The sequence below is a fragment of the Camellia sinensis genome, chromosome 3 (assembly GCF_055761805.1).
Source record: "Camellia sinensis isolate YWXY chromosome 3, ASM5576180v1, whole genome shotgun sequence".
In the NCBI taxonomy this organism is placed as follows: Eukaryota; Viridiplantae; Streptophyta; class Magnoliopsida; order Ericales; family Theaceae; genus Camellia; species Camellia sinensis.
The window spans coordinates 169,740,710-169,812,798 of record NC_138963.1 but is presented as its reverse complement, the minus strand read 5'-3'; the positions used below and the strand labels follow the sequence as shown (position 1 = coordinate 169,812,798).

General features: G+C 37.0%; 1 protein-coding gene and 1 pseudogene across 3 annotated transcripts; one reads left to right on the top strand and one right to left on the bottom strand.

The window, feature by feature from the left end:
• Window positions 1–12,370: 12,370 nt before the first annotated feature.
• Window positions 12,371–22,142, top strand: LOC145822009 (citrate-binding protein pseudogene; annotated as a pseudogene).
• A 315-nt stretch (window positions 22,143–22,457) lies between these two features.
• LOC114322513 (sterol 3-beta-glucosyltransferase UGT80B1) lies at window positions 22,458–51,786 on the bottom strand. Of its 3 annotated transcripts, XM_028269844.2 has the most exons (15): window positions 51,508–51,786; window positions 50,714–51,051; window positions 49,878–49,954; window positions 43,696–43,938; window positions 42,948–43,059; window positions 42,283–42,453; window positions 41,484–41,547; window positions 36,695–36,752; window positions 36,410–36,587; window positions 35,149–35,279; window positions 27,972–28,074; window positions 26,876–26,952; window positions 26,144–26,191; window positions 25,151–25,300; window positions 22,458–22,898 (listed from the first exon to the last, which is right to left on the bottom strand). In XM_028269844.2, exons 3-15 carry the CDS (start codon window positions 49,902–49,904, stop codon window positions 22,698–22,700), a joined length of 1,563 nt encoding a protein of 520 aa, XP_028125645.2. In that variant the 5' UTR covers window positions 49,905–49,954; window positions 50,714–51,051; window positions 51,508–51,786; the 3' UTR covers window positions 22,458–22,697. The 3 variants fall into 3 exon arrangements, with proteins under 3 accessions (XP_028125645.2, XP_028125647.2, XP_028125648.2); XM_028269846.2 differs by lacking the exon at window positions 50,714–51,051; XM_028269847.2 differs by lacking the exons at window positions 49,878–49,954; window positions 50,714–51,051; window positions 51,508–51,786 and adding an exon at window positions 44,734–45,209.
• Window positions 51,787–72,089: the final 20,303 nt, after the last annotated feature.

Below are 72,089 nucleotides of genomic sequence, written 5' to 3'. Positions count from 1 at the left end.
CTGCATTGTATTTCAATTCCGAGTAGAATACTTGTTAGTTGTAGCATTTCACATGCCATCTTTAGAATAGCCGAGCCTATTGTAGTTGCATTCCTGCATGTGTTGCATTCCTGCATGTGTTGCATTAAACATTTCAGCATAGTTAGGATCATGCATGGATTTCTAACATAGCTTATGTTTTGGCTCGGAGTACTCGGTAAGTGTTTATACTTTAGCATCATTGCATGTGTGTGAGTGACTGCCATGATAGCATGCTTACCATGAGGCTATGTGCTTATGTGATATACCTGCCTGAATGCCTATGGGTGAAGGTTGGATTATCTGAATTGGAATAATGCATTGACTGTGAGTTTTAAGCCCACTTGAGAGTGGCAAACCATCACGTTTTCTAAGCCCACCCAAGGGTGGCAAATCCACGTCTTAGCCTACTTGCGAGTAACACCATCAAACCATTTTCAAAATAAACAAACATGAGATGTGTTGTTCCAATTCAGGCGATCCAGTCTATACTTGTATGCTGTGCGCATCACGTAGTAAATCTAGGCTAATAACCGGAATAAGAATGCATAGTGTTTTCAAAACTCAATATCATGGTTAGTAGAGGCCGATCTTTGATCGGACGAACGGGGGTGCTCACGAAGTGACCTTCCCCAATCATACCCAAGTTCCCGAGCCGAGGCAACTTTGGTGATGACGAACACGTGGCCTTCGGCACGAGTCAGGATTTTCTAAATTCTCCCAAAATAAAAAATTTAGGTGGCGACTCTGTATCTGGCAAAGCAGTCCATGTTTGGCACTTCTTTCTAAAAATCTGTTTTCCAAAACGATTTGCCAGATTTGGACTCTTTAATGATTCGTCGGTCTTGCATTGCACTCTGCGAGATTAGATACAGGACCGTGACTTTTGAGTCCAAACTGTAGTGAGCCCAAACAAACAAAACGGGATTTCCCTCCCGGGACGTTCGGGGATGTCTACAGTGGCGTGCCCCCATTATCCTCGTTCTCTTGTTACAACCGTCTTGTACCTTCAAAATTTTGAACAGCCCTACCTTTTTTGGCCGAGATAACTATCTCGGTTTAAGCATTCAAAAATATGTCGGTCAAACCTGCCAGCTTGCTCTGGCTGAGGTACGCACCTCGGTTGAAGAATCCAAAAAACTTTGTTGGTCAAACCTGCCAACCTGCTTTGGCCGAGGTAACTGTCATCCCGGTCAAAAAGTGCCAAAGTTCTGTTGGTCATACCTGCCAATTTCCTGCAGCCTAGATCCTTATCTCGACTTAGGAATGAAAAAAGTGTTGGTTTTTCCAGCCAACCTCTTCAGCCTAGATCCTGATCTCGGCTGAAGAGAGCTCTGTGTTGGTTATTCCGACCAACCTAGAGCCAAGTGTTTGGTTATTCCGGCCAAACGTCCTGTAGCCTGGATCCTTATCCTCGACTTAGGAGAGGTGTTGGTTTTTCCAGCCAACTTCTTCAGCCCAGACCCTTATCTTAGCTGAAGAGAGCTCAAGGTTGGTTATTCCGGCCAACATAGAGCGAAGTGTTTGATTTTTCCAGCCAAACGTCCTGCAGTCTGGATCCTTATCCTGGGCTTAAAAGGGGTGTTGGTTATTCCAACCAACCTCTAAGTTGGTTATTCCTGCCAACCTAGAGTAAAATGTTTAGTTATTCCTGCCAAACGTCCTGCAGCCTGGATCCTTATCCTGGGCTTAGGAGGGGTGTTGGTTATTCCAGCCAACCTCTAAGTTGGTTATTCCTGCCAACCTACTTGGTTGCCCCCTAGTCGGGCAAAGACTTGTTAGAAAGAGTTGGCCAATCCTGCCAACCTTCCCAGTTTCCCCCCAGTCGAGCAAAGACTTTCGCGTGGTCAATCCTTCTGGCCAAAAAGCTTTTTGTCTGGTATCCCTGTTGCGCTGGACTCTGCCTTGGTGCGCACCCCATCTTCCTCTACCCTGATGTGTTGGTGCACTCTCTCCATCAGGGCTTCCATAGAAAGGGGCGACGTCATTGTCATTGAATCCCTCAACTTATTACCAGCCGGCAAACCTCGTTTGTATTGTGCAATAGCTAAGCTGGTAGGACAATCTGTTACTTGGTTGAAGGTCTCCCAATACCTATTGTTGTAAGACTTCAACGTTTCCTTCTTGCCCATGTTGATGGAGAGAAGCTGGTCAATCTCCACTGGCGTCTTGGTGTTTGTTCTGAATCTGGTTACAAATGCCTCCGCTAGCTGTGCCCATGAAGCTATACTACCTTCTGGTAACCTTTCAAACCATGTTAAACCCATGTCGCCGAGGCTGGAAGGAAACATAATACACATTAGAGCCTCGTTTCGCCGATACACGGCCATAACCTGGTAAAAATGGCTCAAGTGTATGTAGGGGTCCGACTTCCTCTCATAAGTGGTGAATTTGGGCTGGTGGAAGCCTGAAGATAGTGGTGCGTTCTCAATTATCGGAATGAACGGTGAGCTCTGCAACCTTGCTAACGCTTTGTCCATTGGTTCATAGGCAAGGTGTGGCTCTGGATTTCCAACCTCGACACTCCCATGTGTTTTAGGAGCCAATCGTTGTAGTGTGGAGACTCTGCGGGGGTCGCAAGCCTGAGTGTCTTCTCTCTTTCGAGCCCTTTCAGTCCTCATTCTCTCAGGCCTGGAGTAGCGTGTCCTGGAAGTCTTTGATTGTGTATCACCCGACCCGAGGCTTCTACTTCTAGCTTGTGATGGTGTGACTTGTCTATCGCGATCTTCTGCGTAGCGAGGGTGCTCTCTACTCTTGCCCACATCTTCTTTCGTCGTCCTTATGCCCTTTATCTGGTGCTTCATAGTCTCCATGTCTGTCACCATCCTTCTTATTACTTCATCTTGCTCCCTTACGCGATCTTCGAGAACCTGAGGATCCATCTTCCGCCTCTGTCTATCAGGGCTTTGAGAGTGGTGTGAACTTGAGCCCTGTCTTTCTCTCGCTTTTCTTCGCAGATTCCTTCGCTGGGGATCTAATTCCGCCATGGGTGGGATAGAAGGTAAACCTTCGCGCCTCCCACCCCCTTTCGGTGTTTGCCCACCAATAGCAAATTGCGGCAAGTCTTCATTGTGCGCCATTGCTTCCAACTAGAGAGGAAAACTTGATCAAGAGGTTTTGCTCTTTGTGAAATTCCCACAAACGGCGCCAATCGTACGAGCAAGAATTAATTCTTCTCGTATAATCCTGTTGATCAAGTTTGCACTCCTCCAAACAATGTTGCTTTGCCACCTGAAAACACAAACGTGAGCTAACCGACGAGTGTGTGCCGGAAACCCCTTCAATGCCTAAGTCAGCAACTAGACAATAGACAATAAGCTCTGTGTATTCTAGAGTAAGAATTAAGATTGTCATACCTGTCCATAGGTCCTGCTATGAGTTTTTATAGACTTGGCTTGACCCATTCCTAGTAGGATTTCCAACTCTCCCTATGAGAGTCCTCCTAGGAATCACACACCCTACTCACTACCAACCAAGTGAGATGGTTTGCACAATCCTAGTAGGATTTTACTTTCCTTAGCAGAGTCCTCCTAGGAGTCACACACCTACTCACTACCAACCAAGTGAGATGGTTTTTACATAATCTCAGTAGGACTCTAACTCTCCTTAGCAGAGTCTTACTAGGAGTCTCATCACTACAAGCCAAGTGAGATGGCTGAACCCTTTGTCTCGATTATACAAGCTACTGCAACCACACCAAGCTAAGTTACCTCGGTCACACACTTAGGTAATGATGTATATGGCGCCCGGCCGAGCTATACCAAACCCGACATCTTTTCTCACCAATACCTCGGCTAACCACCAGGCCCACTTATTTCGGCTGACACCTTTACCTCGGCTAACATTGCGGTCAACCAAGTTACTTCGGCTCTGTGGTACTTTAAGCACTACTATCAGTCTTGGCTTTGAGATGACGCCCTGCAGAGCTATCCTTTAGCTCGGTCCTCCTTCTACCGATACTTCGGTCCATAGTTCGACCCGAACCCGAAATATGAGATGTCTTCTTGGCCTAAGACCGAGCTACACCAGCCCTTTTCTCGGTCCATTACGCGGTCCAAATCCCAAAGAAGACTCTTCCTAGCTCAGCCTAATTTGTTTACAAATTACCCTCTCAAAAATAATCCTGAATGGCAATTGATGTGAAGGGTACTAGAAGGAGACATTAAGATAAAATCAATGAGATTTTAGTTAGTTTAAAATATGCGTTCCCATCTATGTGGAAGGATATATGAGCCTACGTCGCAACTGAGGCTTGGTTTGGAGGCTTCATAAAAAATTTGAATTGAATCACTAATACCAGATGAGTCGTTTGGTGAGGGAGATTATTGGATGGTTTAGGAGTATTGCTCCACACCACTAGACACTTGACACTTGTCAAGTTGTTTCTTACTAGCCTAATAAAAAGTACAATTCTGCTATGTAGCTCGATTTTTATGAGGCTCGAATGGTCCAACCTCTCTCTCTTTCTCATTCTTCTTTATCTCTCCTCCTCGTCCTTGGTCTTCTTCTTCTTTCTTTTGAACTGCGATGGTGGGCTCTCTCTCTCTCTCTCTCATATATACATACATATATATAGATCTGTATATACACAGATCTAACCTTCCTCATCTCCCTGCATTTTCCAGTCCTCCAAACACTCTCTCAGTAAGCTTTCTCTCTTCTCTTTACCTACTTTCTTGTTAGGGAAAATATATGATTCCCCACAAGTAAATCAATCAATAGGAATAAAAACTAATATGGAAAATTAAATCAAAAGGAACACAAGAATTTTTACGTGGTTCCCTCAATGTGAGGTACGTCCACGGGATCGAAATCCGATTTCACTATCAACCAAATAGTTTCCAAACGATTACAAATGAGACACAAATGGTCTCACAAAATCACCCTTAGGTGAATTCCAAATAATCACAAATAAACAAGAGGAAATACTTCACTAAATAGATGAACAAAAAATCTTCAGAACCAGAATTGTAGAAGATCCAAAATAATAGACCAAATTAGCTTTGTAAGCACCAATCAAAACTTGAAACCCATGAAATTTCCAAGCACTAGGATCAAGAAAACCCACTGAATTGAGTCTTTCTTTTGCTACTGCCGTGGAACCAAACGGCTGGCTCCTTTTGTTTTCTCACTCCACCGAATTGATTCAATCAATATCAATATTAAGCCACTGCTTCAGCTCCACTCCAAAAAAACACACAAAACAATATATATATATATATATATGTGTGTGTGTGTGTGTATTGTTAAATTTTGGATTTGTTTTATCAAAATTCTAATTGTTATCAAATTGAATTGAGTCTCCACAAATTAGATATAATATATAAAATATATTATACCTAAACCAAACCAAATTAAAATTTTTTAACAAACCAATTGGGTCACAAACTCCAATAAGGAGATATACCCTAACAATTCTCCCCCTATCGACCTAGGTGGAGACATCAACCATACCCGCCAAAGTTCGACACTTTAAATGTTTGTCCCTCAACAAAGTCTTTGTCAACATATCCAAAATATTATCATCTGTGTGAACCTTTTCGAGTTGCAACAATTTCGAATCTAACACATCACAAATCCAGTGGTATCTCACATCAATGTGTTTCGATCTCGAATGAAAAGTAGAATTTTTACTCAAATGAATAGCACTTTGACTATCACAATAAAGCACATACTTTTTTTGCTTCAAACCCAACTTTTGCAAAAAAAATTCAACCATAACTCTTCTTTGCAAGCTTCTGTAATGGTAATAAATTCAGCTTCAGTAGTTGAGAGAGCAACACTTTTTTGTAATTTAGATTGCCATGCCACAGCTCCCCCTACAAAAGTCATCAAATACCCCGAAGTAGATTTCCTTGAATTAACATCACCGGCCATGTCAGAATCTGTGAACCCATCAAGCATCGGCTTACCATCCCCAAAACACAAACATACCTTCGAAGTCCCTCGAAGATACCTCAGAATCCATTTTACCGCTGCCCAATGTTCTTTACCTGGATTAGAGAGAAAATGACTCACCATACCAACGGCATGAGCAATATCCGGCCTTATACAAACCATAGCGTACATCAAAGAACCAACTGCTGAAGCATAAGGAACTTTCAACATCTCTTCTTTGTCTTTCTGGCTTATAGGACATTGATTCGAACTAAGCTTGAAGTGACCCGCAAGTAGACAACCAATCGGCTTTGCTTTATTCATGTTGAACCTCTCAAAAACTTTCTCAATGTAGCTTTCTTGAGACAACCAAATCAGCCCCTCTTTGCGATCACGAACAATTTTCATACCAAGTATTTGCTTTGCCGGTCCCAAATCTTTCATAGCAAAAGACTTGCTCAACTCCAATTTCAACCTGTTTATCATGGTAGAATCTTGACCCACAATTAACATGTTATCAACATAAAGCAAAAGAATAATAAATTTACCATCCGAAAAATTTTTCACAAACACATAATAGTTCGAAGTGGTTTTAGAAAAATCATTATTCATCATGAAAGAGTCAAATTTTTTGTACCATTGCCGCGGGGCTTGCTTGCGGCCATACAAACTTTTCTTCAATTTGCAAACAAATTTTTCTTTCCCTTTTTCCACAAAACCTTCTAGTTACTCCATATAAATTTCTTCTTCAAGATCACCATGAAAAAATGCAATCTTCACATCAAGTTGTTCAACTTTAAGATTCATATTTGCAGCCATGCCAAGTACAACCCGAATAGAAGACATCTTCACAACCAATGAGAAAATCTCATCAAAGTCAATGCCTTTCTTTTGCCCAAAGCCTTTCATAACAAGACGTGCTTTGTATCTCAGATTCTTACTATCATTCTTCAATTTGAAAACCCACTTATTTTTCAGAATTTTCCTCCCGTTAGGCAACTTCACTAAATCATAAGTGTGATTTTCAAGTAAGGAATTCATCTCCTCTTCTATGGCCTTTTTCCAATTATCTTTCTTTGCGTGCTCAATTGCTTCTTGGTAACTCTCGGGCTCCCCTTGATCGGAAATCAACACAAATTCATTGGGAGGATACTTTCTTGAAGGTTGTCGGTCCCTTGTAGATTTCCTCAACTCAAGTTGTGGTGGCGGTTCTTGAGTAGGATGATCTTCCTCAATTTCTGGTTCAACTTCATTAGGATTAGCATCATCTTCTACATCTTCAATAGGTGGCTGCATATCTCCCCCATTTTCGTCATTAACTGAATATGAAGGAGATGGATCCATGTCAATGAGATCACTAGTTTTTTGTTCCGGTTGATCACCTTTGCCAAAGTCTTCAATTGTTTGGTCTTCAAGAAACACAACATCATGGCTTCGAATGACTTTCTTGTTGACCGGATCCCACAATCTATATCCAAATTCATCACGCCCATAGCCAAGAAAAATACATTGTCTTGACTTACTATCAAGCTTAGACCTCTCATCCTTTGGAATGTGAACAAAAGCTTGGCAACTAAACACTCTCAAGTGTTCATAAGACACATCTTTACCGGTCCAAACTCTTTCTGGAACATCACCATTCAAAGGATAAGGAGGAGATAAATTGATTATGTCAACTGCTATCTTCATTGCCTCACCCCAAAAGGATCTTGGCAATTTAGCTTGTGAAAGCAAACACCTTGTTCTTTCCACAATCGTATGGTTCATCCTCTCGGCAACGCCATTTTGTTGAGGAGTCTTCTTAACTGTCTTTTGGTGCCGAATACCTTGGCTGCGACAATACTCATCAAATAGCCCAATGTATTCACCACCATTGTCTGATCGGATGCACTTCAATTTCTACCTTGTTTCTCTTTCAACCATGGCCTAAACATGCTTAAATACTTCTAAAACTTGATCTTTAGTTTTTAGTAGAAAAGCCCAAACTTTCCTTGAATAATCATTAATGAAAGTAACAAAATAAAGTGCACCACTATGTGTTCTAACTTTCAAAGGACCACAAACATTTGAATGAATCAACTCCAAAACATTTTCTTTTCTAGAAGCAACACTTTTCTGAAAAGAAACTCTATGTTGTTTACCCGCCAAACAATGAACACAAGTTTTAAGATGTGTACCTTTCAAATCAGGTAGAAGCTCTTTTTTGAACAAAACTTGTAGCCCCTTTTAACTCATATGGCCAAGCCGCTTGTGCCACAATTTGGTAGAAGTATTATCTTGAAGTGCATCGACAACACCTTTACAAATTTTTCCTTGCATCGAATAAAGTGTATGAGTCTTCTTGCACTTAGCCACCACCAAAGAACCCTTTGTGAGCTTCCATATTCCATCACCAAATTTGTTGTTGAAGCCTTCATCATCTAGCTTCCCAGTAGAGATCAAATTGAGGCGAATGTCGGGAACATGCCTCACATCTTTAAGTAATAACTTACAACCCAAATTTGTTTCCAAGCAAACATCACTCATGCCAATAATCTTGGACAGACCTTCATTACCCATTCGAACAGAACCATAATCTCCTTTGGTGTAGGTAGTGAAGAAATCAACTAGAGAAGTCACATGAAAAGAAGCACCGGAATCAATCACCCAATTGCTCTCTTGGCCTACAAAATTGATACAATCATCTTCACAAATAACTATGAGATCACCGGTAGTAACTGTTGTTGTGTCTTCTTACTTCTTATCCACACTTTTGTTACGTCTTTTCTCCTTGTTCTTGACCTTTCGGCATTCCCGCTTTATGTGCCCTTTCTCATGACAATAATAGCACTCAATGTCTTTCTTTAAAAAAGAATCATCTTTTGATCTGTCACAACTTTGATCACGACCATAAGGAGTCTTACTTCTCCCCCTTGTTTTGTTTCGGCCTCTCACAACAAATGCTTCTGAATGAGAGGAACCCGCTGATTTTCTTCTAGTTTCTTTATTTAACAAACTACTGGTGACTTGGCCCATTGTGACAACTCCATCGGGTGCCGAATTACTAACTGTCACAACCAAAGTCTCCCAACTTTCGAGCAAAGAACTAAGTAGCATCAAAGCCTGCAACTCATCATCAAAAATAATTTTCATAGAAGCAAGTTGGTTAACAATACTCTTTATTTCATTCAGATGTTCCGGAATAGGGCTGCCCTCTTTATATTTTAAATTAACCAACTTACGAAACAGAAAGGCTTTATTTGTGGCTAATTTTCTATCATAAAGACTCTCTAATTTTTTTCATAAATCATGTGCTGAAATTTCAGTAGCAACATGATGAAACACACTGTCAACAATCCATTGACGGATAACACCAACGGCTTTTCGATTAAACCTATTCCATTCATCATCTTTTATACCCTCGGGTTTGCCACTATCACCCTCAATGGGTCCATACAAATCGTTACAAAATAATAGGTCCTCCATTTTAGTTTTCCAAGTTACCCAATTGCTTCCATTGAAGCTAGACATACGACCTACATTCCCCTTCATTGATTTACACAAATAAATAGAGCCAAATAAACCGTAAGCTCTGATACTAGTTGTTAGGGAAAATATATGATTCCCCACAAGTAAATCAATCAATGGGAATAAAAACTAATGCGGAAAAATTAAATCAAAAGGAACACAATAATTTTTACGTGGTTCCCTCAATGTGAGGTACGTCCACGGGATCGAAATTCGATTTCACTATCAACCAAATACTTTCCAAACGATTACAAACGAGACACAAATGGTCTTATAAAATCACCCTTAGGTGAATTCCAAATAATCACAAATAAACAAGAGGAAAGACCTCACCAAATAGATGAACAAAAAATTTTCAGAACCAGAGTTGTAGAAGATCCAAAATAATAGACCAAATTAGCTTTGTAAGCACCAATCAAAACTTGAAACCCATGAAATTTCCAAGCACTAGGATCAAGATAACCCACTGAATTGAGTCTTTCTTTTGCTGCTGCCGTGGAATCAAATGGCTGCCTCCTTTTGTTTTCTCACTCCACCGAATTGATTCAATCAATATCAATATTAAGCCATTGCTTCGGCTCCACTCCGAAAAAACACACAAAACAATATATATATATATATATATATATGTATTGTTAAATTTTGGATTTGTTTTATCAAAATTCTAATTGTTATCAAACTGAATTGGGTCTCCACAAATTAGATATAATATATAAAATATATTATACCTAAACCAAACCAAATTAAAATTCTTTAACAAACCAATTGGGTCTCAAACTCCAATAAGGAGATATATCCCAACACTCTCTAAAAAGAACCTCTTTTCTTCTCTTCTCTGTATTATCTGCTTAAACTCCTCAGTTTCTCCAAACAATTTGAATTTCCATAAGCAACAAATTCAGTCGGAAAAAAAGCAGTAATGTAACATTTTGGGCCAATCGAAGATTTGTTGGGAACATTTTGGGTGGTTTGGGTCTCCTGTAAGGATTTATTTGGTTCAAGTTATGGGGACTCCATAAATGAGGAAAAAATAAGAAATTGTTAGCTTTAAGGCACAGAGAAATTCATAGTGTTTTTAGAAGATATGGTCCATGATGGATTAAAACAATGGAAAATGATTCATTTAAGATGAACCTAGTTTTTTCGCACAATACCTGTGTTTCTTTCGAATCTTTTCAAGTTTCTTCAGCAATGGTTTCGTCGGCGGCCGAGGCCTTTGTCTCGTCAACAGCACTCTCTTCTCCTTCTCTTCTTCTCTCTTCCTCCTTCTCTCCTTCTTTTCTCCTTTTCTGTCTGTTTCAGAGAGAAAACAGAGGAGGAAGAAAAAAGAAAAAGAAAAAAAAAAGAAAAAGAAAAAAGAATTGCCTAAAACGACGTCGTTTTGGGTATTTGAGCCATTTGGGCCAACATGTTTCAAACTACGAAACATTATTCTAAAAAGTATTGGATTCCCGTAATTTCAACCAATCATATTGAGTTGGGGTACTATGTGGCAATGTTTCAAGATCACTACATAATTTTTCATTTGATGCAAATTATAGATAATTTTATATTTTTTTAAAATTTATTTTAATATTTGCATCAGAGTACTTGGTAGTACAACTACTCGCTAGTGGTAAAGATAATTTAAATAAATTAAAAACAACTAATTATTAAATAAAATGAGAAAGAAATGTTTTAATTTTTAATTTTCAAATTCTAAAAAATTATACCAAATAAATCTTGTTTAGTGATTGGGCCCACCACCAACCCTAGCTCATGAGGAGGTTGGGATTCAATCCCCACCCCCTCCCCTTCCCTAATGTAACCCTTGGTCTAAATTAGAATAAGGGTAAATTTGGAAAGTTCAAATTATAGTCAAAAATTAAAAAATTATTAAAAAATTTTAAGTGTCAAATAAATATATAAAAATTCAAATATTTTATTTTCTTTATTTTTTTTGTATGTTTTTCGTAAAAAGTTAAAAAATTATCTCAAGCATACTAATTTTTTTCACCACATATTTTAGTTAAAAAATTTAGAAGTTACTAAGATAATTTGTTCTCAAAATAACGCTATTTTCAATATATATATATTAGGCTTTGGAATAGAGAAACAAAAATATTATAAATTCAAACTTAACTACCTAAAAATTATCTAAAATTATTATCTTATGTTCAAATTTGTTCTATATATAGACGCCATATTACATAAATTTAATTTTTCACCACACAATCACCCACCAAAATTTCACAATTTTCATAAAATTTCACATTATTTGAGAAAATGTTCACAATTTCTCAAATACAAAAATAGTGAAAATTTATAGTTTCTCAAAAACAAAAATGGACAAATTTCACTTTACCCCCTTACACTTTTGTTCATGTGCAGATCACTCCCCTCTCATTTGGAAATAACCACATGGTTCCCTTATAGTTTGTGAACTGAAGTGCATTATTAAAAATTCCGTCAAACTTACATCAAGTGTTAAACACATGCCAAATATAAAGAGATCATATGATCATTTTCAAATTTCAATGGAATAAACCGCACATGCACTGAAGGTTAAAGAACACTTTGCCTTCTAATCAAATGACGCAAATATTCGTAATTCATACACTTATGTTATTTATATACAGAGATATTTTAATTTTTTTTATTAAATTATTAACTAACTTAGTAGTGTACTTCAATCCATAAACCAGAGAGCTATGAGATTATTTCCAAATATGATGGACTAATCCACATAGAGCAAACCATAAGAGAGTAAACTGAAATTGTTCATACAAAAATTGTGACATCCTACAATTTTATAAACTAAAAAAATCGCTTGAGTTTGGAATAGTACGAAAAGTCTGGTATACATTCGAATTTACTATGATGTGAGACTCAAATCAATCTGGTCCACACAACTCATTTTCTATAACTTTTCGAATAACTTTTGTCAAGCTCCACAAAATTGTTTCATCCGCTTACCATTTTGATCTTCATGCAGGGGCTTGACTATTCATCCGGAGAATGGCAATTCGAAGGCTATGGTTTTGTGCCAAACACAACCTTCGGTGCTACAATAGTACAAATTCACAGTGCATCTCATGGTGCAACAACAATAATATTGAGGATCTATAATGGAGACATGGGGTACTACAATAGTGAGCTAGTTGATACTGATCGGTATGACAAATGGTTTCAAGTTAATTTTGTTGGACAATCTTCACTGTATTTAAATAGATTAAATTCTGTTGTGTACAAAACAACAACAAGAATATAAAGAAATAAAGAAAATGAGAGAATTTGTTTGATTACAAAAATCAAACTCGAAATAAAAAAAAATAAAAACAGATTTTATTTTGTTACAAAAACAAAATTTAAATCTGATTTTAATAAATAAAAACAACATTGAAAATAAATTAAATAACTTACTTGATTTAATTTGTTCGAATTATTTTCTGATCAAGTCCAGCGTTTGACACTGTGTCCTTAAGACAGATTCGTCCTCTCCACGGTGCTTTCAGAATTTGGACGTCTATCTCCCAGGATGAAATGATCTTTCCACAAACAATAGCAGCACTACAAATTGTTTGCCTTACGAACACACTAAGTGTTTACACTCTTTCTTTCAGAAATAAAATGCAGCAAGATGAAGAATATAATTAGCAGAGGTGAAATACGAAATTTCTGAATGAATAACATCAAATGAGGGTGGTCCTATTTATAGATGTAAAGGTGGCTCTTGGTTTTAAATTGAACAGGTATGATACCTGTTGGTTTTGAATTCAAACAGATTTGAATCTGTTAACAATTCAAACAGATAGCAAAAAAGGGGAAGGGCCCTGTTTGGGTGTGCACTAATTCCAAACTAGTTTATTTCTGTTTGAAAACGGGAAGGGCCCTGTTTGGATGTACAGAAAATCCAAATCAGTTTAATTTGAATTCTGAATTTTATTTTATCAAAAAATAAAATTAAATTCAAATGTTTTTGGCCCAAAAAGATTAGAAGCCCAACCCAACCACACACCACGCACCCGCGCCCAAGCCCAGGCCCAGCCCGACCCGCCCGACCGGACGGACGGCGGCGGCGGCCCGCGCGCGTGTGTGGTGATTTTTGGGTCCAATGGGTCTAGCCCATTTTGCCCATAACCTCTCCCTCTAAAACACTTGGGTATCCCTTGGGGCACACCCCAAGTATCTCACCCAAGCCTTATAAACCCTTTCAAAACTTCCCACCAAATCAATATGGGACAAGCCAATTTACAACCTTAAGGAATTTCCACCAAAACTCCATTTCCATAGAGCACACTTTGGCTTCAATTTCCCATTCACTCGGTAATGGTTTTGAGCAACCAAATATACCACGTGAATCACAACGCGGCATAGAACGCGTTACCACTTTGACCCGAGTAAATCGACACTCGGGGCCCACCTAAAAAATAGACCAAACTTGAGAAAAAATTCTGGTTTTACCCAGAATTTTTCTACCATTTCCAACAATCCCCCACATGAATGGAATTTGATGACAACGGAAATGCAACAATATGCAGACTTTAACGAAAGAGTATAAGTCGAAAATATCTTGCATCAGGATAGGTAGTTTTCGGCCTTGAACCTTCCCTAGTGATAACCTATCGGACTTACTGGCTAACCAATGGACGCGATGCCTTGAATTGTTCAGCCGTTTGTGTAAGCCAAGACAATAGATTTCACACAAAATATCTTCTAACACATCGTGGTTCTCACTGTTGTGTTCATTTTGGCCTTGAACGCGCCTGGTTTTCATAAGTGTTTCTAGAGAATTTACCCTTTTCATTCTCATAGAACCGGCCCCAGTTCAACACTCATATAGGTGATTCTTATTGTGAGTATCTCCTTATACTCGTCTTGATTTTATACCTTAATCAAGATATAAGTAATCATTAAAAGCAAAGCTTATCCTTATATCCCTGCATACAACATATGTTGCAGATATCACTCTCACCATAGGAATGGGTAGGGAATTTTTAATCCCATGGTGATTTCTGGTGAGCCATACATAACTTAGTTGTCCCTTTGAACTTAGTTCTTGGGATCTCCAGTCATATAAGTAGGGTTACCATTATGACGACTCTTATGTAATAGGCTTTAATCCTATCCCCTTCGATGAACTATACACTAGCTCTTTTGTCAAACCTTTTGTGAACGGATCCGCAATATTCTCTTTAGATTTTATATAATCTATTGAGATTATTCTGTTTGACAACAATTGCCTTACGGTATTATGTCGACGACGAATACGTCGTGACTTACCATTATACATATGATTCTGTGCCCTACCTATTGCAGATTGACTATCACAATGAATGCAAATAGCTGACACAGGTTTTGGCCACATTGGAATGTCTTCTAAGAAGTGACGAAGCCATTCTGCTTCTTCACCTGCTTTGTCTAAAGCAATGAACTCAGATTCCATTGTGAATCGTGCGATGTAAGTTTGTTTCGTGGACTTCCAAAAAACAGCAGCGCCTCCTAGAGTAAAGACATATCCACTAGTGGATTTTGAGTCTTTAGTATCCGATATCCAATTGGCATCACAATAACCTTCGAGTACTACTGGATATCGAGTAAAGTTCAAACCATGATCACGAGTAAATCTTAGATATCTAAGAACCCGAATGATCGCTTTCCAATGGTCTTCTCCAGGGTTGCTAGTGTACCTACTCAATTTACTGATAGCATAAGCTATATCAGGACGAGTACAATTCATTAGGTACATTAGGCTTCCAATGATTTGGGAGTATTTTAACTGAGACACTGCATCACCTTTATTTTTCGATAAATAAAGACTGATGTCTACTGGTGTTCTAGCTAAATTCAAATCATCCTTGATAAATTTATCAAGAATTTTCTCAATATAATGAGATTGAGATAATGCATATCCGTCAGATGTTTTAGTAATTTTCATTCCTAATATAACATCTGCGACCCCCATATCTTTCATATCAAATCTTTTGTTAAGCATCTGCTTAGTTGATTTGATCATGTTTTGACTGCTTCCAATGATAAGCATGTCATCCACATAAAGACAAACTATGACATATCCTTGGTCAGTGTTTTTAACATAGACGCATTTGTCACATTCGTTTATCTTAAACCCATTAGTAATAATTGCATGATCAATTTTTTTTTTCCCATGCCATTGCTTATGTGCTTGTTTTAATCCATAAAGGGATTTTACAAGTCGACAAACTTTCTTTTCTTGCCCTGATACTACAAACCCTTCAGGTTGTTCCATATAGATCTCTTCATTTAGATCGCCGTTTAAGAAAGCTGTCTTAACATCCATTTGATGTATTTCTAAATTAAACAACGCTGCTATAGCAATAAGCATGCGAATGGATGTTATTCTTGTCACAGGGGAATATGTGTCAAAATAGTCCAGACCTTCCTTTTGTCTGTAACTTTTAACAACAAGTCTTGCTGTATACTTGTCAATTGAACCATCTGCTTTCATTTTTCTCTTGAATATCCATTTATATCCAAGAGTTTTAGAACCTGGTGGAAGATCTACCAATTCTCAAGTATGATTTTGCATAATGGATTATTAACAGTCTCTTTCCACAAAGGTGCTTCAGGACATGTCATTGCTGCCTTAAAGCTTTGAGGTTCATTTTCTAACAAGTATGTCAGAAAATCTGGACCAAACGATTTTGATGTTCTCGCTCTCTTACTTCGTCTTGGTTCATCATCAGTTAAATCCTTTTGGTCGAGACCATTACTAGTCTCTTGTGTTTGATTGTCATTAGTCTCTTGACTTTGTGTACAATCATAAGTTCTTTTCCGTGAACTTAATTCCTGTCCTTTCTTGTAAGGAAAGACATGTTCAAAAACCACAGCATTCTTTGACTCTATAATTGTGTTCACATTTATATCAGGTATTTCTTATTTATAAGTCAGAAACCGATATGCACTACTATTCTGAGCATAACCAATAAACACACAGTCTACTATGTTTGGTTCAATCTTAGTCTTTTTAAGAACAGGAACTTCAACTTTTGCCAAACACCCCCACACTTTTAAGTATTTGTAAGAAGGTGGTCGACCTTTTCATAATTCATAAGGAGTGTTGTTGGTTTTCTTGTGGGGTATTCTATTAAGAACATAATTAGCAGACAAAAATTGCTTCCCCCCACAAGTTCTGTGGTAAACCTGAACTTAGTAACATGGGTGCTGTAGTTTGGTGAATAATGCCATGTTGTGCACAAAATACATTTAATGGTGCATCATATGCATCACCCCTATCACTTCTAATATAAATCAATGAATTTTAAAACAAATTCCAGAAAAAACCAAAATAATTATGACTACTCAAGTCAAAATTAATGTTTTGACAAAATCATATCCTCATAAAAAATTTTGCCTAAGAATCAAACAATTCAAAAACTCATTTGATTGTATACATTCTTGCAACTCAATAACAAATAAATGTCACTGTCATAAAAATATTTGTGACAGAAGAAAATTAAATTATCTCAACTAATGCAAGAGATACACCCCCATATTAATAAAATGGTTCATGGTTTAACAAATTCTACTACGAAAGTAAAATAATTATTAATGACATCTCATGTCACATAAATCAATAATCAACATAAAAAAATTCTTAAATTACTTCCCAATTAAACGGACCAATATAATTACATACATCTTCATGTTTAAATTTCTCTAGTGTTTAAACACCCATTCAAAATTGATTAGAAATATTCAAATTAACATGCTTATGTCCAAAGTTGACATAACAATTTATCATTCCAAATCACTTGAAATTATTGTTAAGAAATAACTTGAGTTGATATCATACATGCATATCAAACGCATCAACTAAAAATAATGAATTAACAAAATAAATTAATCATGCACGATCCCATCACTTGCATCATGAAATAAAAGGATTCTCAACTCATAAATAAAATCCAACGCATTTAAACTTTAAACTTCAAAATGACAAAACATACCTTCATTTAATAAGTTTGATTTGTACATAAATAAACAAATTAAATATGCATTAAAATGTTCTTGTGAATATATATATATATATATATATATATATTTTCCGACTCAAGTGCAAAAACAATTCAAGACTATGAATCCACATTGTAATAAAAATAAAATTAGTTTGTAAAACTAATATTTTACTCTAGAAACAAATTTTTCCATGTATACTTACGATGAACTATGATAAAATCAAAATAATTAACACCTTTTCCCAAAGGGTTAAAAAAAAAAAAAAAAAAAACAGAAGTTGAAAATCAACTTGGTAAAACCATTAAAATGGTTAGAAGTGATAGGGGTGGTAAATATGATGCACCATTAAATGAATTTTGTGCACAACATGGCATTATTCACCAAACTATAGCCCCTTATTCTCCACAGCAAAATGGAATTGCTGAAAGGAAGAATAGAACTCTCAAAGAAATGATGAATGCCATGTTACTAAGTTCAGGTTTACCACAGAACTTGTGGGGGGAAGCAATATTGTCTGCTAATTATATTCTTAATAGAATACCCCACAAGAAAACCAACAGCACTCCTTATGAATTGTGGAAAGGTCGACCACATTCCTACAAATACTTAAAAGTGTGGGGGTGTTTGGCAAAAGTTGAAGTTCCTGTTCTTAAAAAGACTAAGATTAAACCAAAAATAGTAGACTGTGTGTTTATTGGTTATGCTCAGAATAGTAGTGCATATCGGTTTCTGACTTATAAATCAGAAATACCTGATATAAATGTGAACACAATTATAGAGTCAAGGAATGCTGTGGTTTTTGAACATGTCTTTCCTTACAATAAAGGACAGGAATTAAGTTCACGGAAAAGAACTTATAATTGTACACAAAGTCAAGAGACTAATGACAATCAAACACAAGAGACTAGTAATGGTCTCGACCAAAAGGATTTAACTAATGATGAACCAAGACGAAGTAAGAGAGCGAGAACATCAAAATCCTTTGGTCCAAATTTTCTGACATACTTGTTAGAAAATGAACCTCAAAGCTTTAAGGAAGCAATGACATGTCCTGAAGCACCTTTGTGGAAAGAGACTGTTAATAATCCATTATGCAAAATCATACTTGGGAATTGGTGGATCTTCCACCAGGTTCTAAAACTCTTGGATATAAATGGATATTCAAGAGAAAAATGAAAGCAGATGGTTCAATTGATAAGTATAAACCAAGACTTGTTGTTAAAGGTTACAGACAAAAGGAAGGTCTGGACTATTTTGACACATATTCCCCTGTGACAAGAATAACATCCATTCGCATGCTTATTGCTATAGCAGCGTTGTTTAATTTAGAAATACATCAAATGGATGTTAAGACAGCTTTCTTAAACGGCGATCTAAATGAAGAGATCTATATGGAACAACCCGAAGGGTTTGTAGTATCAGGGCAAGAAAAGAAAGTTTGTCGATTTGTAAAATCTCTTTATGGATTAAAACAAGCACATAAGCAATGGCATGGAAAAAAAAAAATTGATCATGCAATTATTACTAATGGGTTTAAGATAAACGAATGTGACAAATGCGTCTATGTTAAAAACACTGACCAAGGATATGTCATAGTTTGTCTTTATGTGGATGACATGCTTATCATTGGAAGCAGTCAAAACATGATCAAATCAACTAAGCAGATGCTTAACAAAAGATTTGATATGAAAGATATGGGGGTCGCAGATGTTATATTAGGAATGAAAATTACTAAAACATCTGACGGATATGCATTATCTCAATCTCATTATATTGAGAAAATTCTTGATAAATTTATCAAGGATGATTTGAATTTAGCTAGAACACCAGTAGACATCAGTCTTTATTTATCGAAAAATAAAGGTGATGCAGTGTCTCAGTTAAAATACTCCCAAATCATTGGAAGCCTAATGTACCTAATGAATTGTACTCGTCCTGATATAGCTTATGCTATCAGTAAATTGAGTAGGTACACTAGCAACCCTGGAGAAGACCATTGGAAAGCGATCATTCGGGTTCTTAGATATCTAAGATTTACTCGTGATCATGGTTTGAACTTTACTCGATATCCAGCAGTACTCGAAGGTTATTGTGATGCCAATTGGATATCGGATACTAAAGATTCAAAATCCACTAGTGGATATGTCTTTACTCTAGGAGGCGTTGCTGTTTCTTGGAAGTCCACGAAACAAACTTGCATCGCACGATCCACAATGGAATCCGAGTTCATTGCTTTAGACAAAGTAGGTGAAGAAGCAGAATGGCTTCGTCACTTCTTAGAAGACATTCCAATGTGGCCAAAACCTGTGCCAGCTATTTACATTCATTGTGATAGTCAATTTGCAATAGGTAGGGCACAGAATCATATGTATAATGGTAAGTCACGACGTATTCGTCGTCAACATAATACCGTAAGGCAATTGTTGTCAAACGGAATAATCTCAATAGATTATATAAAATCTAAAGAGAATATTGCGGATCCGTTCACAAAAGGTTTGACAAAAGAGTTAGTGTATAGTTCATCGAAGGAGATAGGATTAGAGCCTATTACATAAGAGTCGTCATAATGGTAACCCTACTTATATGACTGGAGATCCCAAGAACTAAGTTCAAAGGGACAACTAAGTTATGTATAGCTCACCAGAAATCACCAAGGGATTAAAAATTCCCTACCCATTCCTATGGTGAGAGTGATATCTGCAACATATGTTGTATGCAGGGGTATAAGGATAAGCTTTGCTTTTAATGATTACTTATATCTTGATTAAGGTATAAAATCAAGACGAGTATAAGGAGATACTCACAATAAGAATCACTTATATGAGTGTTGAACTGGGGCCGGTTCTATGAGAATAAAAAGGCTAAATTCTCTAGAAACACTTATGAAAACCAGGCGCGTTCAAGGCCAAAATGAACACAACAGTGAGAACCACGATGTGTTAGAAGATATTTTGTGTGAAATCTATTGTCTTGGCTTACACAAACGGCTGAACAATTCAAGGCATCGCGTCCATTGGTTAGCCAGTAAGTCCGATAGGTTATCACTAGGGAAGGTTCAAGGCCGAAAACTACCTATCCTGATGCAAGATATTTTCAACTTATACTCTTTCGTTAAAGTCTGCATATTGTTGCATTTCCGTTGTCATCAAATTCCATTCATGTGGGGGATTGTTGGAAATGGTAGAAAAATTCTGGGTAAAACCAGAATTTTTTCTCAAGTTTGGTCTATTTTTTAGGTGGGCCCCGAGTGTCGATTTACTCGGGTCAAAGTGGTAACGCGTTCTATGCCGTGTTGTGATTCACGTGGTATATTTGGTTGCTCAAAACCATTACCGAGTGAATGGGAAATTGAAGCCAAAGTGTGCTCCATGGAAATGGAGTTTTGGTAGAAATTTCTTAAGGTTGTAAATTGGCTTGTCCCACATTGATTTGGTGGGAAGTTTTGAAAGGGTTTATAAGGCTTGGGTGAGATACTTGGGGTGTGCCCCAAGGGGTACCCAAGTGTTTTAGAGGGAGAGGTTATGGGCAAAAATGGGCTAGACCCATTGGACCCAAAAATCACCACACACGCGCGCGCGCCGCCGTCGTCCGTCCGGTCGGGCAGGCTGGGCTGGGCTTGGGCGCGGGTGCGTGGTGTGTGGTTGGGTTGGGCTTCTAATCTTTTTGGGCCAAAAACATTTGAATTTAATTTTATTTTTTGGTAAAATAAAATTCAGAATTCAAATTAAACTGATTTGGGCTGGGCTTGGGCGCGGGTGCGTGGTGTGTGGTTGGGTTGGGCTTCTAATCTTTTTGGGCCAAAAACATTTGAATTTAATTTTATTTTTTGGTAAAATAAAATTCAGAATTCAAATTAAACTGATTTGGATTTTCTGTACATCCAAACAGGACCCTTCCCGTTTTCAAACAGAAATAAACTAGTTTGGAATTAGTGCACACCCAAACAGGGCCCTTCCCCTTTTTTGCTATCTGTTTGAATTGTTAACAGATTCAAATCTGTTTGAATTCAAAACCAACAGGTATCATACCTGTTCAATTTAAAACCAAGAGCCACCTTTACATCTATAAATAGGACCACCCTCATTTGATGTTATTCATTCAGAAATTTCGTATTTCACCTCTACTAATTATATTCTTCATCTTGCTGCATTTTATTTCTGAAAGAAAGAGTGTAAACACTTAGTGTGTTCGTAAGGCAAACAATTTGTAGTGCTGCTATTTTTTGTGGAAAGATCATTTCATCCTGGGAGATAGACTTCCAAATTCTGAAAGCACCTTGGAGAGGACGAATCTGTCTTAAGGACACAGTGTCAAATACTGGACTTGATCAGAAAATAATTCGAACAAATTAAATCAAGTAAGTTATTTAATTTATTTTCAGTGTTGTTTTTATTTATTAAAATCAGATTTAAATTTTGTTTTTGTAACAAAATAAAATCTGTTTTTATTTTTTTTTTATTTCGAGTTTGATTTTTGTAATCAAACAAATTCTCTCCTTTTCTTTATTTCTTTATATTCTTGTTGTTGTTTTGTACACAACAGAATTTAATCTATTTAAATACAGTGAAGATTGTCCAACAAATTTAATTCATGATGCGGATGGGGGGAAGGTCACAGTGTTCATCAATGGTGCACAAAAATTTGAGACACATGATTAAGGGCCTGGGGACATGTATTTCAAATGCGGGGTATATGCTGCACCAACTAATATAAGCTACTACATGGACTCCTGGTGGAGAGACATCAAAATATACACGTGGTGATGCAAATTGAAAAGTAATTTACCCAACAAATAAATAAATAAAGTATTCAGAACTTGAACTTATTGTGTAAATTTAAACTTGGTGGATAGCAATAATAGCAAGTAACTATATATTGTAATTTGCATACACTCGATGGATGAAGGGAAGGTGACAGTCTTCATCCATGGTGTCTGAAATTCATGATAAATAAGGTAACTCTCAGTTGAAAATGTTAAGTCATGTCCTTCAGATGCAAACAATTCAATGTATTCCTTAACAAGATCGAGATAATACAAAATCCAAGCCAATGACAATAATTGGCATAAAATCTATGAATTGAATCAACAAGCCAGCCCAATGTACAGTTTCTTACATTCAAACTTTACTAAAGAATCCCTTTTGTGTACATGATGTGAATAAAATGAATACAATGACAAATGAAATGTATAAAATGAAGAAATTGATGCAAACAATAAAAAATTTAAACAATTAAAATGAAGCATATACATATAAATTACTGCAGCAAGCTTACGAACCGCAAGGAAGCAAATATACATATAAATTACTGCAGCAAGCTTACGAACCACAAGGAAGCAAACATAATTTCCCAACTTGAATAAAGAGCCACTGTAGAGGGTTTGGATGGTCATTGTCCTGTAAAAATGAACTTGGCAATGGTATCTCTGGAGGCAAATGACGGTGAAATGCATCAACAGCAGCCACAACACCATCTTCATTCTCTATCAATTTTGCCACTTCCATTGCTCGAGATTTCACCTGGGAGAGTAGAAAGTTCATTAAGATTAAGCAGAACAAATTGTGCTTCTGGAAGGTGGAAAATAAAAGGAAATGTGAAGGTTTAGAACTTTAAGAACAAAATCGTTGATGACATACAGTCTACAACTTTCAAGCATAAGTTTTCATTTTCAAAATCTCATTTCATCCTCAAGTTCCCTTAGAAAACAACAGCAATTTGCAATTAACATCCATTTGCAATCTCATGTTCAACAAAACTTAACTAATTGCTCGAGCCTGTTCCAATATGTGTATGGAACCCCCAAGCAGGATCACAAAAAAACATTTCTTCGTGGACAAATTCCGTAAATGAATTAGATGTCCACAGCCACTCATCTCACCAAACTAATTTATCAAACTCACCAACAATTAAAAAGGAAAATTTTAACTCCAAAGATGCACATAGTGCACCCATGAGCTAGGATTATTGGGCTCAAAGTGAGGAAGGAATGCAACAACACTGCTTTAATACTAGAAGTGGGGCACCGGTTATGCAAAAGGGTAATACACAAAATAACTATCTTCCTTTATTCTTGCTCGTCTTCTCCAGAGAATTTGTGAGATTGATATTAGGCTTCACTGCTGCATTAATTCCTCTGCTCATTGTTTTAAAATTTTAAGTTCTATTATTTTTTTAAATGTTGTTATAATCAAGGTTTGGAAAAACAGTTGCAGTTGCCGTAACGATTGCAGCGGCACGGTTGCGGGGTATAAAGGCCATAGCGTAACGGCTGCGATAACAGAAACCGCAAATTTTTTTATTTTTCTCACAATTTGAAAAAAAACTTACCAATATGTTTTTCCCAGAATCATATTTATTGGGGTTTAAAATAGATTTTGATCGATTTTGTTAGTTTTTAAGTATGATTTAATATATTTCATATTTTTAAATCACTATAAAAAGAGTTTTTTATATTTTATTTCAATAGTTAATGATTCAAAGAATAATTGATTTTAAATGTCTACAAAATTATTTTTGACCAATACCTAAACTAACTAAATAAAAAATATTCACAATTATTAAATGAAATGATCATAAAAATAAAATTTGTGCCATAAAAAAATTATTTTTGAGCAATTAATTTTTTTAGACAACACTTTACAGCTTACTAAATAAAATTATTTACAATTAAGTATTAAATGAAATAATTATAAAAATAAAAATTGTCCAATAAACAAAAATTATTTTTGAGCTACTGGTTTTATTTTAGTTTTTAAAAGACATTTTTTAGACAACACATTACAATAACAAAATAAAAAATATTTACAATTAAATATTAAATGAAATTATTATAAAAATAAATACAATCACTGTTTATATATTTTTTTATTTTACATGCTAATGTAATTAAACAAAAACTAAAAAAATTATAAGGAAAAAAAAATCCATACAATGTTTTTCCTTTAGGCTTAGATCACTTGAGTATTCGTTCTTTTTTTGTAAACATTTTTTTTTTTGGAGGAAGGGAAGGGAAGGGAAGGGAAAGGGGGGGGGGAGAAGGAAGCTATTCAGAATATTGTAAAGGTGTGTAACAGATCGTTATGGTACCGCTATGGCCGGTACATATGTAAATTTCTATCACACCACAAAAGCGGCTGTAATGGGTAGTGCCTACAGCCGCAACTGTTACGTTACAACTACAATCATTACATAACACCGCTTTTTGAAACCTTCATTGTAATCAAGCACACTTCAAGGGATCTACAATGCTTGAGAATGTCAAGACCGCTTCGGAGCAAAGATCAAGCTTGTTGAAGCATGTGGTAGACTCAACTGTAGGTAAACTTTGGTGAAGCCCATAATTCCTATCATTTGAGTCTTGTAGTCGTTTGATTCAACAGTGGATTGGTGTTGGGATCGTGGTTTTCTCCCTACAGAAGTGGGCTTCTATAGTTTCCAGGTTAAATGTTTCTTCATCGATTGCCTTTTGTTTTCTTATGAGATTTGTAGATTTGATAGTTCAATTACTCAATTGATTGATGGATGAACTGTTCAATTGATGTTTGATTGATTACTAGTTGATAAATTGAATAAAACTCAGTTCTCTTATTCACTTGTTCAAAAAAGGAGAGATAAAAATAACCAGTACTTGCAGTACTACCTAATTAAGAATTATATTTGCAGCAACTTTTCATGCTAATTAGAATGATCAATGACAATGAATGGTCTAATCCATAACATTTTCAGACGAGTTCATTTTGAGTATGCCCACATTCACTTGCACATAAATTACCTCTGGTTTGAGCATGAATCTTATGGCATCTGATAAGGCTCCAACACTGAGCTGAGATATAGGGATTGGAGTAGGTCCCAGTCCTTTTTGATAAAGTCTATCACCCCAAAAGAACTGATCTCCGAAGAATGGAACTATGGTTGTTGGACACTGCATTTCATGATGTAGACATTAGGTAAAACCAACTACACTTCTTAGGTATTGCGTGTAGAAATGGAAATCGGTTCTTATAAAGCACAATATCAGTTTCAGGGAGGAGAAAATAAATTAATAATAAAAGAACAGCCAATGTAATCATCAAATGAGGATAGTATAATTTAGATATAATCCATCAACATATTTTTATTAGTCCTCATTCTAGTGATAACTATTTTTGCCAAAGCAATTGGAGTCTTTGCTAAATTAGATTTGAAATGTACAATTGATCTAAAGCACTAGTTGCTTAGTGAATCACTAGTTCTTTGGCTATAATTGTATAGCATATTCAAGCAATCCTTAAATTGAATATAGCATATTATGAGAGTACATTAAATAACAAATCTAAATAATTTGAACCATTGAAATTTTGGTACATTTTTTTGTTAATATAAAATTGAAATATTTTACCTCCACAAACAATTTGTTAGTTAAAATATTTGAACTACTCATGAAATAAAATTTAAGATAACAATTAAGAATATGTATAGTTTTGAAATTTTCTACCTTTTCTAATAAACATTGTATTCATAAAAACAAAAAATTATTTTAATTTTTTTTGGGAACAATGGTAAGGACTTAATTAATAAACAATCATTTTAATTTTTTAACAGTCTACCGCCACATAACTACCATCTCTTGTTGCCAAGAACTATCTTTGCAAATTGCAACCATTAGAATAATCAGTTTCCTAGACATAAAACACATTTTAGCCATGTTGAAACATCATAATTATACCGATATTATTCTCATATGCAACCAATATCTAAAATGAAAAACTATGAACAAGAATGTTACCCCAGCCCTTAGTCCTGTAGCTGTGGTTCCAGCGCCACCATGGTGTACCTGCATATTTATGATATATTATTTTCATTTAGTGATTTCGCACACATATCCGGTAATTTAAAATGCCTAAAAAAATTATGCATTAGTATAGCCTATGAAGCATGGATACTTCGACAAGCATGTTGTATTCGTATCGGACACTGGTACTTCATATGGTACTTTTGTATATATATTGAGTACACGAAACATATATCCAAATTTTTTTATTTTTTATTTTTGTCGTACCGCAGATGTACCTAGTATATACTCAAGTCGTACCTCAATCAAAGTAGTATTTTCTTATAATACAGAGGTAAAATTAATTTCATTGGACTTTTTTATTGTTATTATGCTTAGTATGATTTTAAAATTAAGCTATGGTTTGTACGTAATTTAATATAATGATATTTAATTATGGTTTATATCTTTACTTTTGACATTAAATGTGAATTGTAGGTTGGATCATAACAAACTAAATCATTTAACTAATTTTTGCATTACTCCAAATCAAAATTAAATATTTTTCACAAATATACCCACCCGTACCCGTACCCGTACCCGTACCCGTACCCTACTTTTTCTAGATGATATATCATATAACTTTAGATGTCTGTAAATTCCTCTGAATTTATATCTAAAGAAGTAATAAATAGAAAAACAAATAACAGGTTTGCTAATCTAAAGGCAGCTTGAAATACATCTCACCACAGCCAAACATTGAGGGAACAGCCAATCATGAGGGCAATCTACTAGACAAAAAACACTGTCCGGAATTCCTGGAACTGCAACACAAATTTGAAGTGAAATAGAAATCAGTTTGCTAAAAAACATGCCTGCTTTATAATTACATAAGAAGAAAAAGTAATCAAACCTAATTTTGACAGATTTTTGTATATTTCTAGTTTTTTAACTGCCGTATGATGTATATCAGATAAGATAAGTAATAATACATGAAAATTCCAGAAGGTTGAAATATAGAAAAATTGTGTTTCAAGGAATTTTCAGAACCCAATAAAATGAAATGATACAGAATCACAGAACACATGAAGACAATGGCTTATAAATGAGTGTATTGTTAAAAATGAGAGGATGGCATCAAAGACAAAATGTGAAGCAGAACTAAGGATGGCATCAAAGGAGGAAAGGGTATTGGGAGACTGAGGAATTTCAATACACATCCCTAATCATTCTAGAATACTCAAGAAACTCTTCACCATTGGATAGGAAGATTAGAGATCTTCCCACTACATCACAATATAATAGGATGTCAAGGTTTAACTTGTTGCATGATCATGTCCTTAGTAAATTTTTCTTTAGCAATTATGTCATTGCCATTATCCAGGTAATCAACATGTAGAGCAATTACAATTGTACGACGGATCCTTTTGATTCTTGACATAAGGGTCATAGTGGAGTGACAAACAGATTGATATAACAGAAGTTCTGCAAGAGATTTTACTTAGTATGCAATTTAATTTAAGAAAAATTTGTTTTGAACACCAATATGTTTCCATTCCACGTATAGTGTAAAACTATAAGAAATGCCCTGAGAAGTAGCAAATCAGACACAGGTCAACACAAGTACAGAACAGTTAACAGTTCAAAATGATACCAAGTTATTTTCTTGATTGAGGCAAAGGAGGAAACATGGGAGGAGGAAGATGCATCTATTTCTGGAAAGCAATATGGTCAACCATAGTTACCAATATCATATACAAGGTGAATGTATTGAAAGAGACATTTTAACCAAGGACTAGGCATCAATCATTTAACCAAAAAAGGAGGGGGGGGAGACACTCACGTGTACCAAGTCCTCCCCAACCTCGGTCAATTATTCCCCTTTGTCCTGTATTCTTCAACGCCTCCAAAATAATCTCTGTAGTTTTCTTGGGATCTTCAAGAAGCTTCACAAGCGATAAGTAACAAGCAATAAGTAACATATTGAATTATAACCTCTCCAAAATTTCAATAAATAGAACACATAACATCTACCAACAGTATAGCCAAGGCCTTGAACAAAAAGTTCACAGAAAATTCAGCACACACATCCGTACGTCAACACCAAACCCCATCACCACAATAAAATAAAACACCCAATAATTAATTCACAAAAATGAAGCAAATATACTGTGCAATGAACTCTCAAATGAACAGATCAGAAACAAGATGAGGCAAGAGATATGCAAGAAGTTATACTTCTTAATATTCACGTCATATTCATATAGCAAGAAAACAGTCTAGATTCACTGGAAAGGGAGATGATTTTGCAACACTAGAATCCATGACTGGGATACGATTAACGCCAAAATCTAATTACTTAATCGTCGTCAACTGCATGTATTTTTCATAAACAAATAAATTAAATCTATACCATAGTTTTACCATTTTGATTTGCTTTCCTGCATGTTGAGATAAAGTTTAAAAAAAACATAGGAATTTTCTTTGTCTCAAGTCTTATTTAGTTATTTTTTAAAATTTTCAAGTTCTTTAACTTTGTTTCTATAACATATGGCTCTCTTTCAAAATATTTATAATTTTTTTACTATGTCATTTACTTTAATTCTTGATTTGATTCTAAATTTCAAATGACTTGAATCTGATAGCCCTCACGCCAGTCTTACCAAGAATCCCAATTCACGAACCTTGATAAGCAGTCTTTCACTCAACTTGTGCCTCCAGCTACAGGCAGAAGTAGTTTACTCTTTAGCTTTCTTGATGTTACACCTTTGTGCAGTTAAATGAACAAATTATGAAAAAATATCATAACCAAATTGGTGATACCTTGATTTTTCTTTCTTTCTTTATCTATTTGCTTCACTGCCCACTTTAAAGCGTGACACAAATTTAATAGTGAACAAATTACATTCATAGAAATCCTTCATTCACTTTCCGTTCCTTGACCAGCATAGCTGCTGAGCAATGACGCTCTAACTGAAGTATTCCACAGGTGGAAGGAAGGGCATACTGATTCAAAGTGGCTAAAATGGCATTCACTATGGAAGAAGCACATAACACCATCCTAACCACTAATGCAACCTTTATGACTCCATAGCTAACACCAAATGACCTAAAACCCGCTGCCACATGTATATAACTCATATGTAGTCCACCACCATTGCAAATTCTGTGAGTTCCAACTGATTAAACATTCAAAATACAATGCAATTTTCATTGCTAGACCCATTAAATGCATCCAAGAAGATCAAGGTTAGGCAAATCTGAACACAAATGATGCAATGATAAACTATAAAAAATGTCAAAATATTGTTAAGTTAGACAAAATGCTTTTAAGTTCAAATAATTTGGAGAAAAATATAAATTAATTCATTCATTTAAAGTAAAAAACACATTAGGTAGATGAAACTGTTGTACTCGGTCATAACTGTGAGCTTGTTCCATCTTCTCCTCCTGCTTCACCTCTGGTTGCTTCTCCTTCAGTTTCTCTTCCTCCTCCGTTGTTAATTTATTCTCATCGCAAGGCTCCTCCTCTACTGGTTCTCTCTACCCCTGTTGCTGATTCTCCTGCCTCTGACGACTCTGATTCTGCTGCACACCGATATCCTACTCGAGCACGTCATCCTCTAAACAGGTTGGGTTGATCTAATACATGTTTTTCTGTTTCCTATCGTACATTTTTGTCTACTATTCATTCTTTTTTAGAATCTCAGTCTTACAAGGAGGCCTGTCAAGATCCTTATTGGGTTCAAGCTACGGAGGATGAGCTATCTGCTTTACAGAAAACTAGTACTTGGGAGTTGGTTCCTTTGCCTGCTGGTAAGAATCTGATTGGTTGCAAATGGGTCTACAAAGTCAAAACTCATTCTGACGGTTTTCTTGAGCGTTACAAAGCTCGTCTGGTTGCCAAAGGTTTCTCACAGGAGTATGGTATTGATTATGAGGAGACCTTTGCTCCTGTTGCCAAGATGACTACTGTCCATACTTTGATTTTTGTCGCTACTGTTCGTTCTTTGCCTCTTTATCAGATGGATGTTAAGAATGCTTTTCTTAATGGCCATCTCACTGAGGAGGTTTACATGCGTCCTCCCCCTGACCTTCCCCATTCCTCTGGACAAGTTTGTCGCCTTCAACGTACTCTGCATGGCCTGAAACAGTCTCCTCGTGCTTGGTATAATCGCTTTCAGACTGCTGTTACCGCGCTTGGGTTTCATCCTTTTGCTTCCGACTCTGCTTTGTTTCTGAGACATACCTCAGTTGGTTTTGTTGCTCTCCTACTTTATGTGGATGATATGATCATCACTGGCTCTGACTCTTCTGTTATCTCTAAGGTCAAGCAACATCTCTTCCGCACCTTCAAAATGAAGGACCTGAGTCTATTGCGGTATTTTCTTGGTATTGAGGTTGCCACTTCTCCAAAGGGCTACTTTTTGTCTCAGGTCAAGTATGTTAATGAGGTTATTCACTGTGTTGGTCTTATTTATACTAAGGTATTTGATACACCTCTTGAGCTTAATGTGAATCTCAACTCTACTGATGGTATCCCTCTGCATGATTCCACGATCTATCGCGAGCTTGTGGGTTGTTTAGTTTATTTGACTGTCACTCGCCCTGATCTTACTTATGCTGCTCATGTGGTTAGTCAGTTCGTTTCTGCTCCTCGCTCTACCCATTGGGCTACTTTGGTTCGCATTCTTTGCTATCTCCGGGATACCATCTTTCAGGATTTACTATTGTCCTCTACTTCCTCTTTAGACTTGGTGGCCTATACTGATGCTGATTGGGCTGGTGATGCTAATGATCGCAAGTCCACCTCTGGTTTCTGTATGTTTCTTGGCGATTCCTTGATCTCCTAGAAAAGCAAGAAACAAACTGTTGTTGCTCGCTCTACTACCGAAACTGAGTACCGTGCTATGGCTCATGCTACTGCTGAGCTTGTTTGGCTTTGTTGCCTTCTCTCTGATTTGGTTGTCCCTTAGTTTTCTCCGACCTCGCTATTGTGACAACCGCAATACTATTCAAATTTGCCCACAATACTGTCTTCCATAAACAGACAAAACACATTGAGATTGATTGTCACTTTGTCCGACAGAATCTACAGTCTGGCTCTTTCTTGCTTCCTTTCGTCTCCTCGGCTTTGCAACTTGTAGACTTCTTCACCAAGACTCACTACCGCTCGGTTTCAGTTTCTTCTTAGTAAACTCTCAGTGTTTTCTGCTAAAATGCCTTAAGTTTGAACGGAGATGTGAAAATATATTGTGTAACTTACGACTATTATATAATGTTAAAATGTACCAAAACCTACCACTACACCTACTCCACCCACTTCACCTACTCCACCTACTACACCTACCACCACCTACTACCACCTACTCCACTACATCTCCTATATAAGGAGCCCCTCACCATTTGTAATATATAACATACAACAATCAATAATACAATTCTCTATTTCTCTTTATACATTAAATTTTCTACATGGTATCAGAGCAGGTTTAGAACCTAATATTTTCGCTTCCCCGGCGGGCGGCAACCTCACCTTAGCTACCCGCCGGACCTCAACCTAGTCCGCTAGAATTTTCTACACATACCTTCACTCTTCTTCACATACCTTCACTTTACGATCTGCAGGTCTTTTTTCGAGATTTAGGTGCTTTGATGCTTGAGCTTGGCCGCACAACCATGACACTGCGAATGGGTCAGGCACCGGCTGATGCTGTTGTTAATGCTGGTCCTGCTGTGTATATATCCACATCTGGTCCCAATCCTATTATGGTTCAGCCTCTCCCTTTTCAACCTGGGACACGTTTTGGGGCAATTCCTGCTGGAACTGTTCAACTTGGCTCTGTATTGACTGGAGGATCTCCTGGTTCTGGTTTCCTTCCAAGAAATATTGACATCAGGATACGCACAGGTTCATTGATGCCGTCAGCCACTGTTGATCAAAGGGAACCAGCTAGTGCGCAGCAGTCTTCGGTGCAAAACAACCCACCAACTTCTGGTGGTGGAATTTCCAATCAGCAATCGACTCCAGGAGCCTCTGGAAGTCCATCTTCTACCAGGGAATCTGAAATCCGGGTGGTTCCTATCAGGACTGTGGTTGCTGCAGTACCTACTTCTGTCAGGCGCTCCCCTTCTGATTCATCTCATGATTCAATGGGGTTATTCTATCCAGTTCTTGCAAGAGTTCAACATATAGCTTCCGGCACCATCGCAGCCACCTTCGGCATTATCCTCTTCATTTCTCGCCGATCTCTCGGAGTCATTTCTGGCATGGTCGGAGCCGGTAGGAATTTTGGGTCTGGTTTGACACAGTTGATCTTTTTTCACAAGCTCCAAGTACTCCACTCAAATGGGTTTCTCTTAGCTTGCTCAGATGCTATCTGCAACTGGCAAAGCTGCAACGCACAAGTATTACATTGGCGACATGACCCAAGTGGTCTAACTTTTTCTTTTTTTATTATTATTATTATTATATCCAATAATCACTACACTCATATTTCCCACTAACCGTGCCCACTTTTGAACTCATCCCCACTTCTTTATTTATTTTTAGTTAAAATTCATGTATTATTGATTGATATTGATTGATGAATTGATTGTTATTCTGTCTATTACAAATGGTTCCTTATATAGATGTAGGTGTAGTGGATGGTGTGTAGTGGATGGTGTGTAGTGGATGGTGATAGTGGTGTAGTGGGTTAGGTTTAGTGGAGTAGGTGAGGTGGTAGTGGTGTAGTGGGTTAGGTTTAGTGGAGTAGGTGAGGTGGTAGTGGTGGTAGGTGATGGTAAATTCTAACATTTTTAATCAATTTTTTCTGTGCCTTTCACCACCACTTTTGACTAAAAGCATTTTCAACTAATCATCTACTCCACTCACCTTTGAATTTTCATTCTCACGCCAAGCACGTGGGCCTGTCCCGCATGTGCCTCCCACCTTTATTTTGCCACATCCATCTTCCCCACATCATTTCCTTTTGCTGGGCGTTACCCCCACTTTCTTTTTGACACATAGTTTTTTCCATTTAAAAAAAAATACAAAAAAAAAAAAAAAAAAATTTTACAAATTTGCACACCAAACCATATTTTATTCATCACAGGTATCAACCCTGCTCCCAATTTTACACCAAAAAACAAAAAAAAAAAAAAAAAAAAAAAAAACAGACACACAAACAAAACAACCACACCCCCAGTGGGATTTTTCTTTTCCCTTCTCTACTCTACTGCAGGTCTTTTCTTCTTGCCTCCGTCCTGAGCGGCCCTTGACGGTGCTGCCTCTGTGTTTCCTACGCCGCCGAGCACGTTCACTCCCCCATACTCCTCCACTGCAGCATATGGCGGACCTCCAAATCGGAACATAACGGTGGCCTTCCGCTTCAGCTCCTTATTTTCCGCCTTTAGCACACTTATCTCTGCTCGCGCATCCTTATACATGCGCTGGAGCAGAGCCAGTTGGGCGTTTAACTGCTGCACCTCATTTGTCCTACTCTGCAGCCAGTGCGACAGGTTTGTGACCGCCGTCATGGTCTCCACACATGACTTCAAAGTATACTGATTGGCCTCAATATCAGTTTGCACTGCCATTTTTTGCTCCACCGACCGCATCGGAAAGTTCAACGGAGCAAAACCAGAGGCGCTTGGTTGAGGTTCACTGGCCACCGCACCAGTTATCTCTCTTGTTGACTCGTTGAGGTCGGGAAAGAGAGTGAGCAGACCACGGGACGAAGAGGCCATATTCTGGGTAGCTGAACGGGAAGACGAGGCCATGTTATGGGTTGCTGAGTGTTTCAGAGAAGGGTTGGTTACAGAGTGGTTACAGAGTGTTTCAAGATTTGCAGCTCTTAGCGACAATTTCTCAGAAACGGAAGAGTTTTCTTAAAGGATTTTCGCAGGTTTTTTGTCTCAGCCTCTGCCTTAGTCTCCGCCTCAACCTTGGTTAAATAGCCAAGGCAGACACGCGCATCGCGCGCCACTTGACGCCAGACGACAAAACGGGCGCGCAAGCCAATGTGGTGACGCGCCTCGCCATCATGTCCGGCACATCTTTTTATGACTTGGGCTCGCCTTTTGATGGCACCCCTTTTTATGGATTGGGCACGCCTTTTGATGGCACGCCTTTTGAAAGATTGGGCACACCTTTTGAGGGTGCGACTTTTTAAGGGTCCGACAAGACTCTGTAAACTGTCCCGACATTGATTCCGGTTAGCTCCTTCATGGGTCCGACAAGACTCTGTAAACTGTCCCGACATTGATTCCGGTTAGTTTCTACAAGGGTCAAGTAAGACTCCGTAAACTGTCACAACAACTGTCACAATATTGTCTGCTACAACGGTCCGACATGACCCCATAAACTGTCTTCTACATCGGTCCAACACGAGCCAGTGTCTTCTACATCGGTCTGCCATAACCATACAGTCTTCTACAACGGTCTGACACGACCATACAGTGTCTCCTATCCTTTTTTATTTTATGTATTCGTCTATTTTCTTGTTTTGTTAGTCTCTCCAAACTCAAGTTGGTTAGTTCCTATCCCCCTTGAGTTTGCGGGGGGCTGTTAAAATGTACCAAAACCTACCACTACACCTACTCCACCCACTTCACCTACTCCACCTACTACACCTACCACCACCTACTACCACCTACTCCACTACATCTCCTATATAAGGAGCCCCTCACCATTTGTAATATATAACATACAACAATCAATAATACAATTCTCTATTTCTCTTTATACATTAAATTTTCTACATATAAATATGGAATTAGGTTGCTATGTAATTATGGAATGCTATGCAAATATGGAATTAGGTTTGTATTTCCTATTCTAGATTAGGCTTAGGATTCCTATAAATATTGGTTGTAATCTTTGTATTATTTACAAGTTGAATATACAGATCATACAGAAAAGCTTACAATAACATGAAGGATTAAACCCTAATAATCTAATGATTGGTAGCCAAAAGAATAACTACACTTGCGAATGCAAATTATATTTCTACATAGTTTTAAGGGGATCACCGTACCATGCTCCCAAAACCAATATATATAGGTTGAGGTCCTTTTTTAATCCATCGAACAAAATCTTCAGGAGGTTGATAATTTAACCCAAGGTTTAGGAAACAATAACCACCAACATCAACCAGGGGACCCCAATCTGCACGTTAGTCAGATGAAATCAATCTTTTAGTGAGTTGTTACTATACAAATCATAGATATTTCTGTTCTGCATAAAAAAAAAAAGAAATCACATGGAGTAAAAGGCTTGGATGTAGCAGTCGATATGACAATCATATTGGGAACTAAAAAAATATCTCTTTACATGACAAGATTTTAGCATCAATCACAAAATTGAGCAAATTTGTACCATCATTTAGAGTGCACAAGTTGCATTCGGAGAATGTAAAACATTATTAATATAGATTCATCACATAGGTTGTGTTTGGGGGACTCAAGAAGTGTCACTGAAGTGTAAGATAAGTGTCAATAAAGTATCCAATATTTTGAATTAAATTTTTCATTAAAACATGTAAAGAAGTGTCAAATGTACTTTTAGGAGTGTCAACAGAGTGTCGTGTCCAACATGACACGCCTCCTTCATAGAAGTGTATGTGCTTCTTAGTCTAGAACAAATGCTATACTAGTAAATATAATATATAAATCCTACCATATAGTCCAGTATAGGGGAAGCAATGTGAATATATGTGGTGAACTGACAACAATAAAACAAGCCACAAATATGGAAGACAAGTAAGCTCCCTTGAATACCACTCTCTGGAAGCTAAATTAGAACCAAAGAGGTGCAAGTAAAATTATTGAGAAATGGGATAATGCTTAACCATCAAAAAACTCATTGACCAAGCATTCAGTAATAAGCTTGACATGCATCTGCCCATAATGATGCAAAGAAAACAGGCTAAGAAGACAGCTGTGTTATTATGTTTGATGTCGATCATTTGCGGTGGGCACAATAGGATGAGGATTTTTTAGGAGGTGGAGCAACCTCTGTTTGGAATAAAAAGAGGAATGTTTCCCCATCCCTTGATGATATTTATAATTTCAGTGTCTTTTGGGGGAGGAGTATCTGCATAGCAGATTTTTCTTTTGGTGTTTTGCTCTCTAGTTGTATGCGGGTGGCACCCACTCCAGACTTGTTAATAAGACTTTATTTGTCAAAAAAGAAGATAGTTATGCAAGTAAATGACTACATTAGAAATACAAAAAATTAGACAACATTGGAGGATGTCCTTCAGGCATTACAGAAGAAATGTACAATATCATCCTTACCACTTGGCTTTGGCACAACATGGGGACTCCACATATAGGCTGTTGGTAAATAAGATATTGACCCATGGTACCAACTGAAGTATGCAATAGGAGCAAGCTTCAACTTCTTTGTCCTTAAGTCATTAATAAATCCCCTTATGCCCCACCATATCAGTAAATCAACAACTATATATGATAGCTGGACCCAGCAAGAAAAAATTAGAGAATATTTCATTGGTAAAATTTTAGTCAAAGCTCTTAAATTGGGAAATCAAATGCAGAACAAATTATCAGACAAGAACATACCCAATAACCAGCACTTTGGGGTACACGTATCAATGGATGGGGAAATTCATTTGTTGGCCTGCCTATTGAAAAAGGATGTAAGAGGCCATTGTCTAATGAAATTAAAAAAAATAAAAATAAGGATCAGAAAAAAGGTTTGACACAATCTAACCAATGGTTAGAATTAAAATCATATGGCTTTCAAAATCAATAAGTGCACATTGGCTCGGCACTGTGCATTTGTTTTTCATTTTAAAGTGCCAATATCACATATTGGGACACGTTGCACATTCTAGGAAATGTGCAAGTGCACACAAGTATCCTTTCTCCTGCTTTCCATATTTCCATGTTGAGGGAGCTAAAAATTTGTCAGTCCTAGCAGAAAGTACAAACAGTTGCACCCTAGACATCTTGTCACACCAAACAAAGAATTCTACAAGCAATGGTGTAGAAAATAACATATATAAATTATCCTAAATTTTGAAGAAAGAAAAATTTTGCTTGCAGCTAATGGTGTTGTTTTTGAACTTTCTGCTACAACAAATTTTCAGTAAGATTTGTTAAATATAAGACCATGACCGATAACTTGAGAAGTACAGACACTCAACACAAACATGCCAACATGACATGTTCAAAAAAAAATGTTAGATACGACAAATATATGTCAAGAAGTTTCGTATTTGAGATTAAGAAGTGTAATAGATCCTTCAGCTAGAGATCATGGGTTGAGATTTGAATTTCATAATCAATATCTCATTAATTGAGATAGTATGTTGATGATTAATTTAGCAGCTGTTTACAAATTTATAGCATCCGCTATTTCAGATTATCTTTTATTTTATTTATTTTTATTGGCAGTGGGGTGGCCGGATCAAAACCCGACTAATCCCCTGGGGTGCACAGGCCCTCGGAAAAGAGTTTCTCACAAGTGCACCATGGTTAATTCTGTTAGAATTTACCTACACCTACCACCACCTACTACCACACCTACTACACCTACCACCAATTTACCCTCACCTACTCCTCACCTACTACCCAAACCCTCACCTATATAATGAGCTACTCTGCTTTGTAATATAACACATCAATGTATCAGATCAATTATAAACTCATCAATCAATAATACATAAATTTCTACATGGTATCAGAGCAAGGTTGAGAATTTAGTGATTCCGCTTCACCGGCGGACGGCAGCCTCGCCTTGGCCGTCCGCCGGACAAACCCAAAATTTCTAATTCTCTCTCTCCTTCCTCAACAAACTGATTCGTCACCCAACCCGTGAAGCAACGGTCCAGATTCACCCAAACCATCAAGATTACTCCTACGACCCACGTCGCAACATCGCTGGAAATCGTCGAGATTAACAAACCGACCCGAGTTGGCCGAGTCAGACAGGGACACGACTCGGAGGATCTCTTCGAAGACCGACTCATCGCAAGGTAGAACCAAGGGTCCTTGGTTGGTAAACCCGTACTCTTCCTCGGCTCTACTGGACGACACTCGATCTCTCTCTCTAGAAAGGAATGGAAACTGGTCTGGACCCAGGTGCGCGTTTCATGGTGGATGACCTTCTCAACTTTACTTTGGACGCTGGCGACAAAACCCTCACAACCCCTTCTTCTTCTTCTTCGCTGGAGTCTTCCAACCCAGACCCTCATCATCATCAAAGCCTCTCCTTCCCTGAGGAAATTGCAGAGGAAGAACTGGAATGGTTGTCGAACAAAGACGCATTCCCGGCGGTGGAGACTTGCCTTGACATTCTCACAGAAGAGACCCTCTTAATGGGTTCAAGAAATACTCAGGGGGTTGGAACATTAGGGAGCCCCATTACTGGGCTTCCGTGGCTTTAACTGCTGCTCCCTTCTTTGTCATTGCGGCTATCTGGTTTGTGGTCTTTGGACTGTGCTTATCTTTCATCTGTCTCTGCTATTTCTGTTGTAGAAGGGCGCCTTATGGCTATTCTCGAACAGCTTATGCTCTCTCTCTTATTTTCCTCATACTCTTCACCGTTGCTGCAATAGTTGGATGTGTTGTTCTGTACACTGGACAGGGGAAGTTTCATGATATTACAACAAAAACATTGGACTATGTTGTAAAGCAAGCCAATACCACTGTGGAGAAACTTACGAATGTTTCAGGATATCTTAGTGCAGCTAAGCAAGTCGGAGTAGATCAAGTTTTTCTGCCTTCTAATGTCCAAACCGACAGAGAGAAAAGGAGCACGCATGGTCAAAGAAGGGGGAGAATAAACAAAAATACACAAGCACTATCTCTCTCGATCGAATCTTTTCATTTTTCTTCCACTAGGTGGCTGACTCACTTTCACGTGGTCTGTCTTTTTCAGCTTTTTCTATCTTTTTTTCATTTTAAATTCTCCCACCCAACCAACTTTTGTTTATTTTTAAACAGACCCAGACACATCCACTCACCTTTCTTTCTTTTCCTTCCTTTACCCTCACTCATCCACGTGAGCCCACTACTTTGTTTTTTTATTTTTTTATCTCTTCTTTTCAACCAAAAAAAAAAAAAAAAAACAAAAACAAAAACAAAACCAACATATACAGATTTGCACACCAAACTTTCCCTTATTTTATTCATATCAGAGCTCACCCCGATCACCATTTTACATTAAAAAAAAAACAAAAAAAAAAAAAAAACTTCTACAGGCGGGATTTTTCTTCTCTACTCTGCCGCAGGTCTCTTCTTCTTGCCTCCGTCTTGGACGGCCCTTGACGATGTTGCCTCCGGATTTCCCACGCCACCGAGCACATTTACTCCCTGCTCCTCCACTGCAGCATATGGCGGCCCTTCAAATCGGAACATCACGGTGGCCTTCCGCTTCAACTCCCTGTTTTCCGCCTTTAGCACACTTATCTCTGCTCGCGCATCCTTATACATGCGTTGGAGCAGAGCCAGCTGGGAGTTTAACTGCTGCACCTCATTTGCCCTACTCTGCAGCCGGTTCGACAAGTTTGTCACCGCAGTCATGGTTTCCACACATGACTTCAAGGTATACTGATTGGCCTCCACATCTGACTGCACTGCCATTCTTTGCTCCACCGACCGCATCGGAAAGTTCAACGGAGCAAACTCCGGGGCGCTTGGTTGAGGTTCCAGTGCCACCGCACCAGTTCTCTCTCTTGTTGACTCGTTGAGGTCGGGAAAGAGAGTGAGCAGACTCCGGGAAGATGAAGCCATTTTCTGGGCCACAGAGTGTTACAGAGTATCTCTCTCAGCAATCTCTCTCAGACAACAAAGTATTACAGAATATCTCTCTCAGAATATCTCTCGCAAGTTTTTTTTGTCTCTGCCTCTGCCTCAGCCTTAGCCTCCGCTTATAAAGACCATGACGACTGGGCAGCCACGCGTATCGCGCGCCACTTGACGCCAAACGACAAACGGGCACACCAACCAAGACACTCACGTGCCTCGCCATCATGTCCGGCACATCTTTTTATGACTTGGGCTCGCCTTTTGATGGCACGCCTTTTTTGAAAGATTGGGCACACCTTTTGAGGGTGCGACTTTTTAGGGGTCCGACAAGACTCTGTAAACTGTCCCGATATAGATTCCGGTTAGTTTCTACAAGGGTCCGACAAGACTCTGTAAACTGTCCCGACATAGATTCCGGTTAGTTCCCTTTTTTGAAAGATTGGGCACACCTTTTGAGGGTGCGACTTTTTAGGGGTCCGACAAGACTCTGTAAACTGTCCCGACATAGATTCCGGTTAGTTTCTACAAGGGTCCGACAAGACTCTGTAAACTGTCCCGACATTGATTCCGGTTAATTTCTACAAGGGTCCAGCAAGACTCCGTAAACTGTCACAACAACTGTCACAACATTGTCTGCTACAACGGTCCGACATGACCCTATAAACTGTCTTCTACAACGGTCCGACATGACCCCATAAACTGTCTTCTACATCGGTCTGACACCACCATGCAGTGTCCTCTACCACGTTATGACACCCCCATACAGTGTCATCTACAACGTTATGACACCACCATACAGTGTCCTCTACAACGTTATGACACCACCATACAGTGTCTTCACCAACGGTCTGATACGACCATACAGTGTCTCCTATCCTTTTTTTTTATGTATTTTCTTGTTTTGTTCCTCTCTCCAAACTCAAGTTAGAATTTACCTACACCTACCACCACCTACTACCACACCTACTACACCTACCACCAATTTATCCTCACCTACTCCTCACCTACTACCCAAACCCTCTCCTATATAATGAGCTACTCTGCTTTGTAATATAACACATCAATGTATCAGATCAATCATAAACTCATCAATCAATAATACATAAATTTCTACAAATTCAAAGGTTTTTCCCAAGTCCGATGGCCCCAAGGATTTGTTAGCACCTAAGAGGCTCCCAAGACCCAAGGCCTTGCCACTAGGCCAACCCCTTGACAAAAGGGTATTGCTGACTGATCATCTTCACAACCCTTACCAAGTGGGGTTGGGGACATAACATATGCAGCCATCACAGTATAACACATTGAACATCCAAAATTTTCCTCATTATATTAGAGCAAATAAAACAAAAGTTCCCCAAGTAAATTAAGCCTGCACCAATTACCAAGCAAAAAACAACTTCAGAAAGTAACAATGAGCTCAGTGCTCATTAACAAACTATAAATGTCATCCAAAACAAAAATAAACATGAAAAATAAAAAGAAGGCCAGATTTCCTTTCAAAGTGGCAAAATATATTTCTTGTAACATTACCCTAAAAAACATGGAAAAATCATAAACATTACAGAATTCAAGGACAAAAATTTTAACTAATACTCACGTCCAAGGAATTGTGAAGAAAATGTGGAGGGGTACACCAAGAGCTTCAGCAACATGTGCATGTCCTGCAAGCCAGAAGGACATATTAAATGCTTGGGGTACACTAATCAGGAAAAGATATTTAGTGCTTATGAAACTTACTTAACTTTTTAGTCCTTATGAAACTTATTTAACTTCCTATCATTATCAGTTATTTAACAAAATAAAAGTTAAGCCTTCCTTTAGTCATTATTAGCACTGAGTGCTTCTATTTTACCTGTAAATATTTGGGAATTTTTATAATAGGCACTAGAGCTTTTGGTTCCCATTTCTTTTCCAAGTTATGAACATAGAAAATAAATATTTTGTTATTATCGTCATATGATATACAAAATAAGTGTATTTATTTCTTGTCATGTCCCTATTGTGCTCATGCCCTAAATATTTGAAAATAGCCTCATTAACGTGTCTATATCATAATGTATCCATGTCCATACATCTTAAACATTGACACAGCCAAAAATCTATACAACCAACTTTCAAAATTTTGGTTTTAGTTTTAGTTTTATTTTTTTCCCCCGGGTAACAAGGTGTTTGCATTTCTTCAAGGACACACTGGCAATGACCTTTAGTGGGGGAGGGCACAACTCAAACTTAAGACTCCCAGTTCCCAAGGCAGAATCCTACATATCTTGTCCACCCCTCAGGATTAGCTAAACTTACTATTTTTATTAAATAAATAAAAAGTTGGCAGAAATAATATTTTAAGAAGGAAGAAAATAAATAAATGAGCATTACAAATTCAATTTGTGCGAACTCACCACAGGCAAGCGGATTTGCAATAATTGCCTGAGCTCTAAAAGCCTGACCAGTTTCTATATCTGGTCCAGTACATGCTGGAAGAAGAGATTCAATAATGGCCTTTATTTGCTTTCTCTGCATCAACATTTCTCCTGGTGCAGATGGAATTAAACCTTTATTCTTGGCCATATCTAAAATTGTGGCCAAAAAAAAAAAAAAAAAAAAAGAAGAAGAAGAAAAGAAAAGTAAAGAAGAGAGAGAGAGAGAGAGAGAGAAGGCAAGGAAAGAAAGCACAGCTTAGTTCGTCTAAAGTATTGACGGTATCAAACATGTTTAATACATTCTAGAAACAGGTTCAGAATTGGCAGTATGAAGTCTAATCTAAGGAGGTTGAAATCTCAAGATTGTAATAAGAGCTGCAGTTAATGGCATATTATTGATTTGAACAAATCATTGGTCATAAAGAACTGGGCTCTGCACATACATCAAAACCAAATTAAAAACAAATAAATAAGAAATAATGATACAATGCATTTCGCCGCAAGTTCCTAAAGGTCGCATAAGATTAAAAACTAATCCAAGTAAAACAAAATCTGGGGCCTAGAATAGAAAGTGGCAACTGAAAAAGGTAATGCATATTAAGAAAACAAATTGAAAAAAAAAATGGAAGTCAAGGACGTCTTACATCTTGCCAAAGCCCGAGAATCACCGCCCAAAGGGTAAAAGTCTATTCCGGCTGACTTTACAAAAGTGGAGAAGTTAACATGAGTTGCCAACCTAACATGATGACCAAACTCCTGCAGGTAAACACAGAATCAGCTTACATCAAAACAAACACTAACGTTAATATATATATATATATATATGAATAACAACAACAATAATGAAAAATACTGGTAATAGTATCTTCCTCCCGTAAAAAAAGAAGTGGAGGATACATGAGATTAACCTAGGTACCTGATTTTTTGCACTGCAGAATGTAAAATAAGACATTTATTAAATACAGTACTAAGATTAGGCATTAGAGCCACATAATACAAGTTTGCACCATTTTTCTTCCTTTCTCTGCTTCTTGTTGCTCCCCACTTGTTTTAAATACTTAGATATACTCAACTGGGGCTTCAAACTTTTAAGATTCAGGCTTGATTTTGCCATCTATGATTATGGTTCTTCTTGGTGCTGATGCTGGTTGCTTCAGATAAACATACTTGGTTGATTTAAGGTACTTTTCTTCATTTTTGTGGTGATTTATTGTTATACCATGGGTGGGAATTACAAAGATCCTCCATGCCACTCTTTTTGGGAGGGACCAGTGAAAATCAACAAACTAGCAACTAGTATTGCTATGTTATTTGTACTATCATTGAACCAACAAATATAGCCGTTGATTGCTTTTTCTTATGAATTATATATTGCACTTGAGTCAAACATACCTGAAGCCTCTTTGCCACAGCCAAAAAAGGCTGAACATCTCCTCTTGTCCCAACCACAACCATAGCAATTTTCAATTTTGGAACTGATTTATTAAATTCAGGGGTGACGTGATCAATATTACAAGGTGGACCTTCAACAGACTTAGGTTCTGACATTTTTGAAGCAACAGGTGCACTCTTAGATAGATCAAGCTCCAATGTACTGTCATTTTGAATCTTTACCAGGTTCAGAATGAAATTTTCCTGAGAACAAACATAAGAAGGGTAAAAAAAATAATAAAAACTTAATATACTAATACACTAAAAACACAGGACTTCTACGGGAGGACAGAAGTGATAAACATGAGTAGTGAGTTTCTCGAGTAACTACTTGACAGAAAGCTTAGCTTAAAGCATATTTACAAGATACAACAAACAATAAAATCACATCAACTAATCAGCATTCAACCAATAAAGAGAAAACAACATATCTAGAGATGAATCAGCTTTTACATGAACCGTATGACACGTGCTCCTCTCTTCCTTCCAAGGTACCAGTGATGACACAATATGACAAGGGTATCAGATATGTGTCCAACCTTAATACCCAAATCTGGTACCTGAAACCTACATTTGATCATGGAAAAAGAAAAAGAAGTTGTGCTTCTCACGTGTGTAGGGAAATAAAAATTCCTTTTTCCCATTGAATTCATCTTATGTCAAGTATACTTTTAACTAATAGCAGCATACTACACTACAGTTTAATGCACAATCAATGTATTTGAATGTGGAGGAAACGCACACATGTACCAATACGCAACTTTTGGATACATATTCTGTGAGAATATTATTGTAATTATAGAAATATATCAATTAGGTTGATTGTATATTTTAGATTGATTGTGTAAATATTAGATTGATTGTATAGGATTATTATTTCCTATTTCAAATTAGGTTTAGGATTGCTATATATATCGGTTGTAATCTTTGTATTAGCAACAATTCAATATACTGAAATCATTCAGAAATCTTGCATGATATCAGAGCTAAGTGTGAAACCATAACAGAAATGGCAACTGGTTCTCTGGTTTTGAGCTTTGGTTCAATCGATTCCTCTGATTCTGTTCTCTAGCTTTGATTGAGTTGATCCTCTGTCTCATCAATTTTGTGCAACCCATTTGAGTTTGAATCAAGACCTATCAATCGCAACCCAACCCCTCTGAGTTTGGTTCGCGTCTGATTTGTGGTCGTCGGCTATTGTCGATAGTGATTTTTTGGTTCAAATTTGGGTGATCTTTGGAGTCACGTTTTTCATCGGAATCTCGACTTTGGTTGTCGCTGGAGTTCCTACATCAGTTCAGTAGCCTCTCTGGTTTGACTTCATCGCGATCTCTCTCTCTTACTGTTTCTTGCCTGTTCACGACCTGGTTCCCTATCGCGACATCTCTCTCTCTTGTTCTCTCTGAGTTGTGACCTCGTTCTGGTTCTCTCACTTGTTCTGAGTCGTGATCTAGGTGTTCCTCTTTGACTGTGATGTGGACAAATCTTGTTTAGACCAAACAAGTTTTTAGATTATTACACTTTGATCACAACAATACAAATCTTGTGTTTCTGTGGTTCTGGCATTCTTTGGGTTTATTACATTTTGACCCATCAGTTTGTAGTTTATTACACTTCAGTCCATCAGTTCTCTTTTCAATCTCTGGTTCGTACCAATGTCAACGGCTAAGATTATTAGGCCTAAAAATAGGCCACTAGCTTCAGGTAAGTGTGCTTTCTGCCATCAGAAAGGTCTCCTTCGCCTGTGTCTGCCTCGTCTTCCCAGCAGTTTCCGATCTAATTCCACGCCCCTCCTTTAAGTACCGTTCGGCCTCCCCCCAGTTCTACTGCATTTGCTCCGACTCCTGATCCTGATTTGGCTTCCTTGAGTGCTCAGATTAGTCAACTTCAGTATACACTATCTACCTCTCAGCCATCCCCGTCTATCTCCATTGTTTTCTCTCTTCATTCAGGTTTGCTTGGGTCTTCTTCAGGTATCTCTTCATCTATCTGGATTTTTGACTCTGGTGCCTCTCATCATATGACTCCTCATCTCTTTTTACTTCAAAATTATACTCCTCCTCCCTTTCCTATTACTGTTTATGCTGCTAATGGGTCTAGTATGTCTGTGATGTCTGTTGGGTATGTTCTACTGTTAGCTATGTCTGTTATCTCTATTCCATAAGTCCTTTATATTCCTCAGTTATCTGTCAGTTTATTAACTATCAGTCAGCTTAATGCCTCTGGTTTTGATGTTATCTTTTCTTCTTCTATCTGTTATGTGCAGGATCGGATGTCCAAGCAAGAGATTGGGAACAGCCGTAGAGTTGTAGATCTCTATGTGGTGGCGAGCTTGCATCTGCCTCTAGCAACCTCTCTAACTGCTTTTTTCTCTTTTTAGTTAGATTCTTTGTCCAATCATTTCTACTTGTGGCATTCTAGATTAAGGCATTTGTCTGTTGACCGCTTACGATCTTTAGCTCAATCAAGTATATTGGTTAAAGTTTCTCCTAGTGAACTTACTGAATGTCGGGGTGTAAACTTGCCAAAATGACAGCCTTACTTTTTCGTAAAAGTATTTCTATATCTGATACACTGTTTTCTTTAGTTCATACTGATGTTTGGGGCCCTTCTCCTGTTCTCACCAAAGAAAGTTCTGCATACTATGTGTCATTTGTTAACGACTTCATCCGTTATACTTAGGTTTATCTTATGACTCATAAGTCCGATTTCTATCAGATATACCATACCTTTCAATCTATGATTACTACTCAGTTTGGGTCTACAATTAAAGTGTTACGGTCTAACTTGGGTAGGAAATATTTTAAAAATGAGTTCGGCCAGTATTTGGCCAATTTGGGTACCATTCACCAAACTTCCTGTACAGATACACCTGCCCAAAATGGTTGAGCCGAGCGTAAACACCGTCATCTCCTTGAGACAGCTAAGTCTCTTCTTCTCTCTACCTCAGTTCCAGCTCCATTTTGAGGGAAGGCAGTTCTTACTGCTGCTTTTTTTCTCAACCACATGCCTACTTCCCTTCTTTCTGATCGGTCTCCTTATGAGAGTTTGTTCTCCCAAATTCCTAATTACTTCACCCTTCGTGTGTGTTAGTTCTGCCTGTTTTGTCCTTCTTTCCCGCAAAGATCGAACCAAACTTAGTGCCTGGCCTGTCTCTATGTCTTTTTGGGTTATAGTCTTACTCAGAAAGGTTATCGGTGTTACGACCCTATTTTTCGTCTTCTTTATGTCTGCCGTCATGTTTCTTTTCTCGAACATCGGCCTTATTTTCAGCTTCCTCCTATCACTGCTTCAGTTTCTAAGGTAGATTTGGTTCATATTGATCCATTTCCTTTTGAGGTCCCTCCTTATGAGTGCATCTCTACCGTTTCCCTTGAACTTGTTCCCTTTTCTCCTCCTTCTCCCCAGCCTAGTCCTCCTCATCCTCCTCCATTGTTAGTTTATTCTCGTCGCCAGGCTCTCCCTCTACCAATTGTCTCTGTTGCTACTGCCGATCCTCCTGCTTCTAACGACTCTGATCCTGCTACACACCGATATCCTACTCGAGCGCGTCATCCTCCAAAGAGGTTGGGTTGGTCCAATACATGTTTTTCTGCTTCCTATCGTACTTTTTTGTCTGCTATTCATTCTTTTTCAGAACCTCAGTCTCATAAGGAGGCTTGTCAAGATCCCAATTGGGTTCAAGCTATGGAGGATGAGTTGTTTGCCTTGCAGAAGACTAACACTTGGGCGTTGGTCCTATTACCTGCTAGCAACAATCTGGTTGGTTGCGAATGGGTCTATAAAGTCAAGACTCATTCTGATGGTTCTCTCGAGCGATACAAAGCTCACCTCGTTGTCAAGAGTTTCTCGCAGGAGTATAGTATTGATTATGAGGAGACCTTTGCTCCTGTTGCCAAGATGACTACTATTCGTACTTTGATCTCTGTCACTGTTGTTCGTTCTTGGCCTCTTTATCAGATGGATGTTAAGAATGCTTTTCTTAATGACCATCTCAAAAAAGAGGTTTAGATGCGTCCTCCCCTAGTCTCCACCATTCCTCTGGATAGGTTTGTTGCCTTCGGTGTGCTCTGTATGGTCTGAAGCAATCTCCTCGTACTTGGTATGATCGCTTTCAGACTATTGTTATTGCACTTGGATTTCATCCTTGTGCTCAGGACTCTGCTTTATTTTTTCTCCACACCTCTGCTAGATTTGTTGTCTTATTACTGTATGTGAATGATATGATCATCATTGGCTCTGACTCTTCTGCTATCTCTGAGGTCAAGCAGCATCTTTTCTGCACCTTTGAAATGAAGAATCTGGGCCCCTTGTAGTATTTTTTTGGTATTGAGGTAGCCAATGATCCTACTGACAAATCTAACTGCACCTTTTTTTTGGTATTAGAAATCTCAGGCTAAGAATGCCAATAAGGTTGTTCATCGTGCCGATCTTACTGATACTAAGATTTCTAATACCCCCATTGAGCTTAATGTGAAGCTCACCACTACTGATGGTGTTCTTCTAGATGATCCTACTTTATATCGAGAGCTCGTGGGTTGCTTAGTCTATCTGATGGCTACTCGCCCTGATCTTGCCTATGTTGTTCATGTGGTTAGTCAGTTCGTTTCTGCTCCTCGTTCTACACATTGGGTTGCTTTGGTTCGAATTCTTTGCTATCTCCGGAGTACTATATTTCAGGATTTACTGTTGTCTTCTACTTCCTCTTTGGACTTGGTAACTTATGCTGATTCTGATTGGGCTGGTGATGTCACTGATCGCAAGTCCACTTCTAACTTCTACATATTTCTTGGTAATTCCTTGACTTCTTAGAAGAGCAAGAAACAGACTGTTGTTGCGCATTCCACTGCCAAGGCTAAGTACCGTGCTATGGCTCATGTCACTGCTGAGATTGTTTAGCTTCGTTATCTCTTGACGGATTTGGGTGTCCCTCAGTCTTCTCCGACCTCCCTTTACAGTGATACCCGCAGTGCTATTCAGATTGCACATAACATTGTCTTTCATGAGTAGACGAAGCACATTGAGATTGATTGTCATTTTGTATGTCAGCATCTGCAGTCTGGCTCCATCTCGCTTCCTTTCATCTCTTCGGCATTGCAACTTGCTGATTTCTTTACGAAGACTCATACCACTACTCACTTTCAATTTCTTCTTTCCAAAGTCTCAGTGTTTTCTGCTAAAACACCTTGAGTTTGGACGGGGGTGTGAGAATATTATTGTAATTATGGAAATATATCAATTAAGTTGATTGTATATTTTAGATTGATTGTGTAAATATTAGATTGATTGTATAGGGTTATTATTTCTTATTTTAGATTAAGTTTAGGATTGCTATATATATCGATTGTAATCTTTGTATTAGCAACAATTCAATATACTGAAATCATTCAGAAATCTTACAAATGCATCCTAAGGCTTCAAATTTGGGAGAACTAATGATGATGATAAGAAATATTATAGTCATGAACCGTAAAATATGTGCATCCTAAGGCTTTGAGTTTGGATACATATTCATACATTCTAACAACTAGACACACACCCTCACCTGATGCTCATACTAAGCCTGTGTACTATAGATCATGAAATAATGATGAGAAATATTTAGAATAGCATAATTCTTGCTCCAGAACCAATAGCTAAGTGGTCTAGAATATCATACCACTAAATAACATCATCTACAACAAACTCATCAAGAGATAGCAATGAAAACATTAGGAATCAACAAACAAAATGTGCATTAAACTGATAAAATAATCCCATCTATGCTTGTTTAATTAGGGATTTAAACATGTCAAGACACCACTTAGTAAAATAACATTCAAATGTGTAATCTTCAAATTAAACAGGTCATTCGTGTCAACTTCATGTTATGTAGGTTCAATGCTGATCTAACCTGATTATTTGTCGTGTCATCGTGTTGTGTCACAATCGGGTTCGTGTCAAAAAATGGCTAACCCTAACCCGCTAAGTTCATGTACGGTTAACGTGTCACGTTGGAAATTCTCACCCCTAATGTTTATGATATACATATGTATTTGTAAACCATTGTTGATTGTTTTTTATGTATTTGTGTAGAGATGTGAAAATAGAATGCATAAGCAGTTGAATACTTCAATATATGCAGTCAATGTTATGATATTCACCTTCTCAAGGTCTGACAGTCTATCCATAAAGAGATTTTTGTGAGAGCCCTCAGGTGCAGTGATGCAATGGTCCAAACCTTTAAGAAATTAATACCACAATATCAGCGAACGCATAAAAACAACAATACAGCCCAAAAGAAAAAGGGAACAGTTCTAAACCACATAGAAGTGGTTCAAGATATCAAACCATAACTAAAGTCAGGTGCTCAGATATAAATCTGTGGCATTGAAACAAATGAGTCATAACATTTTGAGGCTACACCACCAGAGTTTGAATTTTTATTCACTAATACATGAATTTTTTTTCTTAGGAAGCTACTTTTGGTTGTCAAGCGTTAAAGCCTTTTTTTTTTTTTTTGATGATGAATTCAAGCGTTAAAGACATTTGATTTCAATGTATTGTAAATTGAATATAGTGGTGGTGGTGGGTTGAAGAGGGCAGTGTTTGACACAGTGGATGGGAGGAAGACAGTGTAATGGTAGGCGGGGATAAAAGTCCTTTTATATTATCCGTTCATAGTGTTAATTGTGCACTTTAATCTCAAACCAGAAACTTTGCAGATTTTTAAATGATATAGGGTCAAAGAAGATTTCACTCAACTTTTTACGGACAGTTTAGAGAGTTTGTATTACTTGTGGGAATGGGATAAACTAAAAGATCTAGCACACTTATTTTGAAGGTGAATTTCAATATGAAGAAAGTGCTATAACTATTTGGATTGGTAAGCTTAATGTTAGATCTCCACATTCATAAATGAGAAAAAAAAAAAAAAATATATATATATATATATGTATAACAAAATAAAATAAATCAAACAAAAATTGCATGTACCAACCCCTCCAAATCCAAGGGAAACAAGTAACACTCAACTCCTTCGATTGAGGCTATCGAAGAACAGCGATGACTGCTGCAGCGGATTTGTCAGAAATCTAACTGTTCATTTTTAGACTTACTCTCCACTACCATTTCACTTATCCTCTCATCCTCTGCCCCCATTGAAAGCACTAGCACCAAGAAGAAGGCAAAGACAGGACACAGAAACTCAAAACCCATACATTTGAATTTCCCAATTCACCCAAAAAATGACAATGGAAGAAGGCAAAGACAGGACCCAGAAGTTCAAAACCCTCTGGTTCTTGAGATCCAAATTTTGAAAGTTTCCCAAGGTGAGAGCTGGAAACGTGAAAGAATCCAAAAAACTCAAATCAGAATGAATCTAAGATGTCAAGCTCTATTTCATAAATATATATATACCAAACAAAGAAAGCAAAGTTAGAGCTGGAAATGTGAAAGAATCCAAGAAAGTCAATGGAAGTTGAGTATAAATCAAAATCTCAAGCTGTGTTATTCCATATATAAATAAATAACTCAAAAAAAATTGGTTAGAGCTGGAAGAGTGAAAGAATCAACTAGAGATTTTGATTTATACATTACTATCAATCATTGGCTTTGGCTTTAAAGCAACCACAAACTCATCCCCACTCCAAATTGAAAGAACAGATAAGCATTAACATCACCACCACAAAAGATAGAAACAGAACTATATTTATATCTACAAATAACAACTTTACAAGAAACACAATAAATAAATAGCCAAAATAACAATCAAATTAAACTTCTCAAAATGACCTGTTCAAAATTAGAAACTCGATTGAAGGCATTAACTTTGGGTCTTTTGAATATGTAAATGGGGCAGGGGGAGGGAAAAAGAACCCTAATTTTGGGAAGTTGGTTGTTTGTTTCCCGGGAAAGTACGCTGGAGGCAGAACTTGAAGATGGATGTGGTGGTACGCGAAGCTTCGCGCTGATGGGTTTTGGAGGAACATTGACATTTTTGTATTCGTTTTGGAGGGTTTTTGTAAAAGCCCTTTGTTTTGAACTTTTCAGGGTACAGGGGTCGACCGTTTGGTTTTTGCAATAGCATGCAGTGCCCGCGATTTTATAATTTACGATCAAAAATGGTTTGTTTGTTTGTTTTTTTTTTTTTAAGTTTTAAAATTAGATAATTTTTATGTAGATAATATTTTTGATAAAATTATAAGGGAATTTTGTTTAAGGTTCGTATCATTAAAATTTTATATGATAAATAATATGTAATATTTTTATATTGGTTTGGATCTCTCGATATTTTTTCAGAGAAATTTTCATCTAGAGAAATTTCAAATCTTGCTTGAAATTTCAATGATTTGCTCAATTTTTCTGATTTTCTTGTATTTTCAAAAAAAATTGTGATTTAAAATTTCTTTTATTTAAAATTTATTTGATTTACTCACAATTTTTACTGTGCTTTGACCAATTCTCTCTAACTTAATTTCTTTTGTATTTTGACCAAATGAAAATGTATATAGAGAGACCGTTACGGTCCTAAAATCACCAATTCTCTACACAACTTCCATGGCTGCAATTACAGGAGTTTCAACACCTCTTCAATCAAACCTTCATTTCTCTCCATTTTCATCACCTTTACATGTTTCTTCCTCTAATCTCACTCCCACCGCACCCCAAAAATCCAAACCCTACCCTAACCACCACCACTCTCTTCTCTTTAACCACTTTCAGATCCGCCATAGTGTCACCGTCAAAACTTTTTGGCGACGAATATCGATCTCTCTAGCAACACCACCTTGGAAATCAAAATCAAGCCAAAAGAAATTTTAAATAACCAAGCAGACAACACATCCTCATAGTGAGAATGAACAAGTATTAAGAATGCAAAACAATTGCAAAGTCCAACAAATTAAATAGCTAACGCAACATAGTAAAAGAAATATAAACAAATTAAACAATATCAACACTAAATTCACATCAAATTCAATAAATCATGCAAATAGAAGAAGAAACCCAGTGCGTAATCGAGCAACAACATAAGCACAATGAGAAGATTGATAGTCAGACCTACGACAAATCGACGCCACGTCAGAGATCCGAATTCTGTTTTTAAGTTTTTATTTATAGTTTATTTTCTTAAATTCACTTAATTTATATACATATAAAAAAATGACATATTTGTTGGGGAGGGGGGGTGTAAATGCAAATATATATTGCAAAAAATAATATTTTTTTATAATTTGTTGTATTTAATAATTTTTATGTTTTTTAAATATATTTTACTTTCTAATTATATCTAGTAAGAGGTGTATTTAAAAAGTGTAAAAAACATAATTAAAATATAAAAAAAAAATTACTAAAGACAAAAAAATATAAAAAAGTAACAAATTCAAAAATACTTTCCAAAAACTAAACAAAACAGTAAACAAGATACATGTTACCTATAAATTATTATAAAAATAAAAAATATATAAACAAATTTTAATTTCTCTATATTAACTAGGACAATAAAATTATACTACCTAAATTTATATTTAAATTGAAATTCCATCATCATCATCATCACTAATCACCACATTTAGGGTTTGTTTGTAAATTTATTATTTTTTTATTTTTTATGAAAATACGGTGCAAAAAAATAGAAATAATGGATTTTTATTTTTACTTTTTTTATTAATTTAACGTCTTCTCAAACAACTATTTACTATGAAAATGGTTGTTTGGGAACTTTCAAATAACCCACCTTTTTTATTATTATTATTATTTGATTTTTAGTGATCTTCTTTAAAATTATGTCAAAAAATTTTATTTTTCTTGCCCGTCTTGTGTATAACGAATTTAAAAATTAAAAAAAAAAACCAAAATAAGCCCAAATTTTTTTTTTCTTTTTTTGTCATTTCAAAATTCAAAATTCAAAATTCAAAATTTTAATTTTTCTTTTAATTTTAGATTCATCTCATTGGCTACAATCGGTAAGTCTACAACTTTTTCAAAGATTTTTTTTTTATAAAAAAAATCACTAAAGATAAAAATAAACCAACAAAAAAAATTACCAAAATGGCAAAACCCCAACACCTATTTAAAAGTTAAAAGGGCATTGCCTCATAAATTCTCAAATGAGAACTTAACCGACTAGTCTTACAATTATTTTAATGAACACACGAGTTATTGTTTATGTATATTGACACATTTACCATTATTTTTATGATATGGTCAAGATTATCCTTTTAATTTTACTTGTTTATGTCACATATCAAAAAGTAGGTTTTTGTAGTCACATTACTGGTTTGAACAAACTATATTTCATATTTCATATTTCAAAAATCACATTTCACATTCAATTCACCCAAAATATAGCATGCCCATTATGAAAATCAACCCTTATGCTACATTTCAAAAATCACATCCCAAGAAAAAAATTGAGCCTACCAATTAATAAAGGCAAAAACATCTTAACATGACACAATAATATACTAAATAGAATCTCATAAAAAATATTTCCGAATAAACAGGACCTACCGACTATAAAAAAGGGAGGGGTATTTCATGGTATGCAGATTTCTAAAGTGAAATTTTTAAGTAAATTTCCCTAAAATTTTGCCTTTCGAGTTCAAATAAATCAGAATTTTTTATTTTTTAACATAACCTTAAACTTATGAGATAGCTTTCAGCAGAAGTTCACTGATAACCATTAGGTTGGATAATCAGTTCCCAATCTTTTGAATTAAAATATATGTTATCAAAATTAAATTGATCACGTTATCTCACTTGTTCAATTCAGCCAACCTCATCCTATTGTACCTTGAATATATTATGCTCGCATAAGTAATGGGAAAGATTCCTTTTCAAACTGATTTTATATTCAATACATTAGTAGAAATAATGGTTGCACATTCTATTGTTGTCATCTTTAGTATAAGGTTGGTGAGATCCTGACATTTTTTACCATGGTGATGTAGTCGAATTTAAGGAGTAGTGAAATTTGGAACTCTAGCCTATGGACCAATGACGAATATTTTTTTGTGTAATTAAATTTTTCTACTAATATTTGACATTTTACATTTTGACCACAAAAAAAAAGTGCAGGACTTACTTTTCATGTTGAATCTCTCCACAAAAACGTCGAATAGAAAGATCAAAACAACAAAAAAATAACAGCGGAAATGCTAATTGAAAAATTGGAATAACAAAAAACAAGTAAAAGAAGAAGGTCGCCCCTTTAGTTATGGTATCTTTAAATTTTGCATATTTGTAAAATATAACTGTGGGGAAGTGGATTTGAGATACTCCTGTATCCAAGCAAATCTTGTAGCAGTCCTTTGATAGTCACCTGAAATAGAAAAACAACTCTGGCCGGGGGTGCTGAAATTAGCACTTCGACGGTCTAGTTAGCCTCCTAGAGAAGTATAATCCTTTTGGTTTTAGTATCTTGATAATTTTTTATCATACCTTTTACTAGAGTTCCCTCTTCCCCCTTATACAGAGTGTCTCCTTCAGGTTTTTATCTTCTACTATGCTTCCTGCTACGGCCCACTTCCCCATTGCACTTTATGGGGGTAAATCAACAGCTTAACGAGTTAAGACCAACTTATAAGAAATACTCGGCTCGAGTACCTACGATTAGGACTTATTACTCGGCATTCGTTCCTTCAAATGACTTCTATTCGGCTCTAATTCAACCCAATAGGCTCGCCCAATGGGCCGATTTCGAATTGGACTCAGTTATGTTTTTAGCCCTTGTATACTTATTTGGGCCACTACTTTTTGGCTCCCACAATAGCAGTTTCTGTTTAGACTTCTTACTTTTGCATTCGAGAATCCATATCCTTAACTATTGTTCATTTCGTTTTCATCTTATTACTAGTTGAGTTTGGCTATTTGGGAATTATGAATGTGTTTGAAACAGGTTGGGAAGTTAGTCTTTCAAAGAGTAGTTGCCCAGATTTTTGCATGTTCGCTCAAGCGGTCTTTCTTGTGCTAGAGCGATTTTTTGTAGTTTTCAAAACTATTAGAAGTATGGTATTTTTACTTGAGCTGTATTTCTTGCGCTCGAGCGATCTTTTGCAGGCCTGAACTTCTGGGAGGGGGTCATTGTGTGCTCGAGCGGTGTTTTTGGTCGCTCAAGCGGTGTCACTTATTGTATCTTACGCTTGAGCGGTGTTTTGGTCGCTTGAGCGGTCTACGCATATATCAATCCGAAAGAAGGGCATTTTGAGTCACTTTTTCACTTCTCTCTCTCTCTCTCTCTAAAAACTCTAAATCTTCACTTTCTCTCTCTAGTTTTTACATTTTAGCTCTAAATACTCTCAATCCTTTGATTTCTTCACCCTAGCCCTTTGGAGAAAAGGGTAGAGCACGTCGAAGTTTTCGTTTCAATCCAAGGAGTTGTTGTTTTCGACTCCGCCAAGCTCGACCTTTGCTCTCTCTTGTCTTCTACTTTGAGATAGGGATTTCTTCAACCTTTAATATGGTTCTTAGCTTAGTTATTTTCTCTTTGGAAAGGGTTAGTGATTTAGGAGTTTTTGGCTAAACCTAGGTTTTGAATTTGAAAAGTAAAAAATGAGTTTTTTAAATAAATGCTTGAGAAATGTTGTATGAGTATATATATTGTTGGGTTGTGTTGAAATTTTGAAAACTTACTCCTTAAATGAGATTTTAAAGAACAAAGGAGATTTTGTTTGAAAATCATTGTTATTTGGTTATAGAAGTAAATGAAAAGATGTTGGGTTTTTAAAAAATATGGAGAATGTATCTGTTAATGATGAGAATGGGGTCAGATATTAACACTTCCACTTTGAAATTTATGAGATTTTATCTATTGTTGGACAAATTATATGTTAAGTAGAAATATCTGTTTTCGACTAGCGGTAGAGGATAGTCTTGATTGTTGTAGAAATTGCATGAGGATTAAATTAAATTGAAACCAACTTCTCATACATTGTGTTTCGAGCATCGGTTCATATTGAACATTAAAAATATATTGATTTTGAGAAAAATGGATGAATAACTTGGTGAATCTGGTTAGAGGTTGGGGTTGGGGTTATTATGTTAGTCTGTGTGTCCTTGGTGAAAATTCGAAAACCTACGTTGTTAGGTGTCGATCCTTCCAATTAGTACTAGTAAAATGGCTTTGGTAGTTGTATATCCTACTGGCAGATACATACCTACAGATTTACAATGTTTTGTATCCACTGTCCTGTTTTCTGTTATAAAAGGATTATTTTCATGAATTGATACATAATCTGGCATTACATAGATTTGAGATGGAAAATGAGAAATGTTTAACAAATGGCATACATATGCATTCACCTTATAACTTAGTTAAGATTCATATATTGTGTTAAAATATCTTTACTGGGCTTTGACTCACTCTATGTGGAAAACAACTTTTAGGTGCTGATGATATGCTTCTACCAAGAACATAGTTTGGGAGGACTTGGAGCCAAAGGCTTCATTTTGTTAATTTGATTTAATTATTTTTGTACAAGCCTTGCACTTTAATTGTATTGAGTTGAACTCATATTGTTGTACCTAAGTATCGACTTGTGCCACGACCCAAACCTGCCTCTATAGGTTTAGCGTCATAACCGGCCAGTAATCCCAGATTACCAAAGGCCTTCCTGAACAAATCGGAATAATCGGGGTTAACGAAAGCTTATAACAGCTTGAGCTGAGTTTTGCAATTTTAAACCTCAATTTTATACATTTTAAGACCCAAAACTCATCAAAAACATCTTGAATAAACATGTCTAACTTTGAATAAAAATCATAACATCAAATGGAAGCTCAATTCCCACACAAGAGATCCAATTCTTTGGAAACATGGCAAAATCAAGAAATACAACTGAAAAAGCTTTAATTCAAGCTTATATACAAAAATTCCTTTGAAAGCAAGAGAGGCCATGTAAGAAAACAAGTTTATGGTTATGATTTTCATGAAATATGCCATATATGTACCAATCTTGAACCAATTTCTACAATTCCTCTCTTATCTTGGTCATTCATATGTACTGCATCATAACACCACTAAGTAAGCTTGATTTCTTCCTTATTCAACCCAAATTCTAGAGGATCATGAGTATGACATCTCAATTTCATGAATTAGAGGAGAAATTTTACCTTTGCTAGTTAATTTGTTGAAGATTAAACTCTAATCTCCCTTGCCCTTCTTCTTCCTCTTGCTTTCTAGAACCCTCTTGTTCTTTCTCTTTCAGAAGATATTTTGTTGAACTATGACTCAACTAAGGCTCATATATATATATATATATATATACATATATAACTAAAGCTTAAATTGATTTAAATCTATTTAATTCATTTGGATCAAATTTTTACAAAACTTCTCATTAAATCCTAAAAATCATGCTAATCATAACTATGTACTCAATTTTGGCTTCTGACGCCTTTAAAACCTTCAATTTCCTGTTTAAAGTTGTAATGTCAATAGGTTTTTCTACAATTAACAGATATAAAGGCAAATCATTCTAATTCACATACAATTTCTCATCAAACATATAATCAATTAGCATATAACAATGCAATTAGATGACTAATTTATTTAGATGCATGTCCGAGTCATCACAACTTGGAAAGATGTAGCAATTATGGTATATAATTACTTGATTTTACTTTTATTTTTTTCCAATCCATGTAACCATGTCATATGCTATAGATTCAGAATCTAGGATTTATGAATGTATACCGCATATATCATCTTTTGTATTGACTAAAGTGATAAATGAAATAGAAGATATGATGTTATTGATCATTGTACAGAATGTCATGAGTTGGGTTATCGTCAATTATTTCGGGGTGTTACAACTTGGTATCAGAGCTACTGGATTTAAACACTTCAGGATTGCGGGATGTGATTTTTATCACAATGGGTTATCTTGTTAGATGATATTAGAAATAAACCTGATATGCTATGTGATAACATGCTTATATAACTAAATGAGTATGAGATTTCATTTCTTAGATATTAATTAGGTCTACGAGTTTCTAGAAGTCCTGTTAGAAGAGCTCTTGATCACTGCTATTTCTAATTGGAACTCTAGCAATGTCGTGGGGCGATCACTATCTAGAAAGGAAGTTTGTTTGTCTTTATGTGATTAGGTGCTTATGTGGAGTGAATTATTTGTTGTCCACCGTATTAGGACGTAAGTAAATTAGCTTCAGCACATTTGTAAATGTGCTAATCCGTTGTGTTACCTTTATTATGATGAGTCCAAGATCCCCCCATCACGGAGGCATTTCAAAACGGCTTGACAGAAGGGTGGACTCTCGAGGTTGCTCTAAACTTAACGCTTCATTTGCTCACCTATATATATATATATGGGAAGAGGTAAGATAAAGCCTAGTGAGTAATACCAGTATAAAGAGGTTAAACAAATGATGTTTATTGTAGTACAAAATCATATAACATGAGTTCGAAACAAATCAAAGTTCATAAATTATATTCATATGTGGTACATCCAATAGTGCAACAAAGGGCCCGAAGGCATAACAACGGGACCACATGGGTCTAACAAAGAGACCATATAGGTCAAGCAAAGGGATCACTTAAGTCAACATCAGAGATCTCTGTGCACATATAACAAAGGGTCACGGTACTATTCTCCCGGGCGAAGGTCCTATAGCAAAGGGTCATGGTATTGTTACCCCCAGGCGAGGGTTACAGTAAGGATGTCGCAATTACATTTCAATAGAGAGAATCATTCATTGATATCAAAATAGCATTTCAAAACAATAATCTTGTAGTAAATCAAAATATACTTTAACAACATTGTTACCCAAAAGACAACCTAAGAGAGGGGGTGAATTAGGTTTTTACAAATAAAAATAATAATACCCTAATAAAAATTATGACTAGCGCAATAGATAAATATAGTTAATGAAATAGAAATAATTAAAACAAGTGTTCTAACAACTATGTCAGTTAATGATTTTAGCACAGTTAAAATGTGAAATATAGCTATAGCAATTTAAATAAAATAAAGAGATAAAGGAGAGAGAGGCAAACAAATTTATAGTGGTTCGGCTTCAACTCGGCCTACGTCCACCCCTTAAGCTTCACTTGAGATTTTCCACTGTACTCTAACTTCACAGGGTGCTAGTAACCTTTTCACAGATAAAGCAATTCTCCACAGATTTTACACAGACTTTCTAAGTCAAGAGCACTGAGTGTACTACACTCTTACAAGGTTGAAAATAAGAATTTTTTGCTTTCACAGAAAGCTACAAGAATTAGCTCTCAAAAATATATATAAAAATGAAGTTATGATTTTTTTGTAAACCTCACACAGGAAAGATGGCCGTAAAGCTATACGTCTCAGTCTATAATTTCTGAAAGAGGATGTAAACAAAAAATTGAAGAACACTTCTCAGAGAATTTTTCAGAGAATAGATGTGAGTGATTATAGATCAAAGAATATTTTCTAATTTTTTTTGTAACTTGTTTACATTAGAGGATTTGTATATATAATGAAACTTATAAATGTTTATAGCCGTTGTATTCATTTGAATTTATAACCGTTTATAGCCGTTGTATTCATTTGAATTTATAGCCATTGTATTCATTTGAATATCTTCCACTTCATCATTACTAATTTGAATATCTTTCATTTGAACCTTTTGGCCTGCTGCTGTGCGGGGCTGTTTGAACCTTTTGGCCTGCTGATGTGCTGGGCTGTTTGAACCTTTGTTTTGGGCTATTTGAACCTCTGGTTTGGGCATTATTTTTGGGTTGAAATGAACTCCTGATTTAAGCAAATATTAAATTTATTCAAACAATATTTAGGATAAAAGTTTATGGGAGAAATAATGAGACAAAATAAATTTTGATTCTATTTTTCTCTTTCAAATAAATTTAAAACAGAATTAAATAAATCATCAAAATAAATTTTAGATTCTATTAAAACATAATTAAATAAATCATCAAAATAAATTTTGGATTCTATTTTTCTTTTTCAAATAAATTAAAATATAATTAAATAAATCATCAAAATAAATTTTAGATTCTATTTTTCTCTTTCAAATAAATTAAAACATAATTAAATAAATTATCAAAATAAATAAGTCTAACAACAGCATATCTTTACAGATATACTACTCCCAGTAGGTCGGTACTGATTGTAAACCTCGGTTAACCACTTACACAAATCACATAACATAGACACACATTGAATACACCTTCATAACAAATAATGTATCTTAATTTAATTCTTTTACGTGTGTTTCTAGCTCATTTCATGACTAAGGATGTTTAAATGATGCAAAAGAATGCCTAAAAGGACATGAGGATGCAAATATGCACTTATGAGCATTAGTCAAAATTTGTTGAAAACAGGATCTTCGCTCGAGCGCACACTTGGTCTCTCGAGCAGTGTGTCTTGATTGCAAAAGTACTGGTTGTTCACAATGTGCGCTCGATGGTTGCTCGAGCCAAGTGCTAAACAAAGATGAGTTCACTCGAGCGCACACTTGGTCGCTCGAGCCAATTGCCAAAGGTCTGCAAAAATATTAGATGCATACAATGTTTGCTCGAGCCAATGATTCTTCGCTCGAGTGAACTGGGCGAATTCTGGGTTTTCCAAAATTAAGTTTGAAGTTCAAAAACACATCTTTCTTATTTAGAAACTCTTTATAAAACATGGATTGTTGAAAATTATGAAACCATGATTCAAATTCTCTTCCAATTCTTCAAACAAAGTTCAAAACACTATGTTCTTGTCATGCATGTAGTAAACTCAACTCTTTTCTTTACAAAACATGTTTATATGAGATGTTGAGTGTACAATCATGAAGAATCTCAAGAAATAACTTGTATAAGTCTCATGCATGTATGAATTTGTAGAAAACTAAGTTCAAAAATGGAGAATTATGCATGCATGTACACCATTCACTCAAACTCACTTAAACTCATGGTGATTCTTACTCTTTTCTTTCAAATTCATGCAAATGGTCCTACAATTTGGTGAATTCATCTTCCTACATGATTATCTTCATGAATTACAGGTAATGATCATACTTAGAGCTTGAATTTGGCCTTAGGTTAGCTTAATCCCTTCAATCTCACTTGAATTCCCTTGAATTCTTCTTCTCTCTCTCTCTACAAGTGTTGTCTCTCTTCTCCTCTCTCAATTTTCAGCTCAAGAGTTAAAAATGAAGTCTTAAGCATGATTAACACATATATATAGGTGGATTAGGCTTAACTAATTAAAAAGGATTAGGCTTAAGTAATTAAGCTTAACTCTAATCAATTCTAGTTAATTTATTCTAATTATTTTGATCCAAATCAAATTTTAATTAAACTTACCATATGGTTCTAAATATTCCAACTAGCCTATTGAATTAATCAATTTTGATTTCTAAATCTGTTTAGGCTTTCAATTTTGAATTCTAAGTAGGTATTCTAATAGATAATCCACAAACAAATAGATAAGCATCAATTAAGCACACAATCATGCAAATATGCTCAATAAAATAATACTTAAAAATAATACAAAGATCAGGGTCATCACAGAATTGGTTAGGCCAACGTGGCCGAGCCAGCTGGTTAACAAGCCATGAGCACTTTGGCCCGTGAAATGACTGGTGCTTTGTGGGAATCTATAGACATTCTCAGGGCTGAGAATCAAGTTCAAGCCCATGTTGCTGAGACAGGGCCATCCTTTTTGAAGAGGGCGTTCTTCTGTTCGAATCCGGACGAGTTTTTGGGAGATCTGAAGAGCCACTAAAGGCAGATGAGTGGCTTGAGCAGATGTTACAGACGTTCGAGATGCTTGGCATCGAGGACAATGGTTTGAGGGCGACCTTGGCATCCTTCTAGTTGAAGGGAGATGCAGGTTAATGGTGGAAGTATGCACGAGGGTGCATAGAATTGACTTGGGAGGCCTTTGTCAAAGCCTTGTAGAACAAGTTTATGCCTCTCACTACTAAGGAGAAGTTGAGGGATTAGTTCTTGAAACTTAAGCAGCTAAACACACCAGTAGCTGAGTTTGAGGCTGTTTTTACTAGCTTCTCTAGATTTACACCGAAATTTGTGGTGACGGAGGAACGCCGTTGTATTGAGCTTGAGAAGAGGTTGAGGACCGTGCTCCTTTTCAAGGTGGTCAGGTCTATGATTAGGGATTACGGTCATCTTGTCGAGGCGACTATGGCTCATCTCAAGACTGTTATCCAAGCTGAGGAGGAGTGGATGAGAGGCTCCAGACAAAGAAGTCAGGAGGTTCAGAGAGAGACTCTTGACAACAAAAGGCAGAGGGGTTCCACCCCATAACTGTCCCAGACAGCACAGTTCAAATCCACTTTGGTGCAAGGAGAGGTAGTCAAGGTGGGATCACTTGTTTCAAGTGTGGTCAATTAGGCCACAAGTTTTTTGTTTGCCCACAGAAAAGAGGATGGCAACAGTCTGCACCATTTTCAGCTTGTCCTCAAAGCCAGAGTCAAGAAAGAGGGCAGCTGCCCACCTATTATCAGTGTGGGCAGTCGAGGCACTTAAGGAGGTTTTGCCCATAGGCAGGTGGTACATCTGGTGCGTCTGGTTGCCATTAGCCTATCTATTTAGCACAAGTCTCGAGGGCTACTCAGGGAGCCTCTTCGGCTCAATCAGTCCTATGTTCCGAGGGGTGAGCAGGTAAAGTAGAGACCCACAAGGCGCGTGTATGTTGTTACCACTCCATATCAATTGCCAGTATCCTTAGTTATGGGAGGTAACTTCTTACTGTTCAATTCTATTGCCAATGTGTTTATTGATATTGGCGCATCTCATTCCTTCATTTCGTCTATATTCGTATCAGTTTTGGAGTTAGAGCTGGCTCAGTTAGCATCTCTGCTCAAGTTAGAGTCACCAATTGGGGGTAAGGTTGTCTTGGATCGGGGACGTCGCAAATATGAGATAGAGGTTTTCGGTTGCTGACTTCTTTTTGTTTTCGTATTGTTAGACATGTCAGGTTTCGATGTCATTTTAGGCATGGATTGGTTGTCTTCGTATGATGCTGTTATAGATTGTTACTATCAAAGAGTTTGGTGTGCACCTTGAGTGGTGACTGTTTTTATTTTATAAGGGACCGAACTGATAGAGTTTTGTCACCAGTATATGACTCATGTGGTCGAGACGAGCTTAGTTGTCTTCTTGCAACTTTCTTGGGTAGCGAGATGATGTGGTCCAAGTTGAATTGTCGAGGGTAGTTTGTGAATACCCGGACGTCTTTCTAGAAGATCTTATTAGTTTGTCACCCCACCGAGAGATCGAGTTCTTCATTGACTTAGTGTCCGGTACGCCACCGATTTCCATGACATCGTATGGATTTGCACCTGCCAAGTTGTATGAGTTGAAGATTCAACTTTAAGAGTTGTTAGATAAGGGCTTCATTCACCCTAGTACATCGCCTTGGGGAGCACCGACTCTCTTTGCTAAAATGATGGCATTTTGCGACTGTACATCGATTACCAGAAGTTAAACCGGGTAACTGTTAAGAACAAGTATCCATTATCTCGTATAGATGATTTGTTTGACCAGTTAAAGGGGTCTTGTTGCTTCTCTAAGATTGAATTGAGATCGGGTTATCACCATTTGAGGATGAAAGAGGAGGATATTCAAAAAAAGGCATTTTGTACGCGATATGGCCACTATGAAGATTTAGTGATGCTTTTTGGGCTAACCAATGCACCGGCTTCGTTTATGGATTTGATGAATCGAATCTTCCATAAGTTCTTAGACCATTTCATGGTCGTCTTTGTTGATGACATCTTAATCTACTCACCCTCCGAGGAGGAACACGAGAAACACTTGGGGATTATACTTGAGTTGCTTAGAGCACACTGTCTGTATGCTAAGTTCGGGAGGTGCGGTTAAAAGAAGTTAAGTTCTTAGGCCATGTGGTATCTGGAAAAGGGTGACTGTAGACTCTTCTAAGATAGAGGCAATGCAAGATTAGAAACAACCTAAGACTGCCTTTGAGATTCAAAATTTCTTAGGCTTAGTCCAGTATTATCGACGTTTTATGAAAGACTTCTCTAGATTGGCCTCATCATTGACTAGATTGACGAGGAATGTGTTTAAATTTGTGTAGAGTGAGATTTGTGAAAAGTCGTTCCAAGAGCTTAAGGTTAGACTAACCACTGCTCCAGTATGGATTATTCTGGAGAGGGGTTTGGGCTATTAAGTTTATTGTGATCCGTCTCAAAAAGGTTTGAATTGTATATTGATGCAAGAGAGAAAAGTGGTAGCATATAGTTCACGTCAGTTAAAGACACATGAGAGAAATTATCCTACTCATGACCTAGAGCTAACGGTGGTGATTTTTGCCTTAAAAATCTGCAAGCATTATTTATAGGGTGAGAGATTTGAAGTGTTTTTTTATCGCAAGAGTTTGAAATATCTATTTTCACAGAAAGATTTGAATTTGAGACAGAGGAGATAGATGAAGTTTATGGAGGATTATGATTTGGTGTTGAATTATCATTCGGGGGAAGACCAATGTAATGGTCGACGCCTTGAATAAGAAATCCATAAATAGTGTAGCTAGTATTGCCATCCATAAATGGGAGACGTTGGGTGCTATTGGTGAGTTTGACTTGCATCTTCGCGAGTTCGTTGAGTCGGTCATTTTATTCACTATAGTTGCACAACGTACATTAGTGAGCCGAGCTATAAAAGCACAACAGGGTGATCATGAAGTAGAGGCTATCCGAGGGAAGATATCTAGTGGAAAGGTAGAGAAGGGCTTGAATGTGCATTCTGACTCAAGTGTCAGGTATTTGGATCGTCTTTCCGTGCCAGAATCTTGTAGGGAGGAGGTGTTCTGAGAATTCCATTATTCACACCTTGCGGTACACCCGGGAAGCACAAAGATGTATCATAACCTTAGCCGCCAGTTTTGGTGGAGGGGGATGAAGAGAGGCGTAACCTTATTTGTTTCAAGGTGCCTTACTTGTCAACAAGCGAAAGCCGAGCACCAACGACTCGCAAGTTTGTCGTAACCCTTACCTATAGTCGAATGGAAATAGGAGCACATCACGATGGATTTTGTTATGGGTCTTCCAAGGACTCAACAAGGTAATGATGCTGTGTAGGTGATGGTCGACCGGTTAACCAAATCCGCACACTTTGTACCTATACACACGAGTGACTCAGTAGATTATCTTGTTGACCTTTATGTTAGAGACATAGTTCAACTTCATGGGGTCCCTATGACTATCATTTCGAATAGAGATCCACGTTTCATGGCTCGGTTGTGGCAGAGCCTACAAAATGCCTTGGACACTAGATTGACGTTTAGAAACACCTATCATCCTCAGACTAATGGACAGTCCGAGCAAACTATTCAGATCTTAGAGGACATGCTTCAAGGTTGTATTCTAGATTTTAAGGGCTCGTGGGAGAGACATTTACCTTTAATGGAGTTTGCCTATAATAATAGTTTTCAGGCGTGTATTGGTATGGCGCCATTTGAGGCCTTATATAGCCGACTGTGTAGATCTCCAGTGTGTTAAGCCAAGGTAGGTGACGCACCTATGTTAGGTCCTGAATTAGTCTGCGAAACGACAGAAAATGTTGCGATTATTCGTAAGAATCAGAGTTACCGGAAGAGCTATGTCAACCATAAGAGGAGACCTTACTCTTTCGAGGTAGGAGATCATGTATTCTTGAAAATATCATTGAGACAGGGTTTAATGAGATTAGGGAAGCGCGGGAAGTTGTCTTCTAGATTTATTGGGCCTTTTGAGATTCTAGAGTGAATCGGGGAGGTAGCTTATCGTTTGACCTTGCCACCCTAACTTTCCGGAGTTCATGATGTGTTTCATATTTGTATGCTCCATAAGTATGAGCATGATCTTTCATACGTGTTGGATTGGATCAAGTTAGAGATAGATGAGGATGCCTCGTATGAGGAGAGACCGATATGGGTTTTAGACTCTCGGGAACAAGTTTTGCGAGGCAAGACTATTTCATTGGTTAAGGGGTTATGGCGACACCATGGGATTGAGGAGACGACTTGGGAGCATAAGGAAGAAGTTTGTGAGAAGTATCTAGACCTATTTATTGATATTTGAGACTTGTGTTGAAAATCTTATTTATGTTGTAATATGTAAACATTGTATATGTTTTGGAAAGTTGAATTGTAATAGTTTGTAATATATTGGGTTGAAAGACTTTGTTTGTCCTTGTTACGAGTATGGATGATCCATGATTTGATTTACATTCAGTGATTGTTGGTTGATTTTAAATTTTAGAGACGAAATCCTTAAGGGGGGAGATTATAACGGTTTTAGTTTAGACCTGACCCATTTCTTGCTTTTGAATCCGAGAATCCATGTCCTTAACTATTGTTCATTTCGTTTTCATCTTGTTACTAGCTGATTTTGGCTATTTAAGAGTTATGGTTGTGTTTGAAAAGGTTGGAAAGTTAGTTTTTCAAAAAGTTGTTGCCCAGATTTTTGCTTGTTTGCTCGAGCGGTCTTTCTTGCACACGAGTGGTCTTTTACAGTCTGCAAAACTACTAGAAGTGTGGTATCTTCGTTCGAGCAGTATTTCTTGCGCTCGAGTGGTCTTTTGCAGGTCTAAACTTCTAGGAAGGAGTCATTGTGCGTTGGAGTAGTATTTTTAGACACTCGAGCAGTGTTTTGGTCGCTCAAGCAGTCCGTGCGTATATTAATTCGAAAGAAAGGCATTTCGAGTCACTTTTTCACTTCTCTCTCTCTCTCTCTCTAAAAACCCTAAATCTTTACTTTCTCTCTCTAATTCTTACATTCTAACTCTAAATACACTCAATCCTTTGATTTCTTCACCCTAGCTCTTCAGAAAAAAGAATAGAACGCGTGAAGGGCTTCGTTTTAATCGGAAGAGTTGTTTTCGGCTCCGCTAAGCTTCTACCTTTGCTCTCTCTTGTCTTCTACTTTGAGATAGAGATTTCTTTAACCTTTAATATGGTTCTTAGCTTAGTTATTTGTTCTTTCAAAAAAGGTTAGTGATTTGGGGATTTTTAGCTAACTATAGGTTTTGATTTTGAAAAGTAAAAGAGGATTTTTTTAAATAAATGCTCGAGAAATGTTGTGGAAGTATATATATTGTTGGGTTGTGTTGAAATTTTGGAAATTTACTCCTTAAATGAGATTTTAAAGAACAAAGGAGATTTGTTTGAAAATCTTTGTTATTTGGTTATGGAAGTGAAGGAAAAGATGTTGGGTTTTGAAAAGATATAGAAAATGTATCTGTTGATGATGAGAGTGGAGTCGGATATTTATTATCGCTCCCATTTTGAAATTTATGAGATTTTATCTATTGTTGGATAAATTATTTGTTGAGTAGAAATATTTGTTTTGGGCTATCAGTGGAGGATAGTCTTGATTGTTGTAGACATTACATGAGGACTAGGTTAAATTGAAACCAACTTCTCATACATTTTGCATCAAGCATCGTTTCATATTGAACATTGCAAATATATTGATTTTGAGAAAAATTGGTGAATACCTTAGTAAATCTAGTTAGGAGATGTAGTGTGGTTATTATGTTGGCCTATGTATCATTGGTGAAAGTCTAGAAATCCGCATTGTTAGGTGTCGATCTTTCTGATTAGTACCGGTAAAGTAGCTTTGGTAGTGCTTGCATAGCCTACTAGTAGACACAGACCTGGAGATTCACAGTGTTTTGTATCCTCTGCCCTATTTTTTGTTATAAAATGATCATTTTCATGAATTGATACATAATCTGGCATTGCATAGATTTGAGATGGGAAATGAGAAATGTTTGACAAATGGCATGCATGTGCATTCACCTTACGACTTAGTTAAGATTCATATATTGTATTAAAGTATTTCTACTGAACTTTGTCTCACCCTATGTGGAAAAAAATTTTCAGGTGCTGATGATAGGGACGTAATCAGTTCGATATGTTCAGTATTTAGGTAAAAATTACACCGAACCAATAATGTTGGTTTAGTGTGTAGACCGCCCGAACTCGCTCCGCGCGGCCCCCTTTCGGAGAGGGCGCGAATTAGGTTCTAGCTACTACAGTTCGGACTCCTGTCACGGTTCTGAATCTAATCTCATAAAGTGCAATGTAAGACTGATAAATCACCAAAGAGTCCAAATCCAGCAAATCGTTTTGGAAAATCGATTTTAATCAAAAAAGCGCCAAACAGGGACTGATTTGCCAAATTTCAGAGTCGCCACCTAAATATTTTGTTTTGGGAAATTTAGAAAACCCTGACTCATGCCTAAGGCCACGTGTCCGTCATCACCAAAGTTGCCTCGGCTCGGGAACTTGGGTATGAGAGGGGAAGGTCCTAAAATGAGCACCCCCGTTCGCCCGATCCAAGGATCGGCCTCTACTGAACATGATATGTTGTTTTGAAAACACATGTGTTCTTATTCTGATTATTAGCTAGCTTTACTATGTGATGCACACAGCATACAAGTATAGACTAAATCACTCGATTTGAAACAAAACATCTCATATTTGTTTTTGAAAATGGTTTGAAAGTGTTACTCGCAAGTAGGCTAAAGCGCGGATTTGCCACCAAACAATGTGAGCTTAAAACATGATGATTTGCCACTTCAAGTGGGCTTAAAACTCACATTTCGATGAATTATTCCAATTCAAGCAATGAACCTTTATCCATAGACATTCATTTCATGCAGTTATAGCAGTTAAGCAAATAGCCTCATGGCAATCACTTACACACATGCGAGGATGCTAAAGCATAAAAGCTTACCTAGTACTCCGAGCCAAACAAAAGCTATATTAGAAACCAATTCATGACCCTAGCTATGTCAAGAATGCATAATGCAACACATGCAAAATGCAACTAAGATAGGCTCGGCTATTCTAAGATGTCATGTGAATGCAACTTGATAACATGTATTCAAATTGGTATTGAAATACAATGCAGTTTATATGATGCGCCGAGCCCGGTGCATGCAAGACAGATGAATGATGCACGCATGCATAGCATAAGGTATGCTAATTGAGATATGCCCTAAACTAATCATCAAAAGCTGATAAGTAAAAGGGAGAAAGAAATAGGATTGGAAGACATGCACACACGCATGCACCCTTATTACAATAATACGCCCTCGCGACGGAGGGTCCGAATAAAATGAAAACTAACTAGCTATGCTAATTAAGCTAACCATTACAAATCAATTAATTAACTATGCTAAGCTAATTAATTACAAATCGAATTAAAACTAGCTATGCTAAGCTAATTGGAATATTACAAAGATGAATTAAATTAGCTAAACACATTAACTAATTAATTACAGAAACCGACAAATTAACTAGCTAAACAAAGCAGTTAACATGGCCTCGAGGGGAGGGAGATATGCATACTTGGTTTGCTTCGGCCGAAAATGCACTGTCATGCCATAAGTTGTCTCTGTTTGCACTCGCGGTGACCTCAGAACATCCAATGCACAGGTTGCATCTGCCCCAAAACAGGAGCATTATGGACAAATTTGCTGCAAGTGGCCGGCCGACCACTTTAACTAGCCGGCAAGCTACCTCAACTGGCCAGCCGGCCACTTCAAGTGGTCGGCAAGCTAGTGCAAGTGGCTGGTCGGCCACTTCTTTTTCCAGAACCTCAACTTTGCTACAACAGAGATCAACAAAAGCACAACAATGCATTTACAAGGAAATGTGCGTGCAACTACTCTCCCTATCATTTCTCAAGCTCAAAAGAGCGTAGCACTCGACTCTCAAGCCACCAATCACGCATCTCAATGCATGATGGCCAAAGAGTCAAGCCCGCACAATATTGATGAATGCACAAACAACACATAAGAGCCTCCGCCTCTATCATGCATGATCAAGAGGATTGGCGACCAAGAAATAAGGCACGTTTCATTACTTTGAGTATGAAACACCCCTCTTTTCTCATGTTTGGATTAACGTCCGATCCAAACACATACAATGCAACACAAACATGTTATCTTGGCATGTTTTACTTCAATTCATTTTGTTTACTCATTTTATTACCGATAAATCTTTTAACAAGTTAAGTCCAAAACTGAGAGTCCTCTAATTTTGAAAGAGGATCTGCAAAAGTATTGGTTATGTGAATTTTCTGCTCGACGGTCGCTCAAGCGTGAGACTGAGTAAACAGGGTCTTCGCTTAAGCGCAAGTTTGGTCGCTCAAGTTGTAAAACTTCTGGGAGCATGAATTTTACACTCGAGCCAACTTTTGGTCGCTCGAGCCGCTCGAGCAGAGATGCAGAATTCTGAAATTTCTAGATTGCTTGACAAGTTTCAAAACTCGAATTCAAAGCTACAAATCATGTTCTTTTGGGCCAAAAGCTTAAGGAAACATGTGTAAACTTATAAAACATTGTGAATTCAAAATCATTTCGCAAAATAAAAACCCAAAAGTGAGCCAATTGTGCAAAATCAAACTTAGAATTTAAAGAACATAACATGTATGAATTATCTTGGCTTCAAAGTTTTCAAAACATGATCAAATGAGGTGTTCAACGTAAAAACATGTTAAATTCTTAGAACAAAACCAAAATGAGGACATATAAGAGAAAATTCTTTGAATTCAACTTCAAAATCATGAGAATTATGTATGCATACATGATAGACTCCCATATTCAACTATCTAAGCTCAACTCTTGTCTTAATCTAGAATTTCTTTTGAACTCATATATTAGCTAACTTTATTACATCATCAAAGGCTTAAATTCTCGCCTAAACTTCTCAATTGAGCTTCAAGTAGTCAAATTCTTGAGTGACCAAGCTAATTCTCCTTAGTTCCTCTCAATTTCCCTAGCAAGTCTCCTTAGTTTGACTCATTTCTTCCTTTCTCTCGCTCTATCACGTTTTAGTCTTCAAAGATGAGGGGTTGAGAGTGTAAAGTGTATAAAAAGTGTTGAAAGTGGCATTATATTGGCTCATTAATGAGTCTTAATTAAGTTTGGCTTAAGCTAATCAAATAGGCATTAATTATTCTAATTAATTCATTCCGAATTGAATTTCAATTAAATCTACCACAAAATTATAAAAATCCTGAATAACACATAAATGAAATCAATTTCGTAATCGGATGTTGATAAGGCCTTCAATTCGCAGAACAGAACAGAAACACAGACAGATATTTCTACGAAAAATAGATACAAACACAAATAATGCAACACACATGCAATTAATTCAGAATTTCTTCTTAATTACTTATTAAGCATCCTTAATCATGGTTTAACAGTTAATCACAGGTAAGGGGTTGTTACAGTCTTTTCCCCTTAAAGAGTTTTGTCCTCCAAACTTGAATAACCTTCGTTTTAGTGGAATATCGAATCCAAATGGAACAAGTCAGGGTATCTCTTCATCATATCCTCAACCGTTTCCCATATTGCATATGTCCTTCCATGATTTTACCAATCCACT

Excerpts from the sequence above, each read along its gene's own strand:
- LOC114322513 (XM_028269844.2), bottom strand. The coding sequence starts at position 49,904 with ATGGATAGACTGTCAGACCTTGAGAAG. Across the intron at positions 36,588-36,694 it reads CCCAAAGTGCTGGTTATTGG|CTATCATATATAGTTGTTGA; the intron begins GTATGTTCTTGT and ends TGCTGGGTCCAG. Across the intron at positions 22,899-25,150 it reads GATTCATGCTCAAACCAGAG|GTGAAATCTCGAGCAATGGA; the intron begins GTAATTTATGTG and ends CTACTCTCCCAG.